Raw genomic sequence first — 68,244 nt, forward strand, 5'->3', positions numbered from 1 at the left:
TAAGCATGTGAAATCTTTAAATTCCTTTTGTCATTTTGCTGATGTTGAACTGTGGCACAAAAGGCTTGGACATATTGCTCCTGCTAAGCTCAAATTTTTTCCTTCAATAAAAGTAAATTCACATTTGCCTTCTTGTTCTATTTGTCCACTTGCTAAACAAACTAGAATGCCTTTTCCTGTCAGCACATCTAAAGCTTCACATATATTTGATCTTGTTCACTTAGATGTTTGGGGGCCTTACCATCATCCTACACATGATGGCTATAAATTCTTTCTTACTGTGGTGGATGATTATAGTAGAACCACTTGGATTTTCCTTATGAGGCAGAAATCAGAAGTTGTTATACACCTCAGACACTTTCTCCTTCTAGTGCAGAATCAGTTTTCTACTTCTATCACGACTTTTCGATCAGATAATGGAACTGAGTTCTTCAACTTACAGTGCTCAGAATTACTTTCTCTTTTTGGAATACTTCATCAAAGTTCCTGTATTGCCACTCCTCAGCAGAATGGAGTGGCAGAAAGAAAACACAGGCATCTTTTAGAGGTTGCCAGATCTCTGAAATTTCAGGCCTCACTCCATTAAAATAATGGGGTGATTGTGTGCTTACAGCCAACTATTTGATTAACAAGATGCCTTCTCATTCATTTCAAGGAAGGGCTCCTTTTGAGCTACTGTATGATACTCCTCCAAATATTAATCACTTAACAGTCTTTGGATGTTTAGCTTATGCAACTAATCATACTTACAAGGACAAGTTTGCTGCCAAAGCTGTTCCATCAGTGTTTATGGGATGCTCATCTACTCAAAAGGCTGTTGTGCCTTTCTACTCGTAAATTCTTTGTGAGCAAGGATGTAAAGTTTTTGGAAGATATATTTCCATTTCAGACTTCGCCTGCTAATTCTAACTCCATGCTTTTCTCTCCTGATGTGACCCCTCACCATGATGTTCCTGATATAGACTTTCTTCATTCAACTTCCACTCCTGATATACCAAGAACACTTCCTATTACTTCTTCTTCCTACCTAAAGGATTCTTCTCAAATTTCCATCGCTACTGATGTTGCACCAGTGCCTCCTGCTCCTCTTGCCCATGACACAATGCCTTTTCGAAGGTCTACAAGGCAAGTCAAGCCTCCTATATGGCTAACTGACTTTGTTTCTCAACCTACTGCTCAGTATGCTATTCAAGATTACATTAACTACTCACGTTTAAATCCTACCTATCAATGCTTTTTGTCTTCTCTTTCCAAAATTCATGAACCGAGTAGCTATGAAGAGGCCATTCAAAATTCTCATTGGATAGAAGCCATGAAAACAAAAATTTCAGCCTTAGAAGCCAATCACACTTGGCAGCTTGTCTCTCTTCCACCTAGCAAGCAAGCCATTGGCTGCAAGTGGGTATATAAGGTGAAATATAAATCAGATGGCAGCCTAGAAAGATACAAGGCACGATTAGTGGCTAAAGGTTACAATCAGAAACCTGGAATTGATTTTCAAGAGACATTCTCCCCTGTTGCTAAGATGGTCACCGTGAGATCAGTCTTGGCCCTTGCTGCCATTCACTCTTGGCCTCTTTTCTAGATGGATGTCTACAATGCTTTTCTACAAGGGGATTTATATGAAGAAGTCTACAAGGAGTTGCCTAAGGGATTTCGCACTCAGGGGGAGCATAGGGTATGTAGACTACTCAAGTCTTTGTACGGTTTAAAACAGGCTAGTAGGCAATGGAATCTCAAGTTAACAGAACTTAACGAAGCATGGATACTAGTAGAGCAAACATGACTATTCAATGTTCACTAAGAGAGAAAATGAGAAGATTGTGGTTTTGTTAGTATATGTGGATAATCTTCTAATAACTGGCAATTGCCAAGAGATGTTGCAACATCTTAAAAAGGTTTTAAATGACAGCTTTAAGATCAAAGACCTCGGCGAGTTGAGATATTTTCTTGGAATAGAAGTGGCCAGGTCCAAGGAAGGAATTGTGTTAAATCAAAGGAAATATGCATTAGAATTAATTTCAGAAGCTGGTTTAGGAGCAGCAAAACCTGCGAAGACACCATTAGAGCAGAATTCTAAGCTAAATTCCTTTGAATATGATCAAGCATTTCCTCCAATCACAGAAGACAAGTTGTTGCAGGATCCTACTGTTTACAAAAGACTCATTGGAAAGCTACTTTATCTGACTATGACAAGGCCAGATATAGCTTTCTCAGTTCAGACTTTAAGTCAATATATGCATGAACCAAAGGAGTCTCATTTAGAAGCAACCTTGAGAGTAGTAAGATACATCAAAGGCAGACCAGGTCCTGGACTTTTAATGTCAGCAAAAAGTGAATTAAAACTAAGTACCTTCTGTGATTCAGATTGGGGTGCTTGTCAAGTTAGCAGGAAATCAGTAAGTGGCTACTGCATCAAGCTTGGAGAATCATTGATTTCATGGAACACAAAAAAACAGAACACTGTGTCTAGATCATCAGCTGAGGCTGAATACAGAAGTATCGCATCTTCGGTTGCTTAAATTGATTGGCTACTTGGTCTGTTAAAAGAGTTAAACACAGAAGATTTAGCCCCTATGCAGCTACATTGTGATAATAAAGTGGCAATGCAGATAGCAGCCAATCCCATGTTTCATGAGAGAATGAAACATATAGAGATTGATTGCCATTTCATCAGGGAAAAGATACAGAATGGAATCATTTGCACAAATTACATCCCCATAAGAGATTAGTTAGCAGACATTTTAACAAAGGCCTTGGGGAAGCTGCAACATGAGAAGCTATTATCCAAGTTAGGGGTGAAAGATATTTATAAGGAGATGTCAACTTAAGGGGGAGTGTTGAAGAATAAGTTGGCAGGGTCAACAAGATTAATGAGCTGACTAAATTAGTTATTTAAAATAGTTAAGAGTTAGTTATATTTAGAGAAGTTTGTTTTAGTTTGTTAGTTAGTCATGTATTTCAGGAGCACAATTTAAAATGAAGTATGATTTCATTTTTACTTCTCTCAATTTCATCATACATATAACAGTATGTCATAATGATGACCACAACCTTTTTCAGGTAATCGTTTCTGTGAGGAAACTACAATTCTAATAATCAACAAGATCAAAACTCAAAAGTATTCAGCAATCTGTTTTTTTATTTGTTTTCATTTTTAGTTTTTTAATTTGAATAGGTAAGTTTATAATGTGAAAAAGGTGTTGTTTGAAGGAGGATACAACTGCCCTGGTTCACTTATTTGTATGTTTTTCAAAGGCTGTCAATAGCTTCATTGCACTTTTGTTGCCACCCAAATCTCACTTGGAGCAGGAAGTTTTTTAATATATGGGTGTTTGGTTGGGCCACATTTTCATGATTTCTCTTTAGTTGTGGTTAATCCTAAAACCCATATGAATTACGTCAATAAGGCTGACAGAGAAACATGTAAGGCCGAAGCAATTAAAAGTTAAAACCCAAATCATAGAAAGAAGACTCAAGTCTGGATATGCCCTTCCGATTACAAATATTGACAGTTTGTGATACTTTGAAATTTGGATGCACGTTTCTGTTCAATAATTTTCTGAACCCAGAAAACTTATCATCATACTGAGATCAGAAAAGTCAACTGTTAGATCAGATGTTGTCTAGGCCAGTTTTTGAGTATTGAGATGAGGTTAGGACTTGAATAAATTGTTTACAAGGTTGCTACATCAAATTCTACCCATTCAGACTAGAACATTTGTGTTAAAGTCAATGGTTTTATTATTAAAGTGCCATCAATAAGGTTGGTCATCATTGATGATTTGAAAATTAACCCCATTTTGGTAGCTAATAATTGGTTTGAACTTCCAACCTTGGCTTCAGCTTATTGCTTATTATATAATCCTGCAATTTTCCCTTTTGCCGAAAATAATATCGGATAAAAAAGTCCACTAAGAGTAGTTCTCGATTTTACTTGATATAAAATATTGGTGGTGCCGCAGAATTTACTACTACGCATTTATATTATATACATTTGTGAAGTTGCCTTGTGACTGTCATTGATGTGTAAGAAAACCAGTTTGCAGCTTTAAAAAAGAGTAAACAACTTCTTCCCAACCCAAAGTTTGCCTTAATGACATTTTCCACCTAAAAAGTTTCAAAATACCACTTTTTCACCCGAAATTAATATTTTGTTACTAACCAAAATCAATTCCGACGGCGAAAAATTCTCTCTGTCACCACCATTTGAATCTTCAGTCTCCTCTCTACAAAATCTCTCTCACTCCGGCATCTGATTACTCGTTGACTGTCGGCCAATGCAATGCTAGAGTTTCGTATTCTTAGCTGATTTCTAACTTATTTTGGCGGCGAATATTCAATCGGTTACCATCATTCGATCCATGGGTCTCCACTCTACAAAACCCCTTTTACTCTAGTTCCTAGTAACTTTTGGAAGACCGACTAAGAAAGTAAAGTGTATTTTAGATATTAACGAAATATAAATTTTGGATGGAAATGTGATATTTTAGAACTTTTTATGTGGGAAAATGTCATTAAGGCAAAACCCTTGTGTGGGAAAAAGTCGTTTACTCTTAAAAAAAAATTCCTGCAATGATGTTAGTCCATTCAAACAAAATGAATATAAAAGTTTTGGTTTATACTTATCTTGGTGAACAAAATAAGTTATGGTTGATGATAAAAAAATTAATAAGATGAATTGACCCGTTTTGACAGGTAGTTTAAGAAGCATATGAGAAATAATTTAAGTGGTTATAAAAAATAGTGATACTATTTAAAGATAATTGTAATCATATAACACATGATTTATTAGTAAGTTATTAAATATTTTTTTCGTTTTAATACATAGTGCTATTATTTGGGCAAAAGAACCTCCCGATAAGAGATTTATTTGGGAAAAAATAAAATAATTAAAATGCGGAACATGCTCAAATATAAAAACACCATTTAAAATAAAAAAAGTCAAAAACTTCCAACTATCCCATCGCACTGGCATATGGGTTGGACCCTAGTGTCCTCTGCACAGTCTTTGTCTTAATCCAGTGAAATTACATAACAACCCCTCATATTTTGGTCAAACATTCAACGCGTTTGTAGTTATTATTTTCGTTGACCATTTGTAGCACAATATAATATTCAAATATAATTTAGTCCAATTTTATACATCTGTTTTCTTTTAAGTTTTTAACGATTTTTTTAGGGTGATTGAGTGGTTTGATAAAAATTTATTAATGTATTACTTAAGAGATTTTAAATTCGAATCTCTTTTCGGTTACTAGTAAGGATAACTATTAAAATTTTTATTCGATTAACAGTTTTAAGACCTTGAAAAATTAGTTAAAATGTATGTAAATTAGCTAAATATTCTCAATTCTTAAAAAAAACAAAAAAAAAATAATGTTAGGCTTGAAAAGTTGATGGATACCTAATAACGTTCATAGAATTTGCCAACTATGGACCTGTGGTTGGTGAATTTTGACTTAGGGGCATCTATGTAATTTGTTAAGCTTCGTCGGATCTTAAAAATAAAACATCAAAAGGATTTTCCCGGGAACAATGGGCGGAGAGCTTCCAACTTCCAAATACCATTACCATGCACAACAGCCAAAATTATTACTGGAAAAAAAAAATAATAAAGAAAATAAAAACGTTTATAGTTAAAAACATCAATGGGGACAAAACGAGTTTTGCAAAGACTTCATGGAAATAGAGCTGCTTTAATTAATTAGCTTCAAGAATTAAAAAAAAGTACAAAAATTGCTACTTGCAATACTGTGAAAAACAAGGAACAGATAAAATGGCATTAATCCATTATTAAGGTTTTCTTTTCCATCATACATCTTTCTCCCGGTTATAACTTCAACAAGAGTAACCACTCACCTAAATCATCGTCTTCTTAACTAACTAACATGACTTCATCAAAGAAAACTTGTCTGTTTCTCTTCCAGATTTTGCTTTTTTCATTACTTTCTTTGAAGATTACTGCATCGCCGAGAACACAAGGGGAAGCTCTCATCAGATGGAAGAACACCTTCAGTTTTCAACCTTCTTCTCTTGCTTCTTGGTCACTCACCAACGTCAACAACCTCTGCAACTGGACTTCCATTGTTTGCGACTCCGCCGGAACAGTTTCTGAGATAAACCTCTCAGGAGAAAACATCACTGGGGCTCTCACAGAATTCAACTTCACTGAATTTGCAACTCTCACTCGCTTTGACCTCAGCAGCAACAATATTGATGGAGACATACCCTCTGCCATTGGTAGTCTCGCTAAGCTAGCTTACTTGGATTTGAGCTCCAACTTTTTTGAAGGCATCATTCCTTCGGATATAGCGCGGTTAACGGAGCTTGAGTATCTGAATCTCTTTAACAACTTGTCAATGGTACCATCCCTCATCAACTTAGCAATCTTCAAAAGGTATGGTACTAGACCTTGGAGCAAACTTATTAGAATCCCGACTGGTCCAATTTTTCAGCTATGCCTTCGCTGCAACACCAGCTTTACTACAATGAACTTCATTGGAATTTCCTTCTTTTGTATTAAATTGCCGGAACTTGACCTACCTCGATTTGTCACATGAATAAGTTGAGTGGTCAAATACCAGAACTTGTTTTTACAAATCTGGGCAAGCTTCAATACCTCAATTACAGAGAATCAATTCCACGGACATTATCAACAAATATTTCCAAGTTCCCAATCTCGTACAAATTCGCTTTGCAAGCAACAACTTAGCGGTCCAATTCCTGAGGAATAGGTTTGTTGTCTGATCTCCAAATGATTGAATTGTTTAACAATTCTTTTAGTGGGAATTCCATCTTCTTTAGGCCAACTCAAAAAGCTTCAGATACTTGATCTCCGCCTCAATGCCTTAAATTCGACCATACCCTCTGAGCTTGGCCATTGTACTAACCTTACGTACTTGGCCTTGGCAATAAATCGGCTCAGCGGGGAGTTGCCTTTGTCCTTGTCAAATCTGATCAAATTGTCTGAATTGGGTTTGTCTGATAATTTACTCTCGGTGAGATTTCACCTGATCTCATTTCCAGTTGGACTGAATTGGTTTCGCTGCAGCTTCAAAACAATTCCTTCACACGGAAGATTCCACCAGAAATTGGCTTATTGACAAATCTTAATTACCTTTACCTGTATAACAACAAACTCTCTGGCCCTATCCCATCAGAGTTTGGAAGCTTGATTAACCTAACAAGTTTAGACCTTTCTGGAAATCAGCTTTCAGGTCCAATTCCTAAAACATTGTGGGATCTCACACACCTTCGAGGCTTACAACTTTTCTCCAATAATCTCAGTGGTACAATTCCCCAGAGATTGAAAATTTGGCTTCATTGGCTATTTGACGTCAATACAAACAAGCTGTTAGGAGAGTTGCCACAGAACATTCTCGCCTCCCTTCTTTAAAGTCAATCTCTCTGTTACCATAATTTCTCTGGCAGCATTCCTAGGGATTTTGGGAGTATATTCAGTTGACCTATGTTAGCTTCTTACAACAGCTTCTCCGGAGAATTGCCACCTGAGTTGTGCAGTGGTTTTGCTCTTGAGATTTTACTGTAAATGAATAGCTTTACAGGATCATTGCCTGCTTGCTTGCGTAATTGTAGAAATCTGAATAGAGTCCGACTTGATGGCAACCAATCACGGTAATATCACAGAAGCGTTCGAGGGTTCATGAAAAACTTGATTTCATTTCTCTAAGCAACAATCAATTTATTGGTGAAATCTCCGCTGTGTGGGGAGAATGCAGAAATCTCAGTAACCTGCAGTTGGACAGAAATAGAATTTCCGGAGATATTCCTGCTGAGCTCGGAAGTTGACTGCTTGGGAGTTCAAGCCTAGACTCCAATGAACTAACTGGGGAAATCCGAATGAATTGGGAAATTGGAAGGTTGTTCAAGCTCAATTTGAGTAATAATCACTTGACAGGAGAGACCCTCGTAGTATGGGCAATAAGTAGGCTCGAGTATCTTGATTTGGCGAATAACAAAATGACCGGAGATATACCAAAAGAATGGGAATTGTGAAAAAATTTGGTTTAAACTTGAGCTACAATGATTTATCGGGAGAAATAACATTTGAGCTTGGCAATTTGTTTGGACTGCAGTACCTGTTGGACCTGAGCAGCAATTCACTCTCTGGTAAATTCCTCAAAACCTGGGAAAGCTTACGAGACTGGAAAATTCAACTGTGCATACAAGCTCTCAGGGAGTATTCCTGAATCGTTTCTAGCCTGATCAGTCTACATTTTTTGATCTCGTACAATGAGTTATCAGGTCAAATTCCAAGCGGCGCATATTCCAGAACGCATTGCGGATGCTTTATTGGAAACTCAGGTCTGTGTGGAGATGCGCAGGATTAACTTCTTGTATTTACCATCCGCCCTGGAAAATCCACAGACAAGAAAAAAGGTTCTTGTAGGTGGCACTGTTCCTCTATGTAGCCTACTACTTCTTGCGATCATAATTGCTGGTTTTATTTATAGGCGCAAAACCAAACTCACTGATGAGGAACGAAGCAGTCAATGGCGTGATAGTTCTGGGTCACTGATATGGGAGAGGAAGGAAAATTTACTTTTGGGGATATTGTAAAGGCAACACAGGATTTTAGTGGAGAGTACTGCATTGGAAAAGGAGGATTTGGAATGTGTACAAGGCCTTATTGCCAACAGGTCAATGGTTGCAGTCAAGAAACTTAGCATGTCAGACACCAGTGATGTTCCCTTGTCCAATCGTCAAAGCTTTGAGAATGAGATTCGGTGTTTTACGGTGTTAGGCACCGGAATATTATAAAGCTACAAGGTTTGTTCCAAGGAGGATGCTTGTACTTGGTTTATGAATAGTAAAAGAGGTAGTTTGAGGAAAGTTCTGTATGGGTTGGAAGGGAAAGTGAGCTGGACTGGGCTGCGAGAGTGAAAATTGTGCAAGGAGTGGCGCATGCAATTGCTTACTTGCACCATGACTGCTCACACCTATTGTGCACGGGACATATCTTTGAATAATATCTTGCTTGAGGCAGATTTTGAGCCACGGCTCTCAGATTTTGGCACTGCAAGACTGTTGAATCCAGATACTTCCAACTGGACCACAGTTGCTGGCTCTTATGGCTACATGGCTCCAGGTAAGCAAACAATTTATTTTGTACATTTTGTTCTTGTCCCTTCAGAGTTCAGGCACTTCACACAATACAAGATTACTCAGTTCTCCTAGATAAAAAGTTTTCCTATCATAATTCAAATATGAGGTTACTTCATATCTTTTCCTAGAGATGCTTGTCCTGAAACCTACTTATCTCTTTGTGATCTAAAAGTTAGAATCTGTTTTCATGAAATGTTTCTTTCTTATGAACTTGGATTGTTAAATTATTTAATGTGCAGAACTCGCCTCACAATGCGGGTCACAGATAAAGTGATGTTTATAGTTGGAGTGGTGACATTAGAAGTTATGATGGGAAGGCACCCGGGTGAACTCCTAACTTCTCTATCTTCATCAAGAACGTCTTTGTCAGAAAATCCAGAATTGTTTCGAAGGATGTTTTAGAACAACGGCTCCCACCCACAGGCCAATTAGCAGAAGAAGTAGTCTTTGTGATTAATGGAGCATTAGCATGCACGCGTACCACTCCTGAAGAACGACCTTCTATGCGTTTTGTGGCTCAAGAATTATCAGCAAAGACACAGGCTTGTCTCTCTGAACCACTAGGGATGATAACCATAAACAAGCTAACAGCTTTCAAAAGTAGAACGAAGTTGAAATTTGGGATTGGCAAAGCCACGGCCCAATTAAAAACTTTTCTTATAGAAAGAGCCGTCCTCCGGTGGTATGTCATTTTATGTTTCAGTCATATGTGTACAATAAAAGTGTTGGGTTTCCAGTCCACCAGTGGTTATTTATGTGTAAATAATTAACTTTTTATTTATTTATTTTATTTAAAATAAATTATATTTATATATGCCCTTCATTCAATTTTGAAAAGTGCCAGCCAAGCATTTGGGGCATCCCCACTTCCTGCTTTCTCCTTTAAATACTCTGTGCATTTCAATACTATTCCAAGTCAATTTATAATTTACTCATCAAGACTATGGTGCCCAATAGAATGAGAATCTCACCATTTTGTCCTCTTAAATTATCTCTGGTCAAAAGTTGACTTTGACCGAGGGAGTGTTTGACTCCAGATAATCTTCAGACTTCAGTAATTTTCCCGCGCTGATTCCGGAGTTACTGTTTTTATTTATTGAATATTCAACTCCGTGTTTGTAAAACCGTGGATTGACTCTTGGCTCAAGCACATAAATGTGAATTTGGAAAATTTCAATCTCAAGTCCTCCTTGCATACTCAATGCCTTTGTTATTACAATATTGTATATTAAAAATTATATTAATAAAAATATAGATTAGTTTGAAAATTATTGAGAATATTTAAAGAAAATATTTAATTGATTGGAATAAATAATAAGTATGTTATATAATATGTGGTTGAGAGTAGGCTTGCAAACGAGTTGAGCTAAGCCGAACACCGTTTGGTTCTTGAAATTTTGATAGAATTCGAGTTCGAATTCGAATTCATCGAGCCTAAGAAAACCATGTTCATATTTTTGTTCGATAAATTGATGGGTGTTCGAGTTCAGTTCGAGCTGGTTCGATAGTTATCCGAGTCATTTTCGAGGAGCTTTTTATTATTATTTGACTTGTACATATTTGATTTAAATTTATAAATTAAACCCATTTATGCTATATATTTATGGAATCCTACATATATAAAAAAAAAAAATGAACGGGGACCTGAATGTCTAACATTTTAGAGCACTTAACAATTAGATGAAGCAAGATGTGATTAACAGTCTTGACTGATGTTGAAAAATCAGTGGATGAGGTGGGTACGAGTGGATGCCACTTAACAATTAAGACGAAACAAGATCAAGACTAACGAATCTCTTTATGATATGATGAAAATAGTTCTATTTTATAAGTTCATTATTATGGGAAGAATTTTTATATATGTATACTTAAGAAAAGTACTGAGAATTATTTGCAATGTACATCATATTATGTATTATTCTCTCCTTAATGTACATAACATAGCTAAAGCTACAAGTACTATTATATAATTTGCTGCATTTATAAATTATAATGAATAAATAATAATGGACTAATGGAAATTTTCAAAATTTTCAGACAAATCAATGTTATTTTTCAGTATTATTTAAAATGAGGGAAATTTTTTAAAATAAATATAAAAGTCTTTGAAATAATCTTGGAGGGGCAATTAATGTATGTAATATTAATCAATATGTATTTTACTGTTCGCAGCCTCAGAGCTCAAAATCATAAGGCTCGCGAATTTCAAACTGTTTGCGAATTTCAAAGCTCGAAAGCTCGTTCAATATCCCACCAAGCTTCAACTGTTCGCTAGCCTAAGAGCTTGAAAACTCGTAACTATTCATGAACTTCAATGTTCGCAAACTTTCGAGCCGAGTACTACCATGTTCGATAATCGGTTCATACATTACCAAACTATTCAAGTTCGAGTTTGATTGACAGGTTCCCAACCGAATACGAACTTCAGCCGAGCCGAGCTTGAATTGTTTGCAAACAGCTCAGTCAGTTGCAGGCTAGTTGGAAGGATATAATTAGTGGGCATATTATGAAATTACTAATTGCCTTCATTTTAAATATTAATATAATGTTATTTATGGAATCCTACATATATAAAAAAAAAAAAAAAAAAATGAACGTGTGACCTGAATGTCTAACATTTTTATCGAGCACTTAACAATTAAGATGAAACAAGATGTGATTGAACTGAGTCTTAACTGATGTTGAAAAATCAATGGATGAGTTATGGTTACGGGTGGAATGCCACTTAACAATTAAGATGAAACAAGATCAAGAATAACGAATCTCTTTATGAATTATGATAAATAGATCTATTTTATAAGTTCGTTATTATGGGTAAGAATTTTTATATACGTATACTTAAGAAATAAGTATTGAGAATATATTTGCAATTGTACATCATATATATGTATTTATTTTCTCCTTAATGTACATTAGGCCTGCAATCGAACCGAACACGAATGAACAACCCCATTCGAAACTCGTTCGATAAGCATGAAGGAGTCTCTATTTCATGTTCGAACTCGAACGAACACAAGATGACTATTCGTGTTCGTTTGATTAACAAAACGACCAGTTCGTGATCGTTTGACTAACTCGTAAATATTTATTCGAATAACTCGTTCGATAACTTGTAAATACCTGTTCGAATAAACAATATACACCAACTTTCCAATTCATGCTCTAAAAAACAAATATACAACAATTTATAATTCATACCCATTTAATTCAACATTTGAAAATAAACCAACTCTCTATCTATATTTATATTTTAAATAAATCAATAAAAACTCAATAAATTAAAATAACTAACCATCATATATAATAAAACTTCAAAATAAATTTAACAGAACAATAAATGTTCAAAACAAATTTGGTTCCATATTAAACAAAAGGAATTTGCAATTTGCATAGACATTACAGCACAACCAAAAGGATTCCAACAAGAGTGAACATGCCACTATATAGTATATAGTGTGAACCTACAAAAAACACCTATAAATTCATAGTGGTACGAGGGTTTATTGTAATATATGATTAATACAAATGTGTGATTAATTTAGGTTTAATTAAACTATTATGTTGTTAAATTTGTCATGCTATATATCACTTGATTATACAATATGTTATGCTCAATTTGTCATATTATATTTAATTAAGCTATTATATTATTAAATTTGTCATGCTATATATCACTTAATTGTACAATATATTATATTCATCAATTTATCATACTATATTTAACTAAGCTATTATATTATTAAATTTATTATGTTATACATCACTTGATTATACAATATATTATGTTCATCAATTTACCATACTATATTTATTATTTATTAATTGAAATGTTATGTTACAATATTTAATTATTGATTACATGAAAAATATTAAGCTATTATGTTATTGGATTTACTATATTATATATCACTTGATTATACAATCTATTATGTTATTAAATTTGTCATGCTATGTATCATAATAATTTATTTCTTTTTAATTAAAATGTATATACTTATTGTATATTTAATTATTGATGACCTGCTGGATCTTGCCAGTCGTGTGCCGATATGACCCTTTTCGGCCAGATCCACGGTGAATCTGATCGGCAAATGCCAGATCTAGCCATTGATGGCCAGATCTGGCCATATTTGCTTGTCAACGACGGCCAACAAACGGTCATCGTTGATGGTCAACGACGACCGTTTGTTGGCCGTCGTTACCGACTAGTTACGGCCAAAGAACGGCCAGATCTTTGGCCTTAAATCTGGCCTTTTTCGGCCAGATCCACCGTGGATCTGGCCGAAAAAAGCTAGATCGGCGTACTACTGGCCAGATTCAGCCGATAGTGTGCCATCCTACCAGATTCCAGCTATTTTTCGACAGTGGTGGCCAGAATCTGGTAAATGTGGATTGTTGGGGTGTTTTTGCAATTTTTGAAAAAATATTTAGGGGTATTTAATTAAATTAACAAATTCAAGGGGTTTAAAAAAAGTTGAATAAAGTTGAATAATATTATGAGTTTTTGCGTATTTTACTGTTTAACTTTTTTGGGAATACTAAAAGTAGTATTCCCAAAAACCAACCAAACGAAGCCTATAATATTTTATTATTGATTACCATTAAAAATAATTCATCCAAACTAAACCAAACATAATATAAAAATGAAAAAAAAATATAAATTATAATAATGCATACCATGTTTTTTGAACATAAACGAACGAACAATCGAATAGATTGTTCGCGAACCGATTGGATCAGTTGAACGTATAATGTTCGCGAACATAATCGAACGAATAGCCCATGTTGGAACACAATCAAACATATTATCGAACGAACATCGAACTGTTCACGAACATTTTGTTCGTGAACAATGTCGAACAGTTATCAAACGAACATCGAGTTATCCGCGAACTGTTTGGTTCGTTTGCAGCCATTGTAAATAGCATAGCTAAAGCTAATAAGTACTATATTTATAAATTATAATGAATAAATATATAATGGACTAGTGGAAATTTTCAAAATTTTCAGGCAAATCAATGGTATTTTTCAGTATTATTTAAAATGAGGGTAAATTTTTTAAAATAAATATCAAAGTTTTTGAAATAATCTTGGAGGGGCAATTAATGTCTATAAATATATAATCAATATGTATTTTACTTTTTGCGAGCCTCAGAGCTTGAAAGCTCATTAAGGCTTGTGAATTTTAAACTGTTTGTGAACTTCGAAGCTCGAAAGCTTGTTCAATGTCCTACCGAGCTCGAAATGTTCGCTAGCCTAAGAGCTCAAAAACTCGTTAACTATTCGCAAACTTTCAACTGTTCGAAAACTTTTGAGCTGAGTACTACCATGTTCAATACTCGGTTTGTACATTACTCGAACTATTCGAGTTCAAGTTTGATTCGATAGATTCCGAGCCAAATAAGAACTTAAGCTGAGTCGAGTTTGAATTGTTCGCGAACAACTTAGTTCGGTTGTAGGCCTAGTTAGGAGGAATAAATTGGTGGATATATTATATAAATTACTAAATTGCCCTCTTTTTTAAATATTAATATAATATTTTTTTTTTAAATTTATGTTAACCCCTTACATTTCAAATTTAGCTAAAATACCCTAGCAACAAAAAAGTTTAAAACTTAACAAAAACATCCCCACCCAGGCACCCACCCCAAGCCACTGTCAGTGGCCTGCTACCACTGGCGGCAACAGTGACAATGGATATCTGGCCATGAAACAGCCATCATTTCACGACCAACTATCTGACTATTTTAGATATGGATCACATATCCATGGCTGGAAACGACCTTAGTAGCGCTCGGCCGACCAAATCTGGTCGGTCGTGCGCCATTTCGTCAGTGTCGGTGGTGATCCGGCCACCACCCTTGGGTAATTGTTTTTAATTTTAGGAGTATTTATATCCTAAAAACTTTGCATATAAGGATAAAATAATCAATTAATATTTTTGTAAATTATTTTTAAAATAAGGGCATTCTTGTTCTAAAATTTTATTAATAAAGGGTAAAATTAAAAAAAAAAAATTAAGATTACCAAATAATCTTAAAAATACCTAAGGGGGTGTTGGTTTAGGGAATATTGGATTACTGGAAAGATAGATTACCTTGAAGATTAGTGGGAATCTTTAGAAAAATGTGTTTGGTTAATTAGTGGGTATGTTATATTAATATGTTTGGTTGGGAGGAATAAATTGGTGGGTATGTTATTTAAATTACTAAATTGTCCTCTAATTAAATATTGTTATTATATTATTTTTTAATATTGATTGTTATAACCCCCTTACATTAAAAAACTTAGCAAAAACAACCCCATAATAAAAGTTTGAAAAATCAACAAAGCACCCCCACCAACCCAGCCACTGCCGGCAACCACCACAGGCCGTCGGCAACTGGCAACCTAACAGCGCATGGAAGGCAGGAAATGGCCTTCGTGCGCCGTATGGCCATTTTCGGCCAGAGAGCCGTGACAGATCTGGTCGTTAACGGCCATAGACGTTGCCGTTAACGACCGTCGTTGACGAATCTGATCGTTAACAGCCAGATCGATAGCCGTTGACGGCCACAGACATGGTCGCTAATGGTCGATCAACGGATCTGGCCTTTGACGGCCAGATTTGGCACAATCTGGCCATTTCGGCTAGTTATCCAGCCGAAAATGGCCATATCGGCGCACGATGACCATTTTCGGCCTTTTTCGTGCGCAATTTCGGCGGCTATCCGCAGCGGTGGTTGCTAGCGACAGACGGTGACAGATGGGTGGGGGTGGTGGCCTGGGTGGGCTATAATTTGTTTTGAATTTAAGGGTAATTTTTTCCAAAATGTTAATTAATTGGGGTGAAATAGTAAAAGCTATATTCATGTAAATAAATTCAAAAATAAGGGCATTATTGTCCTAAAATTTATTAATAAGGGATATAATTGTAACAAAAAAAGACAACCTTGGTAGTCTTAGAATACCTAAAAAAATTGAGGTAATCAGATTACCTCCAATATTACCAATAGTAACCACTATTGGTATTTGAAGATTACCGATATCTTATATTACTTGAAAATCAAACATGGTAATCAAGTAATATAAGATGCCTTAATCCGAGTAATCCCAGATAACCCCCAACCAAACGCTCCCTAAGAAAATTAAAGTAATCAGATTACATTACCTAGTAATCTTCTGTTACCTCAAGGCTCAAACCAAACACACCCTAAAGGGTGTGTTTAGTTCAGGGAATGTTATATTACTAAAGAATATTGTATTACTGGAAAGATAAATTACTAGGGAATCTTTAAAGAAATGTGTTTGATCGGTTGGAATAAATTGGTGGGTATGTTATAACAATATGTTTGGTTGGGAATATAAATGAGTGGGTATGTTATGTAGATTACTAAATTGCCCTCCTTTTTAAAAATAATATAATTTTATTCTATTATTTTTTAAATTATTTCTTTTAACCCCCCTATATTTGAAATTTTACTAAAACCCCAACCATATACAATTTTAATTTGTAGCAAAATCACCCCCACTCACCCCAAGCCACCGCCGACAGCCAGCCACCACCACCGGCAACCGCCATAATGGCGCATGACCTGCTGGATCTGGCTGGTCATGCGCCGATAAGGCCTAATCTGGCCAGATCTGGCAAATAATATAGCCGTTTCACTACTAGATCTGGCCGTGAATATGGTCGTGAAATGGCCACATATCTGGCTGTGAAAAGGCCAAATCTTTGGTTGTGAAACGGCGACCATTTCATGGTTAGATCTATGGCGTTTCACGGCTACATCTTTGGTTGTGAAACGGCTAGATCTGGTCGTTTCCGGCCATGGATCACAAATCTATGGCCGAAAACGTCCTTATCGACACACGACCGGAAAGATCCTGCCAGTCTTGTGCCAATATGACGACTTTTGTCGGCAGCCAGCAGTGGTTGCTAGTGGCCGGTGGTGGTCTCGGGTGGTTGGGGGTATTTTGTTAACTTTTAAACTTTTTTGTGGCAGGGTGTTTTAGCTAAATTCTCAAATGTAGGGGGTCTGGGTAATTGTTATTTGGTAGACATATGAGGGCAAATGTATCCAAAATGATAAAAGATTAAGGGCAAAATAGGGTCAAAATTAAGATTACCTCGGTAATCTTATATTAACACCCCTTAAAAATGTAATCTGATTATCCCTAATATTACCGATAGTAAATATTATTTATAATAAAAGATTACGTAATATTTTATTACTTGACAACCAAACGAGAGAATCTTGAAAATTAAACAAAGATTACGTTACTAATCTTATATCAGTTTGGAACCAAAGGCTACCCAAATACGTTCAAAAACCCCTTACCGCTTAAAAAGAACTAAATTTGTTTGATTGATTATACCATGAAGAGGAGTATTTTCATGTCTCTGCGTTCTGCACCTTTATCTTTCAAGTAGCAAATCTTGTGAGAGAAGTAAAATTCAAGAGCTCTATCTCTTTGCAAACCCAATTGTTGTTGGAGAAATTGTGGAAATATGTGCAGACACATGTAATTAATAGAAATAATTACGTAGATTTATTTACCGCAACAATCATCTGAACAGCTCACCTTGTCTACCGGATGATCTAAGGCCAAGATTGGTTGAATTGTGTTTGCTGTAATGATTGGTGGCTTCTTAGGAGGGTTAACAGTACCGACAGAAACACCAACTAGGGGTAGGCCGTTGGGTTCTCCCTCACGGACGAGCGACCAAGGTAGGTTTCACGGGTTATGGGACGTCATTTGGCAAGTTGATCAAGTATCCAAGAGAAGGCCAACCATACTTCACAAATTACAGGGATAACCTATAATGGAAAAGCATCATACTCCGAAGTTAGATACGGAAACGAAGAAAAAAACCTAAGAATGATGAAACGGAGAACAATGTCTGTGCTTGAGGGGGATGGGGACTTTCGCCAGGGTGGTTACTTAGGCTTGCCCAAATTATTGAAACAAAACAAAAAGGGTTTAGTGTTGACGCAAGTGTTTGAATAAGGTTTGGCTCATCCTCATCGTATGTATTAATGTTGAGTATACAGTTTCAGATAATGATTTTTCAACTGTAACCTGTTCATGAAATCTAATCGTGCATTTTAAATCAGAGATATAAGAAAATTGTGTAAAGGGAAGCCATTCTGTTAATTATCTGAAAATACGGATAATAATTTCTGAAGAATAATTGGGTAAATAGATCCTTTCCTACAAAGGTTTGTTTGTGCTAGCAGGCTAACAGCTAACCTTGAAGCTGAAATTGTTTTTGTTTTCTTGTTAATAAATCTTGAATTGAAAATATATGCGGTTAATAATTGAGAAAATGAGAAGTAATGAATCCATTATAACAGTATTGCTTAATGTTTTGTTGAGTTGAGGAAATTAGGTCATCAAATATTGGGTTCACTAGAATATGTTATTAGTGATATAATTACGTGCACACCATTTGTTTGAAGCAAAATGAAAAAATCCTGCATGTTTTGAGGCATCTACAACATTCTTTTCTTTTTAATTCTGAGATTGTTAACTTAAAAATTCTTTGTATTTCGTTGTGAAAAGTTTGTGTATTACTAATTTATTGTGATTGTTTTGTTTGTAACTTAAAATTTTTAAATTGAAGAATGGGTGTTAGAAGAAATGAGGGATAAAATGAGTATTTTGATGGTCAACTGGATGGAGAACTACCTGATAGATAGGGTTGACTCACTGTAGTTATTCCTATGTTAGTATTGATTATTGAACAAGGAATATTAAGATGCCAAACCTGTTCAAACTAGAAAATACCTCTCATTCTTATCATCGTAGTGGCCACGATTGACTGGAAGATACTTTCATTGTGTGATAGCTGGAAAAATCAGCCCCATATTCCATGATAGAAAAAGCCATTTGCAAACTGTTCCATGGAATAATTGCAGAACCATATTTATAGTCAAAGTCAAGCTAAGAGAAGACTCGAAAGGACATACAGTAGCTTTATTTAACTAGCTTGAACCCTTACATACCAAATTGCAATGCTAAGAAATACAGAAAATAATATGAGATCAGCTAGGAAGACTTGTGTGGTTCTCTTTCACATTCTGCTGTTTTCATTACTTTCTTTGAAGATTACTGCATCACCGAGAACTCAAGCCGACGCTCTCATCAAATGGAAGAACACCTTCAGTTTTCAACCTTCTTCTCTTGCTTCTTGGTCACTCACCAACATCAACAATCTCTGCAACTGGACTTCCATTGTTTGCGACTTCGCCGGAACAGTTTCTAAGATAAACCTCTCAGGAGAAAACATCACTGGGGTTCTCACAGAATTCAACTTCACTGAATTTTCAACTCTCACTCACTTTGACCTCAGCAGCAACAATATTGATGGAGACATACCCTCTGCCATTGGTAGTCTCGCTAAGCTAGCTTACTTGGATTTGGGATCCAACATTTTTGGAGGCATCATTCCTTCGGATATAGTGCAGTTAACAGAGCTTGAGTATCTTAATCTTTCCAACAACTCTCTCAATGGTACCATCCCTCATCAACTTAGCAACCTTCAAAAGGTATGGTACTTAGACCTTGGAGCAAACTTTTTAGAATCCCCTGACTGGTCCAATTTTTCAGCTATGCCTTCGCTGCAACACCTTAGCCTTTACTACAATGAACTTCATTTGGAATTTCCTTCTTTTGTATTAAATTGCCGGATCTTGACCTACCTCGATTTGTCACTGAATAAGTTGAGTGGTCAAATACCAGAACTTGTTTTTACAAATCTGGGCAAGCTTCAATACCTCAATCTCACAGAGAATCAATTCCACGGACCATTATCAACAAATATTTCCAAGCTTTCCAATCTCGTACAACTTCGCTTTGCAAGTAACAAACTTAGCGGTCCAATTCCTGAGGATATAGGTTTGTTGTCTGATCTCCAAATGATTGAATTGTTTAACAATTCTTTTAGTGGGAAGATTCCATCTTCTTTAGGCCAACTCAAAAAGCTTCAGATACTTGATCTCCGTCTCAATGCCTTAAATTCGACCATACCCTCTCAGCTTGGCCTTTGTACTAACCTTACGTACTTGGCCTTGGCAATAAATCGGCTCAGCGGGGAGTTGCCTTTGTCCTTGTCAAATCTGATCAAATTGTCTGAATTGGGTTTGTCTGATAATTTACTCTCCGGTGAGATTTCACCTGATCTCATTTCCAGTTGGACTGAATTGGTCTCGCTGCAGCTTCAAAACAATTCCTTCACATGGAAGATTCCACCAGAAATTGGCTTATTGACAAATCTTAATTACCTTTACCTGTATAACAACAAACTCTCTGGCCCTATCCCATCAGAGTTTGGAAGCTTGATTAACCTAGCAAGTTTAGACCTTTCTGGAAATCAGCTTTCAGGTCCAATTCCTAAAACATTGTGGGATCTCACAAACCTTCAAGGCTTACAACTTTTCTCCAATAATCTCAGTGGTACAATTCCACCAGAGATTGAAAATTTGGCTTCATTGGCTACTTTTGACGTCAATACAAACCAGCTGTATGGAGAGTTGCCACAGAACATTTCTCGCCTCCCTTCTTTAAAGTCAATCTCTCTGTTTACCAATAATTTCTCTGGCAGCATTCCTAGGGATTTTGGGAAGTATATTCAGTTGACCTATGTTAGCTTCTCTAACAACAGCTTCTCCGGAGAATTGCCACCTGAGTTATGCAGCGTTTTTGCTCTTGAAGATTTTACTGTAAATGGCAATAACTTTACAGGATCATTGCCTGCTTGCTTGCGTAATTGTAAAAATCTGAATAGAGTCCGACTTGATGGCAACCAATTCACGGGTAATATCACGGAAGCGTTCGGAGTTCATGAAAAACTTGATTTTATTTCTCTAAGCAACAATCAATTTATTGGTGAAATCTCCCCTGTGTGGGGAGAATGCAGAAATCTCAGTAACCTGCAGTTGGACAGAAATAGAATTTCCGGAGATATTCCTGCTGAGCTCGGAAGTTTGACTCGCTTGGGAGTTCTAAGCCTAGACTCCAATGAACTAACTGGGGAAATTCCGAATGAATTGGGAAACCTCGGTCAGTTGCTCAAACTCAATTTGAGTAGTAATCACCTTACAGGAGAGATCCCTCACAGCATAGGCAATTTCAGTATGCTCCAGTATCTCGATTTGGCAAATAACAAATTGACTGGAGATATACCTGAGGATCTAAAGAGTTGTGAAAAATTATTGAGCTTGAACTTGAGCTTCAATGGTTTATCAGGTGAAATTCCACCCGAGCTTGACAATTTACTCGAATTGCAGTGCATGCTGGACCTCAGCCGCAATTCACTCTCCGGATCAATCCCTCAAAATCTGGGAAAGCTTACGAAACTGGAAAATCTCAACTTGTCGCATAACAAGCTCTCAGGGAGTATTCCTGAATCGTTATCTGGCCTGATCAGTCTACATGTTGTTGACTTCTCCTACAATGAGTTATCAGGTCAAATTCCAAGTGGCAGCATGTTTAAGAATGCATCTGAAGATGCTTTTGCTGGAAACTCAGGTCTGTGTGGAGATGCAGCAGGATTAACTTCTTGTAATTTACCATCCGCCCCTGGAAAATCCGCAGACAAGAAAAAGAAGGTTCTTATAGGTGTCATTGTTCCTCTATGTAGCCTGCTAATTCTTTCACTCATTATTGCTGGAGTTTCAATTTATGGGCGCAAAACCAAACTCATTGGTGAGGAGGCGAAAAGCAGTCAATGGGGTGATAGTTCTGAGTCGTTGATATGGGAGAGAGATGGAAAATTTACTTTTGGGGATATTGAAAGGGCCACCCAGGATTTTAGTGGGGAATACTTCATTGGAAAAGGAGGATTTGGAAGTGTGTACAAGGCCTTATTGCCGAAAGGTCAAATGGTTGCAGTTAAGAAACTTAGTGTGTCAGACACCAGTGATGTTCCTTTTTCCAATCGCCAAAGCTTTGAGAATGAGATACGTGTGTTGACAGATGTTAGGCACCGGAATATTGTAAAGCTACACGGGTTTTGTTCTAAGAGAGGATGCATGTACTTGGTTTATGAATATGTAAAAAGAGGTAGTTTGAGGAAAGTTCTGTATGAGTTGGAAGGGAAAGTAGAGCTGGACTGGGCTGCGAGAGTGAAAATTGTGCGAGGAGTGGCGCATGCAATTGCTTACTTGCACCATGACTGCTCACCACCTATTGTGCATCGGGACATATCCTTGAGTAATATCTTGCTTGAGACAGATTTTGAACCACGACTCTCCGATTTTGGCATTGCAAGACTGTTGAATCCGGATTCTTCGAACTGGACCGCACTTGCTGGGTCTTATGGCTACATGGCTCCAGGTAAGTGAACAACCTCTTATGTGCATTTTTATTTTTGTCTCTTCAGGCACTTAACACAATACAGATTACTCTGATCTCCTGCATAAATTTTTTCCTGTCGTAAATATAAGATTACTTAATGTTATTTCCTACAGATACTTGTCTCTTAAACATACTTTTGCAATGCTAGAAGCCAGAATGCATTTTCATTATTTTTTTTTTTTGGGGGGGGGGGGGGGGGGGTTAATTATTTTGTGCAGAACTTGCACTTACAATGCGGGTCACAGAAAAGTGTGATGTTTATAGCTTTGGAGTGGTGACATTAGAAGTTATGATGGGAAGGCACCCGGGTGAACTCCTGACTTCTCTATCTTCATCAAAAAAATCATTGCCAGAAAATCCTGAATTGTTTTTAAAGGATGTGTTAGACCAGCGGCTCCCACCTCCCACTGGCCAATTAGCAGAAGAAGTGATGTTTGTGGTGACTGTAGCATTAGGATGCACGGGTACCACTCCGGAAGGACGACCTTCTATGCGTTTTGTTGCACAAGAATTGTCTGCAAAGACCCAGGATAACCATAACAAGCTAACAAGCTTTCAAAAGTAGAACAAACTTTGGAAAGAGCTTTGTTGGTTTTGCCTACAGTTGTATGCCAATTTCATGTTTCAGTAATATGTATACAATAAGAGTGTTGGGTATTTCGTCCGAAATGCGATTACTTTGTACCAGTGATCACTGCTAGTATTTATGTGCAAAATAATTAGCTTATAAATCAATTATGTATTACCGTTCATTTTAAGTATTTGCTTCTCCTGCAGACCCTTTTCTCCTTTTAATATTCTGAGCATTCCAAATACTATTTAAAGTCAAATCTCATTATTTACTCAGTAGCGCCATGGTGCCCTCCTAGAATCTCAACATCTTAATCCTCTTTCTTTTTGTCTCTGGTCAAACTCAAAAGGACTTCGACCGTGTGGGAGTGTTACTCGAATAATCTTCAATCATTTTCTCGCGTTGGTTCCGAGTTGGGCACGTTCCCATGGGGCTGTGGAAATAACTCATGCAGATGACCGGAAAAACTGAAGGAAGAAATTAATCAAGTCATTTAATTATATTGAATGTTCAAATCCCTATTTGTATAAAATTTGATCGACTCTTTGCCCAAACACGGAAATGTGAATTTGAAATTTTTTTCAATCTGAAGTTCTTAATGGCAACTTTTTTCAAAGATTTAGTGGTGATTATATCTTATCTCCAGTAAGACACATGTTAATAACCCTTTTGGAGTTTTACTATGAGCTTTAGATGCCAGATTCGGACATGGACTTTAAACATAATTTAGCTTGATCTAGATTTGACTCATTTGTCTCAAAGTGTAAAGACACTGTTCAATTGAAGCAATTTTGATGCAGTACTTCTTCAAATTGCAGAAAATTGTTTTTATATCTTTAAAGTATGCATGATGCCGGTGGCATCAAATTAAAACATCATGAGTAGAAACATAAGGACTACATTGAGTATAACCTCTATACACTAACAAGTTTCTTCAAAACATTAGGAGAAACAACCAAGCAAAAGCTTGACAAAGCTGAACAAAGAATCATGCAGGAGAAAGGTTAAGGATATCGGCAGCAACACTAGCATTCCACTCCACATTGTTTGAGAAGTGGACCTGTTTGCTTGGGCAAGAAAGGATCAATTCGAACCCAAAGCAGCGAGAAAATTGAGATGTTCCTTTTTCCAATCGCCAAAGCTTTGAGAATGAGATACGTGTGTTGACAGATGTTAGGCACCGGAATATTGTCAAGCTACACGGGTTTTGTTCTAAGAGAGGATGCATGTACTTGGTTTATGAATATGTAAAAAGAGGTAGTTTGAGGAAAGTTCTGTATGAGTTGGAGGGGAAAGTAGAGCTGGACTGGGCTGCGAGAGTGAAAATTGTGCGAGGAGTGGCGCATGCAATTGCTTACTTGCACCATGACTGCTCACCACCAATTGTGCACCGGGACATATCCTTGAGTAATATCTTGCTTGAGACAGATTTTGAACCGCGACTCTCCGATTTTGGCATTGCAAGACTGTTGAATCCAGATTCTTCGAACTGGACCATACTTGCTGGGTCTTATGGCTACATGGCTCCAGGTAAGTGAGCAACCTCCTATGTGCATTTTTATTTTTGTCTCTTCAGGCACTTCGCACAATACAGATTACTCTGATCTCCTGCATAAAATTTTTCCTATCGTAAATATAAGATTACTTCATGTTATTTCCTTGAGATACTTGTCTCTTAAACATACTTTTGCAATCCTAGAAGCCAGAATGCATTTTCATGAATTTTTTTTTTTTGGGATTGGTAAATTATTCTGTGCAGAACTTGCACTTACAATGCGGGTCACAGAAAAGTGTGATGTTTATAGCTTTGGAGTGGTGACATTAGAAGTTATGATGGGAAGGCACCCGGGTGAACTCCTGGCTTCTCTATCTTCATCAAAAAAATCATTACCAGAAAATCCTGAATTGTTTTTAAAGGATGTGTTAGACCAGCGGCTCCCACCTCCCACTGGCCAATTAGCAGAAGAAGTGATGTTTGTGGTGAATGTAGCATTAGGATGCACGCATACCACTCCGGAAGGACGACCTTCTATGCGTTTTGTTGCACAAGAATTGTCTGCAAAGACCCAGGGTAACCATAACAAGCTAACAAGCTTTCAAAAGTAGAACAAAATTCGGAAAGAGCTTGGTTGGTCTTGCCTACAGTTGTATGCCAATTTCATGTTTCAGTAATATGTATACAATAAGAGTGTTGGGTATTTCGTCCGAAATGCCATTACTTTGTACCAGTGATCACTGCTGGTATTTATGTGTAAAATAATTAGCTTATAAATGAAATATGTATTACCATTCATTTTAAGTATTGAGTAATACTACAACAACCAAAGGTTATGCACCGAATCTATGCACCGAATGACATGGTAAAATCTTGACCGTTGATTAATATTAACTGATAATAAATCAACGGTCAAGATTTTGTCATGTCATTTGGTACACAGATTCGGTACACAACCTTCGGTGGTTCTATCATTTTCGTTAAGTATTTGCTTCTTCTGCAAACCCTTTGTCCTTTTAATATTCTGAGCATTCCAAATACTATTTCAAGTCAAATCTCATTATTTACTCAGTAGCGCCATGGTGCCCTCTTAGAATCTCAACCGCTTAATCCTCTTTCTTTTTGTCTCTGGTCAAACTCAAAAGGACTTCGACCGTGTGGGAGTGTTACTCGAATAATCTTCAGTCATTTTCTCGCGTTGGTTCCGAGTTGGGCATGTTCCCATGGGGCTGTGGAAATAACTCATGCAGATGACCGGAAAAACTGAAGGAAGAAATTAATCAAGTCATTTAATTATATTGAATGTTCAACTCCCTATTTGTATAAAATTTGATTGACTCTTTGCCCAAACACGGAAATGTGAATTTGAAATTTTTTTCAATCTGAAGTTCTTAATGGCAACTTTTTTCAAAGATTTAGTGGTGATTATATCTTATCTCCAATAAGACACATGTTAATAACCCTTTTGGAGTTTTACGATGAGCTTTGGATGCCAGATTCGGACATGGACTTTAAACATAATTTAGCTTGATCTAGATTTGACTCATTTGTCTCAAAGTGTAAAGACACTGTTCAATTGAAGCAATTTTGATGCAGTACTTCTTCAAATTGCAGAAAATTGTTTTTATATCTTTAAAGTATGCATGATGCCGGTGGCATCAATTAAAAACTCGTGAGTAGAAACATAAGGACTACATTGAGTATAACCTCTATACACTAACAAGTTTTTCAAAACATTAGGAGAAACAACCAAGCAAAAGCCTACAAGCTGAACAAAGAATCATGAGGAGAAAGGTTAAGGATATCGGGAGCAAACTAGCATTCCACTCCACATGTTTGAGAAGTGGACCTGTTTGCTTGGGCAAGAAAGGAATTCGAACCCAAAGCAGCGAGAAAATTGATGCAAGAAGGACCGACCAAAGGACCACAATGGTAGGAGTCCTGTTTTGCCTTCCATCAAACCTTTGAGGAAAGGATACAGATGACAATGACCAGAAGGCGAAAAATGCTTTCCGAATAAAGGACCATGAGCATAGCCATTGTTAATTGCGTCAGAAACTCCAGCCACGACCCCACCATGTTTAAGATTATAAGAGTGGTTTGTGGGATAGAGGGTAGTCCACTTGAAGAGGTAAAGTTCCCCAAACCTTTCATCTTCTGCTGCTTTTGATGTTACAGTAAAGTGGTGTCAACCCAGCAAGGACCTTAGTAGGCCTGGAAGACTGCAAAAAGATGGGCAGAGACACCACCAATAACCCAGAATTGCTCATTCGCCACCAGTCCTCAATGCTTACACCACTCCATCGAAGCTCAAGCACACCTGTCACGATGGAGATGAAAAGTGCCAAGAACCATATGCTAGCAAAATTGTTCACATGCAGAAACCAAAATTTTGGTCAGAAAAAAAAAGATGGCACATTATCAATTTTCTTGTTTCAGAAGCTACTTCTACACAACTCTTCTTCTAATTGGCACATTTTAACTCAGCGAGGTATTTTCAGATTTCTGCAACACTAATCTCCTAGCTTTCAGATTAATTTCTCTCCCAATTAGTAGTGATTGACTAATAGTAACTGCATACTAGAGTTAAATGGCAATAGAATACTAAGAATCATTATTTCTGAAACCAATTGGAATTTATACTTACGTGGGGATGATAAATTTTCCAGTCAGAAGGCAGACAGCTGGAACAGTACAATAGGCAAGTAAAGGAATGGAAGTAAAGGTAAACAATGGTGTTGGTGTAAGCAAGCCTCTCCAGCCATTCAGCTTTCCTCCATAACCATACCACAATGGACAGTGACGATGAGACAAATTTCAACAGAACCAAGAGCCCATCGCAGAACTGGTGCAATCGATCTGATAGATTAATAGGAGCTGATCCCTTGAATGCTGGTCTCTTGGCATACAGTACACTGACTTCCATCCTACAGTGCATCTTAAATCCTGTCAAGTATCTTCTGTAACTGAACCGTAAATCCATCCAATCTGCAAAAAGGGGAACTCCACTAGTCATAAAAGTTCATAGCACATGTTCAACATACTTGAAAAAACTTAACCAGTATATAAAAGCCACAAGTTACATAGAAGGTAAAAGAGCTGATTCATTGTTACCTCTTTACCCCACTCTGTTTTTTCTTCATAGCCACAACTTATCACGTGAATGGCTTCCTTGATAAGTGATGCGCTACCAGTTCCTTCAGGGAGGCCACCATCTTCCTTGAGAGTGGAAGCTATAAAAACCGGTGACTGTCCGAATCTCTTCTCAAAATTTTTCTGTGACATAAGTGATGACTTCTCTAACTCTTCGTATCCTTCAAGTCCTTCTTCAATCTCTTCGAGATCAAAGACGTGTCCAGACCCTTTTCTCACATAGTTCTTGCCCATCATTTTCTTCTTCTTGGAGTACAGTCCACTAAACAAGCTTCTCTTTTCCCCTTTCTTCTTTGACTTTGACTTCCTGGAACCACCACAGCAACAGCAGCACCATGAAGGCCAGCAGTCACAGGTCATCTTAGGCCGCTTCTCAGACACAGGTGGATCATAACCGTACAATGCCTGCCGATTGAAGACACATCCTGTGCCAACATAAACTGGTCCTTGTATCCCATCTAGGCCTTTCATGTTAATCTGTACCCAAAACATGGATGAAATTAGTTACCCAATTCTACTTGAGCTTAGTGGAAACCAAGAACGTGAATCAAATTATTATGACTTACATCAAAGAACACAATATTGCGATTAGCATATCTATCGTTACGATCAATACCATCGAACCTCTGGGGAAACTGGACGTAACAGAGCTTTTTCCCGAGCTGGGGGTCCATTAAGAAACACATAGCTTCTCTTACAGCCTTGCTGTTGTTGATGTAGTGGTCACAATCCAAATTCAACATGAAGGGTGCATTGGTAAGCACGGCAGAGACTCGAACCTATACAACAAAGCAAAGAAATTCGAACCATTAATTAGATATCAACAGAACTTAAAAAACAATTGAACTTATAACAAAGAGATACCCACCAGAGCATTCATGGCACCGGCTTTCTTGTGGTGGTTATAACCAGGCCGTTTCTCACGCGAAACATACACAAGACGAGGCAGCTCCTTACCCTCTACGTCAAGTGCACCTTCACTTCCCAAATAGACCTGCGGAGCAAGAACTGGATCTAAATGAATTTGATAACTTTAAGAAGGAAAAAAAAAAAAAAAAAAAAAAAACTTAGCAAAGACGATCTTGCAAAACCTGAATCATGCCAGGATGATCACGAGTGTTGTTCCCAGGCCATGGGGTACCATCCTGCATCACCCACCCTTCTTCTGGTTTTTTCTGAGCCTTTGCCACCAAGGCATTAATCCTCACTTTGAATTCTTCATACTCTCTCTACAACACATACAAAAAATCCCTTAAGCTTGATTTAATCGTAGAAGTGTAATATGACCCTTAGAAATATTACTTAAATTTGTGGAGTTGGCTTTCTTACTTTCATGGCTCTGCGCTCCTTTACAAAAGTAGGCTGCACTTTATCTTTCAAGTAGTCAATCTTCTGATTGAAATAGAATTCAGGAGTCCTTGGTTCAATAGCATACTTCTTACAGAATGGTACCCATCTCCTTGCAAACTCAGCGGTTTCTGAGAGTGCGTCGAAAAGCAGCATGGAAGCACCATCATCAGATACATAACAGCTCACCTTGTCAACAGGATAATCTAAGGCCAAGATTGATAGAACTGTGTTTGCTGTAATGATTGGTGGCTCCTTAAGAGGGTCAACTGTACTCACAAAAACATCAACTGGGGCAAGGCGATTGGCTTCGCCCTCGCGCTCAAACCTGAAGGACAGGCGGTCCAGATAGGTTTCACGGGTTATGGGACACCATTTCGGAAATTGATCAAGAATCCAAGAGAAGGCGAACCATACTTCACAAATTACAGAGATAAGCCATAATGGAAAAGCATCATAGGCTGGAGTTAAGATACGGAAACGAAGGAAAAACCCCAGAATTATGAAACGGAGGATGATGACTATGCGATATGGGCTGATTTGGCTTGATGGGATTGGAACTTTTCGCCACAGTGGTTGCCTAGCTTCGGCCAAACTGGAAGCAATAAAAGGGGTTTAGTTTAAGTATTTGAACGATCGATTTTTTATTTATTCAAATTAATATAAGGGAAATACTTTATTGAAATTAATTGATGAAAAAATTAGGTCAAAAGAATGGTTTCCAATTCAACTTATTTCATAGTTCTGTCATTAGTCTTTTTGGGGAAAGAAATATATAAAGATGATAAAATTAACACATACAGGAAGTCATCTTCATCCCCTTGGTCATTGCCTCCATCATCTTTGGTGACTAAACCTCTCTTTTCTTGCCTAATTTTCCACTTCTCAACTCTTTCTTGCCACTCCGCGCTACTGTAAGCCTCTTTCTCACCTTCAAAATCCTTTCCAGCAACTACACCCCAACCCAACATCAAATCGTTAGCAAACAAAAATGTTTCAAAAATGAAAAAAAAGTAAAAGAACCTCCAATATAGAACATATTAATGAAGAGAAATAACTTAGCATGCTTACCGCTTCCTGCAAAGGAACCTGGACCGTTGAGATGCCATGCCTGTTGGTTATAGTCCCCATGCTCCTGCAAATTTGACCACCTTGATCTTAGGTGTCTCTTCCTATTGTTTGAATACACTCTTTATACTTTAACAAAATTAAATAAATAAAATAAAGCACATTGGTGGAGCTATAATTTTTTATCAGTTGGTAATAGTTAATTGTCAACTTTTCTCCAATATTGAAGAAGTGGATTTGAACATAAATCTCCAAGTGAGCAATTCCAAGTTAATGAGATCGATTATATATTAGTTACCGAGCGAGAAGTGACATGATTCTGATCTTGGTTATCGTCATAGCGGTTCTTGATCTGAAACTCATCCTCAAAATCATCAGCATCAAAGTTTTCTTCCTCATCTCCTGAAACTCTAGGACAACCTGCAACATAGAGAAATTAAATACCGAGCACCGCATCTTCAAGTATTTGATAACAAATTTAAGCGTCTTAAAACAGATAAAAAAAAAAAATGATAATGAGAGTAATATGTACGTACCTTTGTGACGCTTATAGCGAGTATTGCAGCCAGGGCAACATTGGTTGCCTTCACTCCTTTCATACTCATAACAAGGCCTGCAAACCGGGAACCCACATTCGTGACACGCCACAAACAGCTCACCATTCTCTTTAAGTCCAATCTCATCACCACAAACTCGACAGGTTTTTGGTGCAGACTGGCGGGTCGGTGGCCGGTTCTGCCACATATATCATATACATATATATTCATAAGAAACATGCACCACATTCATAGACAATTAAGACAAAAGATCAATAATGTAGTTTAAAGATGATAAAGAATAAGAAAAAGTTACCTCTTCAGAACCATGCATAACATGGAGTTCGTTTCGGGTATGAGAACCAGCAACAAGACCAGCCATGGGGTTTGAAGCCATGGCAAACAAAAGAAGTGAAAGAAAGAAGAAGGACGGTTGGTGAGAGGGTAAACGGGAGAGAGAGTATTATAAGGAAGAGAGGAAATGGTGAGCCTGGAGTAAGAGAGAACGTGAGATATGGTGATGAATGGGGTGTTTCTACCAAACTGTGAGTTGAGAAGTCGTAGGTTTGAGTCTAAGAGACGTTAAGGTAGCTAGATGAGAAGGATATAGTTGAAGTTTGTTAGTTTGAAAGACGCTGGCAGAAGTGGCAATAGCTAGCTTAGATTCAAAGAAATGCTTCTCTCTCACAAAACTAATAAATAAAAGGGAGAACGCCATGTTCCCACCCAAGGTTTGCGAAACGACAGATTTTCACCTTCAAGTTTCCAAATAACACTTTTTCACATTTCTCAAGTTGCCATAGTGTTTTCTGTAAATATTTAATTAAAAAGATAAAAATATATTTAAATAATTTATTTTTTAATTAGTTTGTTATATATTAAAATTTAGTTAAATCAAAGTTTTTATTCGATTATTTATTAGTTTAAAGATAAAGATATTTTTTCTTTTATTTATTTAATTAATTAGAAATATCAATTGAATTCTAATGACGTGACAAACATGTATAAACAACTTAGTCTAAGTCATATTTAATGGCTAATACATTATAATAAACTTAGTAAAAAAGCTTTTTGGTTGCTCTTTCATAATCTATTAAGATTTTCTATATTAATTAGTAAAAAAGAAAAACATTATTTTATGTTGTCAATATCATTTTTCCATAAAATAAAATTTGTATATTATTGAATAATAGTGTTAAAATATTAATGACATTATAAATAAATATTAAGGTCATTTAACTTTAAACAATTTCATAGTATTACTCTTAATTTTTTAATTTGGGCTAATTATTTTTTTTTTTTTTGAATTTTTAATATTTGATTTTTTTTGGCTAATTAAAAATAATAAAAAATTTATAAAATCAAATATTTATTGTTATTTTTATCTTTTCAATCAAATATTAACAAAAAAACATTAACAAAATCTCACAAAAGGTGAAAAAGTGTTATTTAGAAACTTGATGGGTGGAAAAGAGTCGTTTCACCAAACTTTGAGTGGGAAATTGTTGTTCTCCCTATATAAAACTCTATATTGCATGTGTCAAGTACCCCACTTACTTGAATCCTTCCCAGCTCCCATTGACAAAAATACCATACCTTTTCCCATTTCATTATGAAAAAAACTGCTCAACATACATTACATCTTCATTTCTAAGTGACATACCCACTTTAAATAAAGCAACCATGTCAATACTAAAGAATGGGTTGCTTAGCTTGTAAAATTGATTAAACATTTATTATTTTGTGTATATAAATATATATAGAAATCGAGTAGTTTTAGATGTACATCTGACGACCTTCAGTATTTTGTTTATTTGATTGATGAATTCAATTTTACAGTGTTGTTCATACATCTCATTATAATTGTTTGATATTGAACCCCTCCTCTGAAGTCTGAAATTATTAACCTAAACATGGAGTAAATTTAGGATAATCATTGGAAAAAGAAACTGAATAAAGGACACAGTCTTTTTGAGATAAGTACGTTTCTGTTTATGTCTTTGATATTTCTTGTTTCTAGATATCCACCCACTCATTGTACTGAACACCAAATCGAAGGTGAAATGCCAAGGAGAATTAAGCACAATGTTAAATCATAAGAATATGGCCACTCAACCATAAACGACGCTGTAACTAAACATTAACATCTTCATCAAACGACTACCTACCACCTTTCATCTAATTAAATTCTTTTTGCCTTCCTTTTCTTTCTTAATACAATACTTTATAGGAAATGGGGCTTTAATCATTGATGCCGGCATCAAATTATGGCTTCACTTTACTCATATTATCAGGTCAATAATAGCTTAGCCGCTAGTTAAGTTGAATTAGTGTGCAATATTGCAATATCAATTATGTTAATCTAAAGTATCTAAAGTAGATTATTATGATAACATTTTTCTTACTACCTATATAAAATTGGGTTAAGTTGTAGCATCATATTTCTCCTATTATTAGCAGCGAATATCATATCCTATATATATGGTCCATTTGTCATATAGGAGGGAGGGAGTATAGCGCATAACAGTAATAAATAGAATAGTTTTGCTTTGGATATGCAAATTTAGTCATGCCTTTTATGTAGAATGCGTACAAGATGTAGCTTCTAAGCTTTTCATCTTGATCACTTACATAAAGATGGTACTCTAGGGGCTTTAGGCTTATATTTCTTATTAACATTATTTTGTCGACTAAACTGGAATCTACATTACCACCTTGAGCTTGATGGGGGCGTTAGCCAAAATCAAACAAAGTTTGATGAATAACTTGAATCAAGCGAGGCTTCATCAATGGCTTGAATCAAGCAAAGCTTTATTTTGGCTAACACTGACTAAACGTAAGAGTCCACAAGCAATGGCTGACATGAACAAAGTGACAAAAGAAGGAAGAGGACTCCAAACTGGAAAGAAAAAAAAAAAAAAAAAAAATTCCATGAAGGATCGAGCAATATTAATATTGCCTCGCAATCTGAAGCTGGTTAGACTCTCACTCATCCAATATTCTTGGACAACTAGAGGGTTCAGAAGTTGACTCACAAGAGATATTAGGCTGGCTCAGAATTCTCATGAGCTTCTGTTTTATGTGCATGATTCTTGTCCACCAACTCGTGCCAACTTTCTTCCAACTTTGAGTTGCCATTAACTGTCACTGATCCATGATTTTCCAGTTTTGATGATGATGCCTCATGTTTGTCAAGGGTTTTGTTTATCAAACATCACCTTCAGGTACTTGATTAATAAATCTTGAACTTGCCCCAGCTCAGGAGCATCGAGCAAAATCAAACCCAGCCTGAGTTTTTCCCAATTCTTTTCAAATGGAAGTTGAACCTGAATTTTTAAACTCCAAGGGATTCAAGAGTTTGTAATTTTTTATTCGAGCCAACCTCAGTAAGCCAATATGTTTAGCTTGTCTTGGTATGCACTATGCACCGGTCTACAAATTCACATGACAAAGGCTTCTACTTATTTGTATTGATGGTTTTTACTTGTTTGTTTTCTTTTATATGTTTAATGTTTCTTCTAAGCTCCATGTAGTCGTCATATTCAGTGTTGGGATTTTCGACAGACACTACATGTTCCAGCTAACAAAACACGCCCTAACCCTAATATTGAATCAAACCATTAATGAAGCTAAAGTCGAAATATAAAATCCAATTCCGAGGAACAGATTCACATTAAGCTGTTCTTGAAGCTGCCATGATAAAATTAGGAAAGGGAAGATGAACAGAAGTGCCTTATGTAATGTAACTTAATCTCACTAGCAGAATTTATTAGCACTGCAGCTTCTATGAGATAAAACAAACGTTTAAACAATGAATAATTTACGAAAGGTAACTGCCAGTTTTCTAAACAGAACGTTAACAGAAGGGAAGGGGCCAGAATTTGTGAAGACAACAAAGTTTATAAAACGTCTTGATCCTCCGTCTTTTCAGGAATCCAAGAAGACCCCATATATTTTGAACAGCATGCTGGATGCAGATGACTTGCCAAGGAGAAGGCGAGATGCTCAATGCTATATCAGGAAAATTCATCCCTAAGTGAATAACTATGGTTTAAATGATTTTCCTCTTAATTTTGGATCAAAGCAAACAAGATAGAATTGTTAGATACAATTAGATCTTGCTACAAGTTCTGCCACATAATACAACTTTGTCTGTTCATAAAATACCCTAAATGAAATGCTTTTGCAATCCAAAGCGTGGCTTTGTCTTGTTTCTTACTTAAGATTTTGATTTTTTGGGGGTTGGAAAGGTTTAAATACTGAACAGTTACAAAATGCGGAAAGCACAGTAACGAAGAAGAAGAAGATGCTTTGGATATCCACTTATTCGAGCCTTTTAATCACCTGTGGTTATTACCAAGGTTTTCATCCTCACTTAAAACTGGTTACAATTACGGGAGTTGAAGCCTATAATAATCATGCTCAACTTTCTTACCAGCATTGTTTATCGACTAAACGTAAGAGTGCATAAGCAATTGCCCACATGGACATAGAGAAAAGAGGGGAGAGGATTTCAAAAAGCTTTATCCATTAGATAAGTTAGTTAACTCCATCTTAACTCAATATGAAAATCTTCCTTTGAATGATTATTGCCTTGTCATTGTATGCTCATTTATCTTATTCATCAGTTCTGGGACGCTTTGAAGGTTGAGAACTTGACTCTGAAAAATTTGGCTCAGCATTCTCTGAAGTTTCAGCATTAGGTGCCTTTTGCTTCTCGCCAACCTCCTGTGAACTTTCTTCCAATGTAGCTTTGGCATTAACTTTGTCATCGATTTTCTTTACATGGTCCACCTGGGTGCCTTTCAATTCGCTTTTTGCAGGAGAATCTTCAATTGCATCTGAAGATGGAGTAGAGGGATTCTCCAGATTTGATGGTGACGGTTTCAGTTTGTCAATGCCTGACTTCTGCTTCTCAAACATCATTTGCAGGTACCTTCCTTGTTCTTCTATCCGCAGCTGTAAATTTCTTTGAATCTGCAAAGAAGAAATGTAGTTAATACAGAACCACATATTTTGCATAAGAATAATGATATATTTACACCACCCATTACATCATTTTCATTACACCATCACCATTTTACTAATAATTATTTTATTATAATATTAAAAATTCAAAATAATTAAAAATTTGTGTGAATATAGGATATGCCACATCATTGTGTAATGAAAATTGTGTAATAGGTGGTGTAAATGTAGAATTACTCTTTGCATAAAACCTAAATATATATCTGCACAGAATGATGGATATGACAACTATTATTAGGCATAAACAAATAATATGCTAGAGAAATTAAGAGAATTCCTGAATCAATAACAGGTTTAAGGCCAAATCTAACAGGCACTCAAAACCCTATAAACTTTAGACCCCAAAGCAGAAAAATCTTACTAAAATTAAAATCCCTTTCTGAGGACAAATTTATACCTCAAGTTGTTCATGCAGCCGCTTTTGAACTTCCATCTGTAATCGCAGAGCTTCAGTAATTTCAATACCCCTGTTATCAATACCAAAATAAATAATAAGATATTTAGTATAATACCGAACACATACAAAGAAGCAATGATACAGAAACCTTGTAAAGAAGGTTGAACTATAAAAAATGCAGACCTGGTGGACCTAGTTATGGACTCCTTAAAATGAAATCCCTCTTTTACGTGGTTCATTTAAATTCATTTTGCTTAAAACTAGATGCATTAAGGATCCTTAAAAGGCTCAATTTTCAAATGATGGTGACAGCGCGATTTATTGTAGTCCTATTTTATACTAAATAAACCAGCCTGAATCAAAGAATTAAATTAACTTGCAAAGCCTCCCTTAGGACTATTTGACTCATTCAAGCACTCCATTGACCTACCTAATCTCTTCTGACAGTGAATTAGCAAAAAGGTTCTTAATTTATAGCGACCAGACAAAAAGCACACAGACAAAACTGAAAAGGCAAGGGGCAACGAGATTGTCGTACACTCACAAAGCAAATCTTTTTTTTTAGTCAGGTCTCTTTAAGCTGGCTTTACAATCATATGCATCTATTAAAATGGGAAAGCTTTCTACATTTCAACTTCCTCATCAAATACAGTTATAAAAGAAAAACATTATAAACTCGTGGATGCCACAACTGAAAACAAACTATAAGACTTGACATCTGTGCAGGGGTCAGGAAATATCTACTTATCAACCCTTTTACAGTTTTAGGTTGAAATCTACCTGTGGAAGTGGCACCTCAAACAGTACAAAGAAAAATGAAACTAAAATTCCAATTTCAAAAAATTGCTGCTACTTCGAAATGATCCTTGACCCTTACGATTTCCCCTATTTCAAACCCATTCACACACAGATCACTATGATTGTTACCCCATGGTGTAAATTTGGTTGTGGTAACAAAGTTCCCAAAACAACTATTACAGGAAATAACTATAACCAGACACTAACAAATCAATATATCACATGATATAGTTAAAAATGTTCATACATAAATAAGTAGAGACTTACGTTTTTAAGTCAAGAGAAGATATTTCATCAAGAGGAGTCAATCTTTTCTCTGAGGATCCTGCAACAATAGAGAGCACCAGATTATCTTAACTGCGTTCTACCAACAATATCTTTGTATATGTCAGGAATCACGCATATTGAAAGGAATCAACATATCTCACCAAAAATATCAAACCATTTAGGTATAAAATACAGGAAGAAAAACAATAGGGTTCATAATAATAAGCTAACGCGCTTTCTGGAGCAGAGTGTTGAGAATCCATAGAAGTGTAGACTCCGTTTGGTTCATTATTCTGATAGTTTTTAGAATAATATTTTGAAAAAAAAGTTAAATTGGGCGGGTATTACGATGTAGGATTTGAAAATTAACAAAAATATCCCCTATGTTTGTTTATTTACTAAACACCCTTATAATAAAATATTAAAAGTTAACAAAAACGCCCTCAACCCACCCATTAAATATGGACAGCCGGCCACCACCATCGGAGGGTGGCCGGAGTGCTTTTGCAATTTCTAAAAAAAAATATTTGGGGGTGTTTAGTTAAATTAATAAATTTAGGAGGTTTAAAAGAAATTAAAAAATATAGAATAATATTTTTGGAATAATGATATTTTACTGTTTAACTTTTTTGGGAATACTAATAATAGTATTCCCAAAAGCGAAACAAACGAAGCCGTAGTGTTTACAGAACAAATGGAACTAGTGAGAATATTAGGAAAATGATTATCTAAATTGGTATGCAGAATACTATTATTACTTGTCTTAAACATATATAAAACTGTTAAACCACCTTAACAAGATTCATAATTCCCAACCATATGGCTCTCTCTCTCTCTCTCTCCCTCTCTTTGTGAATGGCTTCTACATTGATCTCTCCACAATGAGTTACTCCAATGGACTGCTAAGTGTACATAGATGGTTTGGAAATATATGTCAGGGGCAGAATTATGCACATAATAACATCAAGGGAAAACATCCCTCCTCCTAGAACAAACATCCATGTCTGAAGAATCAATTTTCCACTAAAAGAAACACGAGATCCAAATGTGAACAACCCTTCTGCTCCCCAACTGCCCAACCCCAACAATGATAAAAAATACACAATATATCAGCATGAAGAAGCTGTTTAGAATAGTAGAAATATAGCCAGAACAAATAACAAATCAACAGTAAAAAATGAGAAACTTGGCGGCCACTGTTACATACCTTCCGATGAATCGGGCCTGAACCTTGCTGTCCTATATTTCTGCAGTTCAATGAGCAAATATTAATAATTAAAAGAATAATATACATCCAAATACATGCATACAGACACACATTAACAAGCATGTGCTGGCATGCACACACAAATAAATACATCCAGAAAGAGAAGAACTGTTTGTACCTGTAAGTGACTTTTCACATGGTAAATAGTCAAGCCATCAACTTTCATGAGCTTCAGCACACCCTTTGGAGTAGCTCCTGTAAGTTAAAAACAAAAGTAATCAAAGGCAGCATAAACCTTAAAATTTAAGACAAGCAAGAGGCCTGGAAAGAAACACACTTTCGCTACCACCGAGTTGGTTAACAGCTTCCACAAAGGCCTCGTGAATTTCTGGCGTCCAACGCATCCGCGGCTTGGCTGGGGCATTATTTGTAGTGGAAGAAGGGGTAACAGCAGTGCGGATTTCTCCAGAAGGGGCAGGAAGCTGGTGATGAACTTGGGGTTGATGTGCTGGAATACTTGTAGGTGGTTTCGAAACCTGGTATTGCATCTGATGCAACAAAACTAGAAAATGAAGCACAAAATAGTACTAGAAAGTATTCAGTTTATATTGCAAAGGCATCTCAATCACCACTTTTAGTGAGAGGGCTCAAACCTTTGGATCCAGGTCTGTCATATTGGTATCAACAAGAAGATCATTCCAGTTAGAAGCCAAAGTATCATCATCAGTAATTAGCTGGTCCGCCCAATCTTGCCAATCATTTCGTTTACTGAAGTCCTCCGACGACATGACACCACTGCAACTACTGCTTTCTATTTGACAATTGTGGATGGGAGTGTTTACAGGAAAATCGAGATAACCTGGCAGTGACTCTGGACACCAAGAAGAACTACTCTCTTTGGAGTACTGACTGGATGTTGTTGACTGAGGCATCCCTGAATGGGAAGATTGTGATAGTTGCAAGGATGCAGCATTAGTTGATGATTGAGAAATAAAAGGAGAGTTCATATGCTTTTGGTGAGGTGATACAGATGAATAATGAAGATCACTCGAAAATCCAGAAGATGATGAAAACATGTGACCAACTACTCCACTGTTTGATGGTACATGAGGTGCATGGGTTTGTGGCCTTGTCCTATGTTCCCTTTCCATAGAGACCTGTTGAGAATCTGGTAACTTGGGATATGTATCTTCCAGAGCGGTCGGAAGGACTGGCAATGATGAAGACATTGTTCCAGACACCCCCAGATTGCTGAGCTGCCTAGCACCTGGTCTCTGAATGGATATAGGACGCGCCTCCATTGTTATCCTTAAATCAAATTAAAAAAATTGTCATTCAGTCGATTGATAGTATCTTAGTTTGTGCTCCTGCACTTTTCATGTGAACACCCACCAAATAAAAGATTTCTGAAAGTACCTTTCTCACTGGTTTCAATATAGTGCCAAGGGAAAGGTCATCAATTTATATCTGTCATAATAAAGATAAATTAATAAGTAAACGGACCAAAAGGGAATGCACTATGTAAAAATTGTTTCTTGCACGAATAGTCAATGAGAGGCACCAACTCAGAAGAAAACGTACAGACAAAGATAGAGATGTCCAAGGTTATGGCTGAACAACAATAAAGCACTTCAGTGAATGCAATCCAAAACTGTGGCCAAAATTTTAATGTTGCAAACACATAATAAGAAAGGCAGAGCTTTCATCACGGGAATAAGTCCCTAAACTCAAATGCTTGGAAATCCAATTATTTTTACAGTTTGTATCACAAGTAAAAAGATATTTTAGGATGAACCATAATATATAACATAATACATCATCAATTGTCAAAAGACTGCACAATACAATGACTTGGAAAAAGGCTTTAAATCATTGAGGTTCTGTTCTGCAGATTACCCAACTCTACAAACAGTGACATCTGAACTCAGAAAACTGAGCCAGTTATAATAAAGGATCAAAAAATCATATGTGTTTCATGCTTAAAAGTCATGGTTTTCATCCAGATTTCCAAGAGCCTCCAAATAAGAAAATAAAAGAGGGTACAAATCATAGCAACAAACATCAGCTAATCCTGTGAAACCCTGCGAGCGCTAATTCTGTCATAATACACCAAAAATTTCCGATGCAGAGGCCACCATCTCACTCAAATTAATAACTATAGTTACAGTCACTGCATGGTTTCTTGAAGTTTAGGTTATAATATTAAGTTTGGCAATATTAAAAAACATACAGAACTGGATGAGACTTTCTATCAGTGCGGTAGCAACTTTTTGTTTCCATTTGTTAAGTACATGCAGTGTTGTTTCCACTGGTGAAGACCTTGCATATCAGACACATGATAATTGATGCCATTTCAAGAACATGCTTTTTGTCAAACACCAATTACAGGATTATTATCAACCAAACAAGATCAAAACTTCACATTCATGATCAAAATCAATGTCACAGCCAGTCAATACACCACTAGACATGTTCATTTGAAGCGCAAAAAAGAATTGTCCTAATAAACTTTCACAATTTTACTATGTTTAAAGCCAGGCCTTTAGCTAAACTATAACATCATTACAGTTAGGTCCACCGAACAATTTTTACTTTCCTTCATACTCCCAAAAAAAAAAGAAGCTAAATTCGGTTCAAAGATGAAACTTTGACCGGCACCCATCAATCCAAAAACAATAAATTAAAAACAAACTTGCAAGGCACCTCAATATGCAAAACAAATGAAAAAAATCGTACCATGCAAAAGCATTAAAAATAAAAATATTAACAACAACAGAATTGAGATAGCTGAACCTATTAGAGATCAAATCAAGAAAATTAAACCAAAACTGCAAATGGGTATGCTGGAATTCTACCTGAAAAAAAAAAAAAAAGGAAAATTTAATCAGAAAATTATCAAATGGGCATATCGAATTCTTACCTACAGCTTCAGCAGAAACCTGTCGAAATTGAAACCCCAAGAGAATCGAATCAAAACTGAGTACAAAAAAACGACAGAAAATATCTGGCGAGACAAGCGGGTGATGTAAAATGGGTGACCGGCGGTGTCAAATGATACTACAGAGAACGGTGATTAGTGCGCCTTTGCGCTCGCTCTCTCTCTCTTGGCGTTCTGGCCCTTTTGGCCTTTGGGCGTCTGTGATATTGAAGAACAGTGATTGGTCCATGCGCCTTGGGGAGCGCGTGTGAGCTAAACTCAAGGGGAGACGTGGTAGAAATAGTGCATGTCATGTGTTTGGGGGGATCACTTTGTGAGTGTGTGATTGGAGAGTGATGAAATATGTGATGCGTTGCACGTGGAGTTAGTGTTCTGTCTTATGTTAGAGAAATGTTCTTTCAGTTTGCTTAAAAGCCAATATGGCCAAGACATTTTTTTATTTTTCTTTTTTGGGTTTCTCTAAATATTAATTATCATACAATTGGCAATAGACACATGTCAAAAAAGGATAAATTGAGAAAGCAAATTAGACTATATTCCCAAATTGAAAATTTTTGGTGATTCTCATTTAGTGATTTCTACTTTTTTACATGATAAAATGACTTATCCAAGGAATAAATAAATAAAAATCTACAATTAGGCATTAAAAGCTAATTTTTAGTTATTAATTATTTATTTTCTATACATCGTATCATTTTGTATATAAAAATTATGTATTTAATAAATAAAAAACATGCTAGATAAATCTTCGTTTATTTTTTTTTTTTTTTTTGTGGGTAAAAGAAAAGGCTTAGAAAAAAGATAAAAAATTTTGAGATATGACCTGTAAGTTGAACAAGGGCCAGCAGCCAACTGGTCGAAATGGCAGCTTCGCCCATCTCTGGTTTGTTTGTATCAATCATAAATTAATGAAGAAACTTGAGTATATAACAGTGTCTCATCAGCAGATTTTGTTAGCGTAAGATAAACAGGTAAATTTGATTGAAGTATAATTATTTCTAAATCTACTAAATATCTTCAGGTCTCATTGCTGTCGAGTACAAATCAGACAAACTATAAGCTTTTGTAGCCAAACAAATGAAAAATTAGCATTCTTCAATGTTTGTGAAATAAATGATTTTGTCTCCCAATATAACCAACAAGCTCCATCTTTGCATAGAAAAAGTAGAGCCAAAGCCAGGGCTTACATTTTGCCACTCCATCTGATTTGTCTTGCTATTCATGCATTGATATTATCCACAGTTACATTTTGCCACTCCATCTGATTGTCTTGCTATTCATGCATTGATATTATCCACACAACAATTCCCCACTTTCTGTTTGTCTAATTCGTTATCTGAAAATTCCAATATGCATGCAGTAAACACAATGTTTCCACTAACCCCTTCGGCAATCATGCAAGATGCTATACAACTTATTTACTAGTGGAAACTAAAGCTTCTGTCACAAGAAGAAGGAAGAATAACTTCTATATTAATTCTTTTTTACAAAAGCATATCTACTTTATACGGATACCCAAAGCTAGAATCTTCAGCTTAACTGTTGCCAGAGATTTTGATTCATGAAGCTTCTGTGTAAGTGGAAGATAAACTATTATAAGTTCTGTTTGTGGTTATGCAACTTCATTGTTAGGCATTATTCTGCTTCATGGTTTTCTCCTCCACTAGCAGACTTGATAAAGAAACATGAAACCCTTTTATCTTTTAAGGATTACTGGTTACTTCAACTAACTTTAATGGTAGTTGAATATAACATTAAATTGAGCTTTATCGTTTTACTTGGTACACTTTTCGATTTCTCAACAACAATCCCAAGAGGGTATTAAAGTAACAATGACAACAATGATAATATGGTAGGTGGAATTTAGGATAGATAGTACATGGAATTTGGTAGCTTGAAAGTCCTTTTTGCACTGGGGAGTCCATCGAAACTGCTCCATTGATCTCCAATGATGCCCCAGATGCGGTACCCTTCATCACTCAATTTTTGTCTCACTGCAGACTTGTATTGTTGCACTTTCATGTATTCATCGTCAAGACCCCTGTATGTTTAGTCAATGGTTAAATCAAAATTAGATAACTAAACTAAACCCTGTCAGTTTTTTCTTTTTTTAGTTTATCGCGAAGACAGATTAAAACCAAGAAAATGAGAAGAATGAAGTGACCTTAATTCAAGACTAGTCCATCCATGGTATCCAACACTGATGAGGTTGTCAACAGTGTAAGATCTTAGAGTTTCCCTTCTTGAAGAGACTAGGAAAATCTTAATCCCTCTATGCTTGATCTCATGGTACAGCTTGAGTGTATGCTCAAGAGCTGGGGCCTTGCTCTCTTTCATCCACGATTCCAAAGATGTTGCATTCAGCTTCTCTCCCCTGTTTTTAATTTATAATTTAAATATTAACACATTTACATCAATGGAAAAAGTGATACTCTCATGCAACCAAGGTACAACAGTTTGATAATTCAATTATAACTCTAATGATCAAGATCTGTCCAAACACCGATATTGGACTTTTGGGCTTCTCATTGAACGAAATGGAGAAGCAACAGGAACAAAAATAATAATAGTAAAACAAAACAAACAGTAAACAAAGAAATTATACGCGCGATTTACCCTGGTTCACCCAATGTGGGCTACGTCCAGCTGAGTCAATATTATTGAAATATGCCTCACCTCTCTCGTTTACAATGAATGAATTGCTCTCCCCTCATAACAAGAGAAAAGTATGTTTATATACTAGGTTTAAGAGATTAAACCTAGTTTTACAAGAATTCCTATTCTTAAGCCCAACCCAAAAAGGAATTAATAACTTAAAAGGAATCCTACAGCGGTTATACATGGAAAAGCCCAAAACCGCCTACGGGCTCGGGGGCGCTGCCCCCGCGACCCCCACCCGCTCACCGGGGAGCGGGGCATCCGCCCGCTGACTGGGCAGTAGGACCTTCGAGTGCGTCTCCGTTACCCATTAATGCTGAAGTAGTCGACAACTCCAACACTCATAAGGTGAAATGTGTTTGGGGCATTGGATTCTTAAGCTTGTAGTGGGGGCACAAAATGGGGAAATGGGTCCATCTTCATTGGATTTTGTGAAGTTTTAGAATCTCTGTCGTTTGATATATTTTAAAGGTAAAAGGATAGGAAATATAAAAAACAATTACTATACTATACACCCTTTAAAATTAAGTTTAGATCTAAAAATAATTTCCTAAGCGAGATCATATCAGAATTTTATCTGAAAAGTTATACTATCGAGATATTTTCAATTATTCAAACTAGAGATCCATAGCTTGAAATGAGTAAATTTTTTGCCATGGATACACCGACCTTAAAGTTTGGATCCCACTCCAGTCAACTAAATATACTTTACCCTGAAACTATTATTAAAAAAAAAAAATGTTGCAGTAAGAATAACAAGGGGGGGGAGTATAGTCAATACAGGAAATGAACAATCTTATCTGAGCAGGAGTAACCAAGGAAATCCTACTGAAAGCATCAAGACTATCTGATCTACGATTGTGTTTAGAATCGTGTACATACATTCTTGTTTTTTACAAAGCATTTAGCATTATCAAACTGCTTCAGTGAAAGTAAATTTGATCTGATTAAATGAACTTACCCAAAACCATGTTTCTTGAAGTAAGGAATGGTAGAAAGAAGAGTATCATCAACATCGAATATCCAAGCATCTTTACCATCACCTTCCAAAGTGCAACAACTGCTCAAGTAGAGAATCACCTCTTCAATGGCCCTCTCAGAGTCAGCCTTGTACTGAGAAGATGTCATGTACTTCTTGATTAAATCTATGCATTCTTGGGGAACTACTTCAAACTCCCTTATATTGTTAAGCTCAACGTTTATCCTCCAGCTTTCACAGTAAGTTTTCAGGCTATCTCCCACCACATGCTTCTTTCTTTGGTTCAATATGTTCCAGTCTGCAAGTGCCAAGCCAATGAAGAGGCTTGTCAATGCTAGTGTGATCAAGAACAAGTTCGTAATTGCCATTTGCAGAGAGAGATGGTGAAATGAGTAGGAGATTGAAGGTGAAAGATAAAGAGTGAGATGGGGTGGTGGGGGTATGGTGTGATGATTTGATCTCTTGAATCCTGGGATGGAAATCACATGGGAAGATTTAATAAAATGATGGGAGTAAATCAATCAAGTCTGGATTAATGATTATTAATGAATATGAGGACAGAAAGAGACAGTTATGCTTTACAACTCATGTTGTCCCCTATGTATTTGTGTCTACTGTTGCTGTTTATTCCAATCTAGCATGGCTGCTTGATCATTTTTCTACTTCAGAATACATGAATATAATGTTTCATATATAAAAGTCAAGTTCACATGTGAAGCACTAGTACAAAAAAAGTTTGGGTTGGAAAGAATCAAATGGTTATTTTAGATGGTAACTTTTTTACTTCAGATATAATTTATAGAAAATGGATGAGACTACAAAGGTTGAACATCAAAATTATGTATACCTGCTTTAGTACTTACGCAAAGCGTAAAAGTTCAATATCAGGCCCCTTGAACCACTGAAACAGCAGAATTGAGGTTCTTGAGTAGGATTATATTTGAATTGTCATTAACATATATGGCTTTGAAATTTTTAAAACATTTATGAATGACGAAGTTCAATTTTTATGATCCCTGAATAATTAGAGAATCAGAAATCTATACTGTTTACGTAGAAAACCCTATAAAACCATATGTGGATTTTATTGAAGCAGTGCTTCTATTTAATTACTGTGGAGGTATCTGTAATTTCGAAACATACTCATGAATATCACGTAACTGATTTTGGATGTCCCGTAATTGAGCACCGAACTTGTCCTCCATCTGCTGAAACCGCGCTTCAATACGAGCATCAATATGTTTTTCCATCCGCTGAAACAGAGACTCCAATATGTCATCATGGTTCATAAATTCACTGGCAGGTTTAGGCCGGGGGCGCTTCTTCAAAGCCTGATGAACTATAGGAGTACGAGGAACCTTGTCCAACAAAGTATCGCCCTGATCATCCGCACAAACATTGCCATCACCAACATCAACTGTGTGGGTTCTGGATTGATCAACAGGTACATCATCAATAGTGTTTTCTTCTGTAGATCTAATATCAGTCGCTCCTTGATCAATATCATCCTCACCGTAACATGCTAGAGCAATATCAAGTTCACTAGGTTTATATAGCTGGAGTAATTTAAACCAATCCTCTTCTAATTCACTATCGTAAGCTCTCAACTCAACCAAGGGATCAACCTGCCAAACAGGCAACGAATTCAAATGATTATTAAAATCGAATGAATTTGAAGTTTTAGTGTTTGTTGTAGTACAGTAAATTACTCACATTATCAGCTGCGAACAAACGCAATTGAACATCTCTGTATTCAATCGTTTTTTAAGTGTTCCATGTAACAATTCGCGGAATTGAAGGGAGAGATTTCTTGACCCCATACAGGCCATTACAGTAAGGTATAGCCTCGTACACCCATGCCTGGATATACAGAAGCAAGTAGATTAGATATTAATCCCTAGATATGCACAAGCGAGTATATTAGATATTAATTTGTAATCGATTTGAATGAACACAAAACTTATATTAATGTACCTGAAAGATAAATGGACAACCCGCGAGATTATACTTACAGTCATTGTTTTTCTTCGCTGACCTATCAGCATATTTATTAAGGCGTCCACTTAATGCATCATGCAGTGACTTGTAAGTCCATGCCCAACAGAACGTGCCCCATGGATAAGCATTGAACTGATCCAAATCGTCCACCAATTGCATATGAAATGGATGAATGAGACGACGCTTGTCTCTACCACACAAGAATAGCTCCGAGACCAAAATCAATGCTAACTTCACTGCATCATCATCATCTATATTATAGAAGTCCAGTTCATTGAACTTCTCCTTGTATTCCCTCAATTTTATTCTTTCCCGTCCTTTGAAATACAAATCTCGCAATCTGTGTTTTTCAACCTCTTTTCTCTTGACAATAATCTCTCCAGCCTTACCTTTCACATGCACCTCTTCCACCTCCTTGAAATGGTAAGAAGACTCACATGGAATTGGTGCAAACCTCAACCCAGACACTAATCCAAATTCATGATAACTAAACCGAATAGCATGGCCTAACAAGTCAAACCACATCTCAAATGGTTGTACATCTGACTTAGCAACTTCCCTTAGTAACATACAATGGACTAAGGCACCTTGAAATTTGAGGGTGATGTCCAGCAACTTTCCAAAACATGTCTTCTTGAACTTGGCCAGTTGCGCAGGTGTCAATCTAAGATTAACCTCGGACAACACATTCCTATTAGATAGGTTTGATACTGTTGCCTGGAAAGGATGAATGGGTGTCTTCGACTTGGTAGACGTCATCTCATCATACCTATATATAGTAGAAACAAAAATAAAAAAGACATATACAGCATCTTCTAAATATATACCAAATTATACAAAAAATATAAATAACAGAACATCAAGAGACAAAATTTATTATAAATCCTAAGTGATTTAAATTTTAATGTGCATTCAGTAGTTTATCAATTTTTACTACTGAAATGACAATATCAAACTCATCAAAGAAGAATTCTGCAGGTTCAATGGTACTCTACTAATACAGGGCCCAAACATAGAACTTTTTGGCTTAGCAGAAGTAAAGCAATAAAGCAGGCAAACAAAGCTTTGATCCCTCACCTTTTGTGTCCTTTGATTTATTTTCGAAGACACTACAACAATAATAAAGAGAAGTTGTCCAAAGTTAAAAAGAAAAGTTAAACCCGTGTTTGGTGGCAAAGATTGATGCCATTAAATCCCATTTATGAAGCTCAGTAACATCACCAAGCAATATTAGCAAGTCCTTGCTTTCATCAAAACCTATCCAAATTATTTCTGAAATAAAAAATAAAAAAATAAGTTTAATTTCTAAATAACATTTGACTAAATCCTCATAAGAGAAAATAAGTTTTGATATATTTTGTTTTATAATTAACATACTATTGTTTCATTCTTTATTTTATAAAAGGATTTACTTTTAGTAATATTTATTATTCTTCTCGAAATTATATAATTTTATTAAGTTTTCAACACACACTTCTGTAACTCTTAACACTCACCTCCACCGATCCCAGGAGTTCCATCACTTACTCACCGTGTCATCAACACTCGGTCTCGCTCATCCCAGCATAATAACAAACCAGAAAACCCTAAACAAACTCTCAATCCCTAAAGCTTCGAATTTATATATTTCAAGTTTTTTTTTTTTTTTTTTAACTCAAATGCATGTTTTATGGAGAAAATTACAGCATGACACATTTTATTAATACAAGAAAGCTTCAACATACCAGGAAAACCAGACCTTGAGGCCGAATCCAACAATTTAAAGGGACGGTTTGTTTGTCTCCTTCACAGTAAACTCACAACGTATGTCCGGTTTCCGATTTCGTGAAGTGTCGTTCCAAGCTTAAATGATTGTTTGTAGTAATAAAAATCAAGAAAGGGAAAATTAGATAATAGTGATTCAGCCTGGAATTGTGAGAGAATGAAATGGATGATTGACTGATTGTTAACAGTGACAATGGTAAATTGGATAACATCGAAAAAAGAAAAGAAAAAAAAGACAAACTAGTAAATTTGACCATATCAATAGACGACAAAAAGTTCAAAGACGGGGGCCCCTCAAGTCAAGTCATGCAAACTGCCAAACCGTGTGAGTCATATCAGAAACGCCACTAATAAACTAGCATTATTAATGTTTTCTTTTTTATTATTAAATAAAATCTCATCGTTCTTTGTATTTTGTTAGATTAGATATATCTGCCATGTTCAAGATCTTCAGAACCAAACCAGGAAAAAGGATAGGGAGAGACAGAGGCAAAGATCACACCATTTTAGTTGATTTAGCAAGAGTTCAGAAAAAGAAAATTCTGCAAAATCCCAAAATGAATATGGGTTGATAATGTAATCCCAGAAATACAAGATTTGGTTGATACTGTACACAAATATTAACCTCCCGTATCTCAGTTTAAAGTTCGTATGATTAATTTACAAGTACAATCCGATACTGAAATATGTAACTCTCGAAATTTAACAAAAAAAAAAAAATTGTATATCAGGGACTGGTTGTCTCAGAGATGACTTATTCCTGAAGTTGAAACAAAACTTTCTTCAAGTATTGGGCAAACAATGATCACGCAAAGAACCATCATCAAAGTTGAGAGAATAACTGTGGATATCATAGCTGTACTGCACATTCATCCTCTGCCATCCCAAAGCTTGCTTCCAAAGAGACTTCAATTTCCAGAACAACTGCATCACCACATATGATGTACTACAACCACCACTCGGCTCTTTTCTTTCGAGACTAACAAGCGTGACCGCAGAACCGGTGCTTCCCAATTTCTTTCCCCACTTCAAGAACTGGATCCCCTTCAACCTCCGCATCTCGAAGGTTTTCATTGCTAGCTCCTCACTTTGCTGCACTAACTGTATACAAATTCAAGGAAGATGGTTTACATGACTGGAAGCAAAAAGGAAACCATAAGAAAATATAGTTGAAAAGAAAGCATGAAGACCAGTCCTTCACGCATCAATGCCCATTATCATGCTTATTATATTTAAATTACTTCATTATCAATGGCCCATTCAACTTTTTCACTTGGCCATCTGTCTCAACTCACTGTTTATATTAGGCTAGTGATGTTATGTCACTACCCGTGAGACCACAGTTTTTTTATATTGGCTAGTCCACCAAAGAGTTGCCAAGTGTTTTTTTTTCAGATTTTGCTTAAGTTTTACTCTAGAGCTGAACTTTCCCAGGAAGCATCTACGGAAAAAAGGTTGGATGAGAGTGGACTGCTCCAGAAAAGTTCTCACCGTCCATGCCTAAATGAATGAGTGAGGTTCACATGATTAATCACACTCTTCCATTTGCAAAATTCATAGCTTTTTTCAGCTGAAGTTTTATCACATTTTATCTGGAAACGGCCCCCACAAGGATATGAAAAAGACTTAGTGGGCCAGATAATCTGATAATTTATAGAATAAGGTTCGATCCCTCTTCATTCAAGCAAAGATTGATATACAATGACGTATTATTACATCACATAAGAAAGTGTGAATTTTCTAACCTTGTTTGTTCTCTTCTGTTGCAGATAATTTGCGACCTCATATTTTCTGCTGTGTAACAGTACAGATATTTTTAGAATAAACCAAGCGTACACATGTGCACATATGTACGTATCATATCATATTTGCAATTAATAAACTATACTCCTTTAGTTTCATTATCATGTATCTAGATAGATATACGCTTCTGCTGCAGTAGTGTAATACCAGAAAAGACATGCTCTATATTTTTTTGAGGACTTAATCCAAATCCAGAGCAATGTTAAGCCCTACAAAATGTTCACAATCAGAACATCAGAAAGCTACAAACTACTACTTATAGAAACTACCTTCTGTAAAGATTCACAATAAAGAGACAATTATTTGGCTAAAAATGTAGAAAAGAGATTCTTACTCAAGAATAGAGGTAATGCTCAAGCTCACTTGTCAAGCACTAATAGCACCGGACATCAGATGAGACCCATAAATATGAAATATGTAAAGCAACCAGATTCTTTCAGCAAGTTCACCTGAGAATCATTAGAGGTTGATTTCTTGTAAGATTTTAGTAGAAATCCATCTTTGATCTTTGATATCTAAACGTAAGTGTAATTTCATGTCAGTTAGGCACAATGCACAAAGTTCAATAAAATATGTAAAGCGATTACAATATTAGCATGCCAATAGGAAACAAAATTTTCCATAAGTTTCTCTTCTCGTGTATAACCATACATGCAGAGCTTGTTTGCATCTAGGATTTCGATCAAGCAGGTTCGACTTCTCAGGTAACAAACAGGTCAATGCCAATTTTGAATGTTTTTTTTTCCAGATTTCAATGTCAGAACAAATAATGTTCCCATAAACATAACAGGATTTCTATGTATACCAGACTTCATTCAAAGAACCCTCCCTAGCGAGATGATTTCCTAGTTGTCTGTAATACCAGCTCAAGTAAGTTTGATTAAGGTTCTAATTGTTATCTGTATAACAATTTAGGTTATGGTTGCTTAATTCAATTGTAGTTTCTTGGTAAGATGGAAAAATACAAGAGATGTGTAAATAACCTAATGTCAATAATTTATTGGTAAATTACCCATTGCTTTAGTAATAATATGTACATAAAATTGACTAAGCGTCTGAATAGCTGCAGAGAAAAAGAGAATAAGGGAATTGAGATACTAACAATTCTTGTGTTCCTTCCCATCTTGAGAACAACTGCAGAATCTGCTACAAAAATAATTGTTAACCACTAATTGTAATGGAAATACGTCCCCAAAAAAGAAAAAATTAAATAATTTTTTAACCCTTATTAAAATGAAACCAAAGGGGATAGTAGTACAAAACCTCATAGTTAAAGTATCTCCCTTGAAATGTGTCTCTATTTCACTCAAATAAAGTCTAAATAAAGGTGACCTGCAACAACAATTCAAGATCTTCAATTGTAAAGCATGCACTGANCAATAAAATATGTAAAGCGATTACAATATTAGCATGCCAATAGGAAACAAAATTTTCCATAAGTTTCTCTCCTCGTGTATAACCATACATGCAGAGCTTGTTTGCATCTAGGATTTCAATCAAGCAGGTTCGACTTCTCAGGTAACAAACAGCTCAATGCCAATTTTGAATGTTTTTTTTTTTTTTTTTTCCAGATTTCAATGTCAGAACAAATAATGTTCTCATAAACATAACAGGATTTCTATTTATACCAGACTTCATTCAAAGAACCCTCCCTAGCGAGATGATTTCCTAGTTGTCTGTAATACCAGCTCAAGTAAGTTTGATTAAGGTTCTAATTGTTATCTGTATAACAATTTAGGTTATGGTTGCTTAATTCAATTGTAGTTTCTTGGTAAGATGGAAAAATACAAGAGATGTGTAAATAACCTAATGTCAATAATTTATTGGTAAATTACCCATTGCTTTAGTAATAATATGTACATAAAATTGACTAAGCGTCTGAATAGCTGCAGAGAAAAAGAGAATAAGGGAATTGAGATACTAACAATTCTTGTGTTCCTTCCCATCTTGAGAACAACTGCAGAATCTGCTACAAAAATAATTGTTAACCACTAATTGTAATGGAAATACGTCCCCAGAAAAAAAAAATTAAATAATTTTTTAATCCTTATTAAAATGAAACCAAAGGGGATAGTAGTACAAAACCTCATAGTTAAAGTATCTCCCTTGAAATGTGTCTCTATTTCACTCAAATAAAGTCTAAATAAAGGTGACCTGCAACAACAATTCAAGATCTTCAATTGTAAAGCATGCACTGATGATGAATTCACTTATCTCTCTCTTCTTCATCTTAACCCAACATCCCCCTCACCCCCCCACCCCACCCCAAAACAAGAAAAAAAAACTCTTCCCCTTTTCTTTTCTTTGTGTTAGTGTGACTGCGTCTTTGAAATCGGCAGGGGATGGCAAAGTCTCATAATGCAGGGTACTCATTTCTCCTACATGAAGTAATTTGAAGTCTATTGCATATATACAGAAAAATTGAAGAATCAAACATTACCACGATGGAATGGCAACTGATATAAGGGCAGGCGGTAGTTTCCAGAGCTGATGAAGTCGACCACTTAACAGTTCAATCAGATACTCCAGAATGCAAGTTTCCTACTTAAAACCAGCAAAAAGAACATAGAAAGTAATATAAACAAAAATAGCAAAAACAAGCAACAAAGAATGTAGAGCTAAACGTTGGATTAGTAGTTTCACTGGCAAATAAATGAAAAAATACATAACTAATAGAACTACTGCTCAATCCATCTAAAATGTGACCCACAGTATAATTTATTTTGCCATTGGTTATATAGTGATTGTATTCTGAGCAACTTTTACAATGTGTTCTTTGTAAAATATCCTTTGGCACAAAAGAACTGCAGGCATAATCTACCTAAAATGAGAACTGCAGGCATAATCTATCTAAAATGATATCCTTTGGACCTTGTATTTAGTGGAAATAGGGGGTGGATTTGAGTAGATCCTAGGTTCTATATTTGATTAGACAACGATTTAAACCAATTCATATGACATCAGTTTATGTAATAAATTCTGAATCAAGCAAAATTCCATGATAGTTGATTTTTGGTATACTTGTTCATTGATAAAGGGTAGATGAGGGAGGAAAAAGCTTTGAATTCATCATAAAAATATAATACCTTTAAGTTCATCATCTCCTCTTTAGAATGAAAATGTTGTATTCCCTGGCACAATTCATAATACTGCTTTGAGATGGTAAGGGAATCATAAGAAATTGACATGAAATGTTCAATCAGACAACTCCATTTGCTTCCAATGCATCCAAGTAACAGAAGCTCCTAAGGAAAAAAAGGTTAACCAAATAATTTTGATTAAGAAGAAAAAGAAGAGGAAGATTGTCTAACAGAAATTAACATGAAAGTCCGACTACTTGAAGAGCATGATATCTACAAAACTACTATATGACAAAAATCAAGCTTAATTTAGCAATATACCAACAGAAACTGTATGGAACCGAGCAGAATCTTAAAAGACCAAATAATACAATGAACTGAAAGCAAAAAGAATGATGTTTCCTTACGAAACAATATGTGATTCAATATAGAAAACAAAAAGAGATGTTTAGCATTGATTTGGTCAGTATACACGAAATCAGTTATAATGAATTTTTACAAGTGAGCACACATCTACACTTTGTATCAGAGCAAATACCAGGCTGCAAATACATCTGTACCAGTTACTGGATGTAATCAAGGCTTTAAGAATTTGATAGAACTATAAAATTTAAATCTTCTTATTATATTTTCAAAATTTCAAACAACTTACAATCATTTCACTCAAATCATCATCACTGCCTTCTGCTGATAAATGCAGCCGTTCAAATATTTGTACCCACTGGCACTTGGGTGCAGAAAATATCATGCTTGCACCAGAGACCAATCTAACAGTTCTCATATCAAGAAAATACAAGAAATTTCTTGATTTCCAGCAGTTCCATGTGACAAAATCAACCAAGTCGTCTTCACCCCTGAGAAGAAACTAAACATCTTTAGTTCAGACCAAAACAAAGGATAAAGAAAAATCAAGCAGAAAATAATATAGAAAACAAATAGAGATGTTCAGCATTGACTAAGGGAGCATCAAAATGTTATTTAATCAAATCCAGCAACGCTCCCCACAAATAATTGCTATTGGTAAAACATTGATATTTAAATTTCATGCTCTTAGGCAACTCTACCACATACCCCATCAATGCTGGAGCTCTTTCTTGCTTCAAATGTTCTTCGCTAAAGCTATTATCAGGCTCAGTCCAACTACTGTGTTTCACAGCAGTGGAGAGGACATCTAAGCCTGTCTTAATTGTTGATATGCATGACAATGCCGACTGCCTCTTAGACAACCCTTGAACAGCAAACGCTGTAAAATCATCAGTCGTACATTTTTCGATCTTCTTAGGTGGAGCAACATCTGAAGATGACTTAAATGAGTCCTTCACAAAACCCTTCGGTTCCTGAACCAAGTTAAGTGATGAATCCAGGAGCATCAACTTTTGGAGATACATATTAAGGCAGTCATCCTCAATTTTTGAAAGCTCATTAAGATCCATCTCCACTGTTGCTCTTAGGTAAGCGCTGAGATGTGCATCCCTCAAAGGTAAAGGATGTATGAAATGTTCGGAAACAAAAGCTCTGGCTCTACTGAGAGTAGCACATGACAGATGCAAAAGACCCTGACCATCACAAATATGTAAGTGCAATCACATGAAACTTATCGCATATTACTTAATTATCTAATTGATTTCAAATCCAAATATAGTGTAACAGAAGAAGTATTGGAAGGCCAAATATACTCCACAACCTGAGGGAAGGAAGGATTGGATGTCATTTCATTTAGCGCTGCATCAAGTTCCTTCAATGAGTCCAGGTAAACATCTGTGGAGCTCAACTGCCTAAACACCTAACAATCAACACCAGATGAAATTTTATTTTGCTAACCCAGCAAAGAACAATGGAATGTGTGCACAACCAAGTTAGCAAAACTTAATCTGAGAATGAACCTTAATCAAAAGAATATCAGAAAAGCGTGCATATATATTGAAGAAAAAATCAGCGAGCCAATAAACCCCACAAACACAATGTCCCGACTAAACTTTAGCAAGCTAAGGCCAGGACTTCATTAATGATCAGAATTACTTGGCAAACAATGAAAATTCAAGTAATTTCTCTTGCAACTATTGTATTTTCTTCAAAATACACAGAAATCGTGAATTTTCAAATATTTCCAACACGAACTACAAAGTAAAGAGTACATGGAGGATAAATAATACCTTTCAAATAAGAAATTGAATCAAACAAAAATAAAAGAATCATTTAGTTAAGAATTATAAATAATCTTTTCATCCACTGCTAACAAAATGCCCCAATATTATAGTAACTACAGTGTTATAATTAAGACAGTCGATAGAGAAAGGCAATAGAAATGAAACGATAGAAAATACTCACATTCTCAAAAAAAAGAGCCCAGTGAAAAGCTTTCTTGATATTGTGGGCATCCCAGTGGGCAGGAAGGCCAGAAGACTGATACCCAGATGCCAGAATGAGTACATCTACAAACCCTTTTATCAATTTCATCATTTCTTCTAAAGAAATGTCTGCGTAATTCCAACCCATATTCTTTTGTGCTTTGAAACGAGACCCAATTCTGTCGCTAGTGGTTCAACTCAGTGAGTGTTGAATATTGAGTGAATGAGGAGGGTAGACTTTTCCGTTATGTAAAGGGCTAGGCGCTGCCGTTTTCCCGCCTTCAAAATTATGCTATATAATACTCGCTGCGGTGTGGTTTAAATTCGACTTTCAGTAAGGCGGTTATGCGTATTTGAAAGTTAAAACGCCAGCTCATATCATTTTGATAATGGAATATCATTAGGCCGAAAAACATGCACTCACCCATAGTTTTCCGTAATAACAAGTTGGTACCCAAAAGGATTGGAAATGACAAACAGCTACTTTCTGTCAACGTCTTAATTTTGCAACTTTCCTCTCTTTTCTTTCTGTTCTTTTCTTCAATTTTTTTCTTTCTTCTTCTCTTAATTTTTTTGTTCCCTTTTGCAGATCTGGCCAACTGCTTCTCCTTTTTCTCTTCCCTTCCTTCTTCCTTTTTCTTATGTCTTTGGCCAGCCGCTTCTCCTTTTTCATCTTCCGCAAATCTAGCCAATCGCTTCTCCCTTCTCCTTTCTTTTGTTGGAATCGTTGAACTCGTCCATCAGCACTCTGTCAAGAAGTTTTTTATGGGAGCAGTAGCAGACAAACACTATGCAGAGTGACAGTGACTAGGATATTTATATTATTTGTTTCTAGCCCTGTGTATTAGTGTCTATCTTTATTAAAATCTGGAGTTTTGATGGTGTTTTTATTTATATTTTTATAAATTCAAGAAAAGGGAGGTTTCTTGTACTGGTAAAAGAATTTCTTGTGAAATGTCAACTACTTGGGCAATGTATATTTATCATCAAATAGGAGCTATTTGGTGGAGTAGATGGTGTTTGTGGTGGAGGTGAAGCTTTTGGTGGATCAAATGGTGGTGATGGAGATGAATTTGAGGGTGGAGGAGGACTTGTTGGTGGATTGGCCACTGGTGGTGGTGGAGGGGAATTCGTTGGTGGAGTAAATACTGGTGGTGGTGAAGTTGAACTCCTTGGTGGATTAGATACTAGTAGTGGTGGGGGCGATGAACTCGTTGGTGGATTGGATGCTATTGGTGGTGGTGGTGGTGGTGGTCGAGATGAACTAGTTGGTGGATTAGATATAGGTGGAGATGGTGGTGGGGATGTAGGTGAAATGGATTGTTGAGGAGGAGGGGGAGAAGGTGTAGATGTCAATGGGGGGTGGAGATGTATTTTGAGGAGGTGGTGGTGAGACAGGTGGTTGTGCAGGAGGTGATGGAGTAGAAGGTGTGGAGGGGTCAGGTTGATTTACATTAGGCTCAGGAGGTGAGGAGGTTGTAGGAGGTGGAGAAGATGGCTGTGATGATGGTGGTGGACTGGTGTTAGATGGTGGTGGACTGGTGGTGGAGGGTGGTGAAGTTGGCACTGCAGTGGGAGATGAATTTGGAGGCTCACAGCAATAAAGAAAAAGAAAGAAGAAAAGAGAGGAAAGTGGCCGCCTTTTTTGCTGAATGCAAAATTACCACACTTTCATTCTCCAAACGGAATTTACTAACAGAATCTAACAGAAAGTGGCTATTTGTCATTTTCAAACTTTTTGGGTACCACTTTATCTTTACGGCAAATTATGGGTGGGTGCATGTCCTTGGGCCAATATAATTAAAGGGAATAAAATAGTAATTTTTGGCCAATACCAAATCCAATATCAAACAATATTGAATCTTGAATATTAATTTGATAAAACAAGGTGTTCTAATATTGATATTTCAAGTCATAAACATAGTTTCCGTTTTTCTATCCTTTTCATTTTTTTGTTGCATAAAGTTCAATCATTTCCAAAAGTTTAACGTGTACAAAACAACATAAAACAATCCTTATTTACACCTCGCAAACATCCCCTTGCGAGATTGGCAATTGACAAGCGACACCACTCCTCTTTAGGTAAAGTATGACTTATGAAATACTCCTTGCCATTAAAATGGTATCAAAAAAAGTCAACTAAGATAAATATGCAAAATGTCACTCTTGCACCGTTCCTTCTATTTCTAACTCATTTTCTATCTTGTTTCACAATGAATTCTATGTTAAAAATGTCAATGTTGTTAAGGTGTCATTAAATTTAACATACAAACTAGGTAAATGCTTGTTTTTTTTCCAAATTTGCAAAGACAAATGGGATCACATAGATAAAGTTCAATTGTTAAACAATGTCAAACTCTGTATTTTTAGTACATCCTGAACACGAATGTAAAAGATAGCATCATAAATGAATGAAGAATCAACAATAAAGAGCTCAAATTACATAGCGACGCAAAAAGTGATATTTTTTTCTGGGTTGAAAGATGCCAGATCCATATGTAGAGTGATACATTTGGACAAACAATGGTACTTGTAGAAATGCATATATAGTCACCGGTAGAGAAGCCACGAAGGGAACTGCAATTGCAACCCATATTGATGTCTCGCGTAATGCAACTGCAAAAGCTGCAGCAAAAGCTATCATCATGTTTGCTATAGCCAAGAAGAGAGAAGCAAGACCAGTTATCAATCTTTTAGGCAGCGACTCTAGAAAATCTTCTTCTGCATAACGTGCTGTTTGGATAGACAAAAAGATCAATAAGGAAGTGGAAGACAAAATTAGGCCTAATGCATCTGATATGGCGAACACCATAAATAACTTGTCATTGAAGAATATTGGGATGCCATCATCCTGATCGACGCCTCCAGGAATGGTAAAAATTGCTGCAAACATTACTGTAGCAATGAGCGCGGTGACAACCATGCAAGAATTTGATGTATTTTTCATCCATTGCTTTGTGCTGCTCTGTGAATACAACCTGAGCTGTTTTTCCATCAGAGTTTGGCATTTCCTTAAGAAAAGGGTGCACTAATTTCTCCACCTCCTACAAGGCCATATTGTTACTGTTAAGATATACTAGTAATTGGTCAAATAAGCAACATGGTAAGTTGATTTAACAGGAGCTGTCACCTTAAACCACTGAACCTCCCTTTGCATTTGAAGAGCTGCACCAGACACAACTCTGAGATAATGGGGTGGTGCCAACCGAGCTGCCAGATGCAAGATGCTGTTTTTAAATTCATCAATTGGTTTGGGAGATGTGAACTTATTGTATACAACCGTATTATGCACAAGAGTCAAAATCTTTTCTTGCCGGTATTGAACAGCAACTTTCAACAAGGTTTGTTGATCAGTTGAAAGCCAAAATATATCTGGGACCATTTGAAGACATATCTTTACAATTTCAACGATGCCAGAACTCGCTGCTTTGGTTATTATGTCTGACTGCAAGAAAAATTCGTAGATCTGTGAATCACTCAAAGGTGAAAAAGCTACAACCACACTTTTGACCAACTCGAGGGCAAATTTATGTGTTAACTTTGCATCATGAACTTCTTTGATACCAGGTGCTGCAAGGAAAATAAATGCATGAGCAATTAAATAAGCTAATCACATGTATAATGCCAGGGAGTTTAGCATTGGGTACCCAATAGTCCGATGCAATTCCAAAGTAATTTTTCAGGCCATCCTACCACTGCAACCAAAAAAAAAAAAAAAAAGGGAATTCAGACATTGTTGAAAAAATCATTACTAAGAAGGACTTAATTTAAACACATAAAGTCATCTATTCTATTAATGTCTGGTTTATGAAAGAAAATTGTATATAACTGGTATTCTGTGGCATTACAATTCAAATCTTAAAAACCACCTTGTTATAGTCCTAGGAAGAGAAACAATCATCAACTACAGAACAGAGTACAACATATTGAAGCAAAATTTCATCCGATAAGGATCTTAATTTTCCCATAATTTGTAACCCATTTGATACCAAATGAATACATATTACAGAAGCAATACAGAATTTCCGAACCTCGATAGGTTGTTGAAGATACAGGGAAATGGTACACGCCAACTCTTTCTGACCTTGGTGTTGTTAGTTTGAATTTCACAGGAACAACTTAAACAAGATACGGAAAGAAAATTATACTTGAGAAGAAGAAGAAAATTTAAAAGTTATAATACTAATAATGAGAGAGCGCTAACAATTGTAGATCCATTTTTTCCAAAATCCAAGATTACTTCCACTCTGAAAGTCCCAAGGCCTTAAAGCCAATGCATCCAGTATATTACGCCCATCATCATCTTTAGCAGTAGCTAAGCCAGGGTATTTACGAATTAAGTATAGAAGAATATCTGTTGGAGTAATACATGTAATTGATAAGTAACCAAATAAATTCAAAAGCAATCAATGAACTCGACATGATTGGCCATTACCGTGAAAACCTCCAGCAGCTAGTGAACAGGCGAGGATACCAGCCAAATTGCCAGAAAATGGATGGCCAGGAGAGTCATCAGTAGTTACTGAAGATAAGTAGCATACGACGTCCTTATCTTTGGGAGCACACTGAGCAGCTGAGAGGAGTGGAGTCCACCCATAGTTGCTGGTAAGTTGTGTGAGATTGTGGTTCCTTCTCACTAATGCCTTGCATGCCCTGATGCTTCCACCAACTGCTGCATAGTGAAGTGCCGTGCAACCCAAGGCATCTGACAGTTCAAGATCCTTTTCAGGCATAATTTTCACCAACTCTTCCAAAAATTCCCAGTATCCTTCACAAGCAGCAACATGGAGTGCGATTCTTGAGTGAACAGAGATGGGCGTTTTCAGTAAATTGCCATCACTCGATATAAAATTTCTAGCATTCTTCCAATCACCTTTGAATACCGCTACGATTTTGGTATAATTATCAAATTGACATCAAATGTTAACAGCTAATTAGTAGCCAGTGTGATAGCACACAACTGATGGAAAACCTGGAAATACTTATGCGTTGTTAACCACTTACATGCTTTAAAAGTATTTTCATCAAGCCGCAAAGGGGTTGTTGCTGGGATTACAGTAAGGTCACTTGGTGCAGGAGGTACCTCAGCAGGAATGCGGATGACCCTGGCCCTCATGGGGCGGGGGATGGGCTCCTTGTAGATTGCCATAGCAAGCTGTTATTGTAAAAGAGTAGTAGTTACATTTAGAAGAATGTTTTTGAGGTATCGCTCATATAATCTTTGTAAGTTAGAAGGAATAATTGTTACGTTTTAATTTACGGCTTTACGCTTTTCACTCGTAGCAATTTTCCATACTGATCAAAGACAAAAACGACAAAACTTCTATTGAAATTCTCCGTACACCAAATCTGGAACATCAATCAAGCTCAAGCAACCCACTTCAGCTCAATTAAAATTAGCAAATGGAGAACAAATACTTGGCTTGGATTGAAAGTTATTAAAAGAAGAACAAATACTTAGCTTGGATTGAAAGATATTAAAAGAAGAACAAATACTAAGCTTGGATTGAACCAAAAACAGAAAGAACCTATTTGGTTTTGGGGAGTTTTGCTGGAAAGTTGAAAAAAGGATCAATTAGTCACCACCTATCATATTACTAACTTCTAAGAAGCTTCAGAAACTTTACGGATTGAGATAATTAAATACTAAAATATAAATTTGGGAACATCTATTTCACTCATCATCCTGTTAATCTGCCCCAAGTTACTAGATTGGCCGTTAAAAATTGTTCTTTTGACTGCATCAACCATTCAAAAATATTATAAAAGGTAATTTTGCTATACCATAGGTGCAGCATTTGCATTGTATCTCCTGTGCAGAGATGTTGATTATATTACATTCAATTTAGTCCATATACCAGGATTAGATTACCGACGAGCATTCAAATGAACTTGCTCAAGACAATAACCACAACTGTTGCAGAAGAGAGTTAACCAACTCCAGTACGGGCGGCATCGCGACTCTGGGGGCTTTTTGGGAGAGTGTGACATTATATTTGAATTCTGGAAAAATAAACTCAAAATTGGAGTTGAGAGATGAAGAAGTATTTCCCTATAACTTTTACACCGGTTATAAGGTAAAAAGCAAAGCAGCAGTGACAGTTAGAAAATTAATCCTCAGCACCACATTCTATAACAAGTATAGCTAAACAAAATGAAAATCAGAATTAATAGTTTCAAAAACATAAACCAAAATTCTCTTCCAAACAAAAAACAATTTACTAACAACAGAAAATGAGTTGAAATTCAAGCTCAGACAATAGCATTGGCAGCACTTGCGATTCTTGGCCACAGATCAGCACACTCCTTTCCAATCGGCCCAGTTATAGCAGATCCTATTAGCAAACCAAATTATAAGTCACTTTGATATTAACCAATCACAATTCAAGAATTAATTAATAAAATAGTTACCTTTCATTTCTCCCTTAGGGTTGACGATCACACCCGCGTTATCTGCAAATTGACAGAAGCTAACATTCATAATCTAAACACATAATCATAGCACAGCATCAAACAACAAGGCACAAACAGAAATCTCTTTCTTCAAACCAAACTGTTTGTAAATAGTAAATAAAATTTACCAGGAGACAGAAAGCAACATCATGCTGTTTAATACTGAAAATAACTTATTTATTTATTTATGTATGCTTCCTCAGAATTAATGAAAGAAACCAACTCAACAGTTTAAACGTCATTAAATGAACTAAAATTAAATTCTGTATGAAATTGAACCTTCAAAGTACATGTAGACGCCGTCCTTTCGGCGCCAGGGTTTGCGTTGGCGGACGATGACAGCTGGCATAACTTTCTTCCTGAGATCGGGCTTTCCTTTCTTGACGGTGGCCATTACCATGTCGCCGACGCAGGCAGACGGCAATCTGTTCAGGCGTCCTTTGATTCCTTTGACTGATATTATGTAGAGATTCTTGGCTCCCGTGTTGTCTGCGCAGTTCACAGTAGCTGCCACTGGGAGACCCAGCGACATCCTGAACTTGTTCCCAGCCGATCCTCCCCTTCCTATCACAAATTAAATGACGCAATACATAAATTAGCTTTTAATAGCTAGCTAAAGCATTTAGTAGCAGAGAAATTAAATTTAATGAACATTGAACCTCGCTTCGACATGGTCGATCGGCACGCTGTCTGTGATTCTTGACTGAGGCAGAAACAAATGCTTTATATATGTGTAGGGTTTGTTTTTTAGGAGGGTTTCCGAGTGTTTGGATACAAGGACGAAAATAAACTTGATAACTGAATTTAAGCCACACGACGCCGTTTAACCTCAACTTTCTTTAAAATGCTTTACACGCACCGTTTTTGTTCACTTAAACAGACGCAAATGGAGACGGTAATGTCTTTCTCTCCTTCACCACTCACTTCTCAGCTCCATATATTCTCACCCTATAAAACCAGAAGAAACAAAGGTAAAACCCACCTGGGATCATGCCACGTCCGCCCCAGAATGTCCCTTGATCAACCACCTTCACCTTCTTCTTCTTCTTCAAACCCCGGCACCACACTTCTCAAAAACGTTACCAAGCTCCTGTGGGGGCCATCCCTCCCCCCGGGACTCCTTATCTCAACTGTTCGTACCGCATGGAACTCCACGTGGCAACTCATGATGTCACAGCTAGCCCCTTCTGATTCCTCCGGCAACTACACCAGACCCGCCTCCAAATTCTCCCTCCAGAAGAACCCACCGGCCACCACCAACCTCCACCTCTATGTAGGCTTGCCCTGCCCCTGGGCCCACCGGACCCTGATAGTTCGAGCTCTGAAAGGCCTCGAGGACGCCGTTCCAGTATCGATTGCGTCGCCGGGCCAAGACGGTTCCTGGGAATTTAAAGCTATCCGTGGCCGGGGTACAGATATTCTCGTTCCGGGTGTGGATAACGTAAACGGGTGTAAGAATTTGAAGGAAGTTTATAAGTTAAGGATAGGAGGGTACACTGGAAGGGCCACTGTGCCTATGCTATGGGACGTTGTTAAAAAGGATGTGGCTTGTAATGAGAGTTACGATATAATTCAGATTTTCAACTCGGGGTTAAATGAGAAGTCCCGTAATCCAAGTTTGGATCTTGCACCAGGTGAATTTAAGGGAAAGATTGAAGAGTGGAATAAACTCATTTACCCCAATGTCAATAATGGAGTTTACAGGTGATTAATTTCTTTGAATGTGTCTGTATTATGAGGAAAAATTAATTGGTCTAATTTTGGTTATTGATTGATGTTGTAGATGTGGGTTTGCACAAAGTCAGGAGGCATATGATAGGGCAGTGAATGATGTGTTTAACACATTGGAGACGATTAATGATCACTTGGGTGGTTCCCGTTATTTGTGTGGAGAAACACTGACTCTTGCGGATGTTTGTCTGTTTACTACATTGATTCGGTTTGATGTTGTGTATAATGTGTTGTTTAAATGCACAAAGAAGAAGCTGATTGAGTATCCCAATCTTCATGGGTACATGCGTGACATTTATCAGGTAATACCATAATGGTTTTGTTCAGTGTTTGTCTTGGCTGTGTTTAGAGAGTCAGTGAGAAGTGTTGTGTTTTTAATTCTACTTGCTCTTCAACTGGGGTGCAGTGCCTTGGGAAGTTGTCAGTAAACATTCTTATGAAAAATACCTGAAGCGTTCTTTGTCATATGTTTCTCCGGCACACTCTTCAACTGCTTTTTGCATCCAAAATTTGTTTTCCGGGTTCTTTTTCATTATAAGAAAGCACTTTAATCTGTTTCGGTCAAATAGTTTCATTCATACCAGCTCGTAGGGAGAGTTCATTTTGGTAAATACAAGTAATAAGTTACGAATTTGCTTTAGCTTCATGTTTTTTTGAATACTGGTAGTGATGCTGTTGTTCATTTTGTTCAGATGCCTAAGGTTGCAGCCACGTGCAATTTTATGGAGATTATGGATGGTTATTACAAAATACTTTTTCCCCTGAATCCAGGAGGCATTCGACCAGCGATGCCATCAGGATGCGAGCACCAACTTCTCTCCAGACCTCACAACAGAGAATCCCTGTCATCAGTTGATAATAACATGCACGTTAATGTTTCTTAGGGGCCTTCAAAATGAGTTACATTACATAAGAATATTATGAAAGTCGAATATCTGTATATCTTTCTCGTATTGCCATCACACTGCACTCTCTTCTTCATAATATGGTGAAAATCAAACTCTCAACTCAAAATAAGAAGTCAAGTTAACCAATTCTCGTACAACTTTGAAATACAAGCATAAACAAATAGGCAAATGCTGGCAGATTACACACAACATCCAAGTTACAGGAGAACGCCTGATACTTCTAACAAGCAGAAGATGGAATGAATCGTCAACGATACCTGACTCTGAGTATGACCTCCAGAAATCCTCAGTTGAATAACAAATTTTTTTACTGAATATCCCGAACTAGTAATCTTCATTTTCATTCGCTCTTACATTATTTGAATGGTTATACTTATACATACCATGATTTCAATAGCAGAACACAAGGGGACGCGATTTAGAGTTCAATTGAGACATTTAACAGTAGTCAAGCCAGAGACAAGGAAAAAATATAAAACTTGGATACTATCGGAGAAGACTGTCATCAACATCTAAACCAATGTTTTATAAATCAATCAGGGTTGAAACCTAACAAAGTTGGAAAATCCTAGGTTGACCGGTTTGACTGGCCGATCAAACCAGGTGACAAAACTTTTAAAATTCAACAAATACACCCTTGAACATTACTATAAGTCCCTACAAGTTTAAAATTTAGCACACACACCCCAAATACAAATCGGTTGGCAGCAACGACACCCCAAATGCAATCTCAATCATCTCTTGAGCCCATTCTCCAGAAAATCTACCCAAGATCTGGTGGAAATCAAACACCAACGCTGACGTCGACATTCCAGGCCAGATCTCACCAACGCCGACGTCAACAACCCTACCCAGTACCCCGAATCATTTTCTCCCGACAAAAACCCACCTCACCCCATCCCCGTTAGCCTCACCAATTGCTGAAAAAAGCCAATTATTGTTGCTGCTTTTTTTTTTTTTCGATTTCCGGTCGATTCACTCACCAGAAATCAACTTCGTTGCCACCACTGCACTCACCAATGCTTTCTCTTTAAAAGCCTCAACATCCCGACCTTCAATTGTTCGTCGATCATCGTCCCAAATTCTAAGGTTTTGGGTGAATAGAAAAATTGTTAACCCAACCCAGTGAAGCTCCCGGACCCCGATTAAACATGTTAAACCGGCCGGGTCGTGCTGGGTTTTAAAACACTAATCTAAACAAATGGGTCTATGAACACCCACTTAAACTCGAGTATAATAAAGATGTGTGGTTAGCGACAACCCTAAAACAGTATATATTTTACCGGCTACTGCATATTAGATTACAAACCATGGTGCGACACAGCAATATTTGTCAATAACAGAAGCTAAGAGAAGTTTAGTTTTACCAAATTACAGCAGTCAAACTTTTGCCCAGAGTATTTGTCAACAAGAAATGCCTGCAGGTCAAGTTTGCCACTACCGTCAATATACATGGGCCAAAAATGGTCAACATAGCCCTACACAAAAAACCATTTCAAAAAGAACTACCCCCAGCTTCCATTAATAATCCTACTTGGCAAATTCAACAGGACAGTGGTGTAGCCAAACTAAAATCCACTTCATCTCCTTTCTTCATCAAGGAAGAGATTAATCTACAGCGTTTTAAAATTTCTACAATTTAATGCCCCACAAGCCAGCTCATCTTGTATTCAGCATGGCTTTGGATCCTGCACCACAAAAACACAATCACTAATATAAAAGAGAAACCGAGTACAAAAAAGAAGTTACTAAGATTGGCTTAATTAAATCATAGTTCGTAAATCTTAATCTAATCATGCTATTGCGTAGTATATTAATGCACTAAACAACCGCATGCTCATGTAAATTTGACAGAAGAAATTCATGTCAATAATCAAAAGATCGCTGAGGTGAGTGAGGCACTAAGAAAACCTTAATTGATGAACATCAACAAGCTAAATCTCTCTGAAAAATACAGTGCTTTTACTGGGAGTATCACAGGTTACCAAAACCAAGCAACAAGACTTAACTTGTCATTCAACCCCTCAAACTCTCTTACATATCTTGTTCAAACCACAATATACAACAAAAGAGAATAGAATGTTTTTCCAGAATACAAACATCCCAACCAAATGCACTCATCCGAATTCCACAAACAGAATTTTTAACATGCTATCCTCTTGCCTAGCTAGCAGACAAAGATTGACTCCATGGACAAGATGATTCATTTGGATCAAGAAAAACAGCATGCAGGCATCACCTGGCACACCCAAATCTATTCAAAATCTTGACCAAAATGCCAAAGGGGAAGAAAAAAATAGAATTATTCAAATCCAAATGGGACTTACAAGGTTACTTACTGAGGTCTTATTTAGAACTTAGAACTAGAAGCCAAATTCAAGATGGATCCATCTAGTAGTATTTTTTCATACAAACTAGCTAGTTTGCATTACCATGTGTGAACTAGCTAGTGCAAAAAAACAACCTTGCAGAAACTGAAAGTGAATACATACAAACTAGTCAGTCACACAATAGCAATGCAAACTAGAAGTTTATATCATTCACAAGGAATAAACAACAGAAAACTTAATGAATAATTCACACAGAACTACCAAATTTATGCTAAAGTACTTACTACTTGAACGTTTCATGTTCCTGCAGAACTTACTGCCACATCGACACAGGAATGCATTCGCGAGATGATCATGGTCATCAAAATCAATACCATAATCCTGCAAACATATTCTTTCAGGCTTCTTAATATAGGGCAAATAAAAATCTCAGAGAGAAACTTATACAATATAAAAAAGGGTAAGTGCTACATAGATTGACGTGAAGAAAGGGAAACAGAGCTGTAACAATGTAAGTAAAAAATTATGAGTGCACACGTGCTTATGCACCAAAAAGATATATGGATCGCCTGTCCAGGAACAATATACATATAATATATAGCCAGAAGATGTTTCAAAAAAGTTTGCAACAGGTCAGTTTTACTCTTTCTTCTATTTCTGGTTTCTCAATTGGGGTAGGTGCACAAGCTTATATTAAGGGAGAATAGGAGGTCCCTCTTTCACCAAAAACATAGAATATATTGTTTCATTCATTGTTCCTTTTAGTCTTAATAAAACATTTATTAACACTTCTACATGATGGCCAAGGCAAACAATTGTTCCTCATTCAAATGCAATAAGAAGCACACCACAAAAAGAATGATAGGCACAATTCTACATGAACAACTACATAGCCTTTAAATTTAAAGTCTTTACCC

General features: G+C 36.6%; 11 protein-coding genes and 1 pseudogene across 21 annotated transcripts in view; 5 read left to right on the forward strand and 7 right to left on the reverse strand.

Annotated features, from left to right (window-relative positions):
* The first annotated feature begins 5,764 nt into the window (after positions 1-5,764).
* Positions 5,765-9,942, forward strand: LOC116127388 (annotated as a pseudogene).
* Positions 9,943-18,989: 9,047 nt separating this feature from the next.
* Positions 18,990-23,215, forward strand: LOC116127217 (MDIS1-interacting receptor like kinase 2-like). The gene is made up of 2 exons (XM_031412871.1): positions 18,990-22,449; positions 22,689-23,215. The coding sequence occupies exons 1-2, from the start codon at positions 19,128-19,130 to the stop codon at positions 23,033-23,035; spliced, it is 3,669 nt and encodes a 1,222-aa protein (XP_031268731.1). The 5' UTR covers positions 18,990-19,127; the 3' UTR covers positions 23,036-23,215.
* Positions 23,216-23,888: 673 nt separating this feature from the next.
* Positions 23,889-31,126, reverse strand: LOC116127267 (cellulose synthase A catalytic subunit 4 [UDP-forming]). Its single transcript, XM_031412915.1, is given in 21 exon segments — positions 23,889-24,135; positions 26,417-26,493; positions 26,496-26,753; positions 26,756-26,809; positions 26,812-26,912; positions 27,184-27,261; positions 27,263-27,299; positions 27,302-27,343; positions 27,346-27,381; positions 27,384-27,491; positions 27,494-27,524; positions 27,651-28,166; positions 28,256-28,468; positions 28,558-28,683; positions 28,781-28,918; positions 29,019-29,631; positions 29,838-29,988; positions 30,108-30,171; positions 30,403-30,524; positions 30,641-30,839; positions 30,957-31,126. Coding segments are annotated over 21 exon segments (3,114 nt in total). The 5' UTR covers positions 31,038-31,126; the 3' UTR covers positions 23,889-24,066.
* LOC116127268 (MDIS1-interacting receptor like kinase 2-like) lies at positions 24,546-25,252 on the forward strand. The gene is made up of 2 exons (XM_031412916.1): positions 24,546-24,571; positions 24,801-25,252. Exons 1-2 carry the CDS (start codon positions 24,562-24,564, stop codon positions 25,145-25,147), a joined length of 357 nt encoding a protein of 118 aa, XP_031268776.1. The 5' UTR covers positions 24,546-24,561; the 3' UTR covers positions 25,148-25,252.
* A 3,821-nt stretch (positions 31,127-34,947) lies between the features above and the next one.
* LOC116127278 (protein PHOSPHATE STARVATION RESPONSE 1) lies at positions 34,948-41,550 on the reverse strand. Of its 2 annotated transcripts, XM_031412937.1 has the most exons (10): positions 41,277-41,550; positions 41,131-41,192; positions 39,754-39,804; positions 38,991-39,645; positions 38,675-38,885; positions 38,516-38,592; positions 38,338-38,377; positions 37,131-37,188; positions 36,066-36,135; positions 34,948-35,617 (listed from the first exon to the last, which is right to left on the reverse strand). In XM_031412937.1, exons 4-10 carry the CDS (start codon positions 39,636-39,638, stop codon positions 35,258-35,260), a joined length of 1,464 nt encoding a protein of 487 aa, XP_031268797.1. In that variant the 5' UTR covers positions 39,639-39,645; positions 39,754-39,804; positions 41,131-41,192; positions 41,277-41,550; the 3' UTR covers positions 34,948-35,257. The 2 variants fall into 2 exon arrangements, with proteins under 2 accessions (XP_031268797.1, XP_031268796.1); XM_031412936.1 differs by lacking the exon at positions 41,131-41,192 and having other exon boundaries at positions 41,258-41,550.
* A 1,442-nt stretch (positions 41,551-42,992) lies between these two features.
* On the reverse strand, positions 42,993-46,940 carry LOC116127397 (acid phosphatase 1-like). 4 transcript variants are annotated; one of them, XM_031413043.1, is made up of 5 exons: positions 46,925-46,940; positions 46,056-46,772; positions 44,895-45,381; positions 43,440-43,649; positions 42,993-43,316 (listed from the first exon to the last, which is right to left on the reverse strand). In XM_031413043.1, the coding sequence occupies exons 2-5, from the start codon at positions 46,192-46,194 to the stop codon at positions 43,139-43,141; spliced, it is 1,014 nt and encodes a 337-aa protein (XP_031268903.1). In that variant the 5' UTR covers positions 46,195-46,772; positions 46,925-46,940; the 3' UTR covers positions 42,993-43,138. The 4 variants fall into 4 exon arrangements, with proteins under 4 accessions (XP_031268903.1, XP_031268904.1, XP_031268901.1 ...); XM_031413044.1 differs by having other exon boundaries at positions 46,074-46,772; positions 46,887-46,940; XM_031413041.1 differs by having other exon boundaries at positions 46,887-46,940.
* Positions 46,941-50,811: 3,871 nt separating this feature from the next.
* LOC116127367 lies at positions 50,812-56,198 on the reverse strand. 4 transcript variants are annotated; one of them, XM_031413014.1, is made up of 9 exons: positions 55,886-56,198; positions 55,242-55,340; positions 54,629-55,113; positions 54,210-54,411; positions 53,564-53,608; positions 52,918-53,018; positions 52,563-52,631; positions 51,580-51,620; positions 50,812-50,926 (listed from the first exon to the last, which is right to left on the reverse strand). In XM_031413014.1, exons 1-9 carry the CDS (start codon positions 56,051-56,053, stop codon positions 50,844-50,846), a joined length of 1,293 nt encoding a protein of 430 aa, XP_031268874.1. In that variant the 5' UTR covers positions 56,054-56,198; the 3' UTR covers positions 50,812-50,843. The 4 variants fall into 4 exon arrangements, with proteins under 4 accessions (XP_031268874.1, XP_031268871.1, XP_031268872.1 ...); XM_031413011.1 differs by having other exon boundaries at positions 53,564-53,722; positions 55,886-56,196; XM_031413012.1 differs by lacking the exon at positions 51,580-51,620 and adding an exon at positions 52,403-52,443 and having other exon boundaries at positions 53,564-53,722; positions 55,886-56,196.
* A 121-nt stretch (positions 56,199-56,319) lies between these two features.
* On the forward strand, positions 56,320-57,509 carry LOC116127295 (glycine-rich protein 23-like). The gene is made up of 3 exons (XM_031412956.1): positions 56,320-56,400; positions 56,900-57,215; positions 57,364-57,509. The coding sequence occupies exons 1-3, from the start codon at positions 56,320-56,322 to the stop codon at positions 57,507-57,509; spliced, it is 543 nt and encodes a 180-aa protein (XP_031268816.1).
* Positions 57,510-58,239: 730 nt separating this feature from the next.
* On the reverse strand, positions 58,240-60,327 carry LOC116127296. Its single transcript, XM_031412957.1, has 8 exons — positions 60,321-60,327; positions 60,110-60,259; positions 59,937-60,023; positions 59,553-59,600; positions 59,036-59,475; positions 58,802-58,949; positions 58,460-58,638; positions 58,240-58,281 (listed from the first exon to the last, which is right to left on the reverse strand). The coding sequence occupies exons 1-8, from the start codon at positions 60,325-60,327 to the stop codon at positions 58,240-58,242; spliced, it is 1,101 nt and encodes a 366-aa protein (XP_031268817.1).
* Positions 60,328-62,007: 1,680 nt separating this feature from the next.
* Positions 62,008-63,048, reverse strand: LOC116127412 (60S ribosomal protein L23). Its single transcript, XM_031413060.1, has 4 exons — positions 63,018-63,048; positions 62,638-62,922; positions 62,317-62,358; positions 62,008-62,240 (listed from the first exon to the last, which is right to left on the reverse strand). The coding sequence occupies exons 1-4, from the start codon at positions 63,028-63,030 to the stop codon at positions 62,158-62,160; spliced, it is 423 nt and encodes a 140-aa protein (XP_031268920.1). The 5' UTR covers positions 63,031-63,048; the 3' UTR covers positions 62,008-62,157.
* A 193-nt stretch (positions 63,049-63,241) lies between these two features.
* On the forward strand, positions 63,242-65,029 carry LOC116127411 (glutathionyl-hydroquinone reductase PcpF). The gene is made up of 3 exons (XM_031413059.1): positions 63,242-64,062; positions 64,142-64,391; positions 64,782-65,029. The coding sequence occupies exons 1-3, from the start codon at positions 63,245-63,247 to the stop codon at positions 64,971-64,973; spliced, it is 1,260 nt and encodes a 419-aa protein (XP_031268919.1). The 5' UTR covers positions 63,242-63,244; the 3' UTR covers positions 64,974-65,029.
* A 1,262-nt stretch (positions 65,030-66,291) lies between these two features.
* LOC116127375 (probable inactive histone-lysine N-methyltransferase SUVR2) overlaps positions 66,292-68,244 on the reverse strand; it is a 5,824-nt gene continuing 3,871 nt past the window's right edge. For 3 of the 4 annotated variants that reach the window (XM_031413023.1, XM_031413021.1, XM_031413022.1), the window contains 2 exons: positions 67,612-67,708; positions 66,292-66,685 (listed from right to left, as the gene is read on the reverse strand). In XM_031413023.1, coding sequence (XP_031268883.1) covers positions 66,657-66,685; positions 67,612-67,708 — 126 coding nt within the window. In that variant the 3' untranslated portion in view covers positions 66,292-66,656. The remainder of the gene's footprint in view (positions 66,686-67,611; positions 67,709-68,244) is intronic. The other variant, XR_004127600.1, reaches the window with a different exon arrangement.

This window comes from Pistacia vera, unplaced genomic scaffold (assembly GCF_008641045.1).
Source record: "Pistacia vera cultivar Batoury unplaced genomic scaffold, PisVer_v2 Contig190, whole genome shotgun sequence".
NCBI classification, from domain to species: domain Eukaryota; kingdom Viridiplantae; phylum Streptophyta; class Magnoliopsida; order Sapindales; family Anacardiaceae; genus Pistacia; species Pistacia vera.

Bases quoted from the DNA above. Each gene is read 5' to 3' on its own strand.
- LOC116127367 (XM_031413011.1), bottom strand. From the start codon at position 56,053: ATGGGTTGGAATTACGCAGACATTTCTTTAGAAGAAATGATGAAATTG. The intron at 54,412-54,628 runs GTATGTGGTAGA...GTTTCTTCTCAG, and splicing joins AGAGCTCCAGCATTGATGGG to GGGTGAAGACGACTTGGTTG. The intron at 53,019-53,563 runs GTATTATATTTT...GGTTTTAAGTAG, and splicing joins AGGAGATGATGAACTTAAAG to GAAACTTGCATTCTGGAGTA.
- LOC116127296 (XM_031412957.1), bottom strand. The intron at 58,639-58,801 runs GTAATGTTTGCA...CTATCCAAACAG, and splicing joins TCACCGCGCTCATTGCTACA to CACGTTATGCAGAAGAAGAT. The intron at 58,282-58,459 runs GTGACTATATAT...ATTCGTGTTCAG, and splicing joins CCTTCGTGGCTTCTCTACCG to GATGTACTAAAAATACAGAG.
- LOC116127278 (XM_031412937.1), bottom strand. From the start codon at position 39,638: ATGGAGGCGCGTCCTATATCCATTCAGAGACCAGGTGCTAGGCAGCTC. The intron at 38,593-38,674 runs GTGTGTTTCTTT...TTTAACTTACAG, and splicing joins CCAACTCGGTGGTAGCGAAA to GAGCTACTCCAAAGGGTGTG. The intron at 36,136-37,130 runs GTAAGTCTCTAC...TATTGATAACAG, and splicing joins TCTTCTCTTGACTTAAAAAC to GGGTATTGAAATTACTGAAG.
- LOC116127412 (XM_031413060.1), bottom strand. The intron at 62,359-62,637 runs GTTCAATTTCAT...GTCAATTTGCAG, and splicing joins CGTCTACATGTACTTTGAAG to ATAACGCGGGTGTGATCGTC. The intron at 62,241-62,316 runs GTAACTATTTTA...GTTTGCTAATAG, and splicing joins CCCTAAGGGAGAAATGAAAG to GATCTGCTATAACTGGGCCG.
- LOC116127397 (XM_031413043.1), bottom strand. From the start codon at position 46,194: ATGATGACATATTGGAGTCTCTGTTTCAGCGGATGGAAAAACATATTG. The intron at 45,382-46,055 runs GTATGTTTCGAA...TTTCCATCCCAG, and splicing joins CAGTTACGTGATATTCATGA to GATTCAAGAGATCAAATCAT. The intron at 43,317-43,439 runs GTCACTTCATTC...CTAAACATACAG, and splicing joins TGGACTAGTCTTGAATTAAG to GGGTCTTGACGATGAATACA.
- LOC116127411 (XM_031413059.1), top strand. From the start codon at position 63,245: ATGGAGACGGTAATGTCTTTCTCTCCTTCACCACTCACTTCTCAGCTC. The intron at 64,063-64,141 runs GTGATTAATTTC...TTGATGTTGTAG, and splicing joins GTCAATAATGGAGTTTACAG to ATGTGGGTTTGCACAAAGTC. The intron at 64,392-64,781 runs GTAATACCATAA...CATTTTGTTCAG, and splicing joins ACATGCGTGACATTTATCAG to ATGCCTAAGGTTGCAGCCAC.
- LOC116127295 (XM_031412956.1), top strand. From the start codon at position 56,320: ATGCACTCACCCATAGTTTTCCGTAATAACAAGTTGGTACCCAAAAGG. The intron at 56,401-56,899 runs GTCTTAATTTTG...ATCATCAAATAG, and splicing joins AACAGCTACTTTCTGTCAAC to GAGCTATTTGGTGGAGTAGA. The intron at 57,216-57,363 runs GTGAAATGGATT...GATTTACATTAG, and splicing joins AGATGGTGGTGGGGATGTAG to GCTCAGGAGGTGAGGAGGTT.
- LOC116127217 (XM_031412871.1), top strand. From the start codon at position 19,128: ATGCTAAGAAATACAGAAAATAATATGAGATCAGCTAGGAAGACTTGT. The intron at 22,450-22,688 runs GTAAGTGAACAA...TATTTTGTGCAG, and splicing joins TTATGGCTACATGGCTCCAG to AACTTGCACTTACAATGCGG.